This window comes from Pinus tabuliformis, chromosome 3_1 (assembly GCF_031772625.1).
Source record: "Pinus tabuliformis cultivar Carrire ecotype Pingquan chromosome 3_1, CPIR1, whole genome shotgun sequence".
NCBI lineage: Eukaryota > Viridiplantae > Streptophyta > Pinopsida > Pinales > Pinaceae > Pinus > Pinus tabuliformis.
Window position 1 is genome coordinate 706,441,909 of NC_142301.1, and position 72,089 is coordinate 706,513,997.

General features: G+C 38.0%; 1 protein-coding gene and 1 pseudogene across 1 annotated transcript; both read left to right on the top strand.

The window, feature by feature from the left end:
• Positions 1–13,710: 13,710 nt before the first annotated feature.
• LOC149189125 (large ribosomal subunit protein uL2 pseudogene) lies at positions 13,711–20,590 on the top strand (annotated as a pseudogene).
• LOC149189126 (heat shock protein 90-5, chloroplastic-like) lies at positions 20,477–60,056 on the top strand. The gene is made up of 6 exons (XM_089413158.1): positions 20,477–21,050; positions 21,487–21,564; positions 21,966–22,220; positions 22,318–22,420; positions 59,416–59,508; positions 59,681–60,056. Exons 2-5 carry the CDS (start codon positions 21,496–21,498, stop codon positions 59,481–59,483), a joined length of 495 nt encoding a protein of 164 aa, XP_089269284.1. The 5' UTR covers positions 20,477–21,050; positions 21,487–21,495; the 3' UTR covers positions 59,484–59,508; positions 59,681–60,056.
• Positions 60,057–72,089: the final 12,033 nt, after the last annotated feature.

Here is a 72,089-nt window from a genome sequence, read left to right on the forward strand (position 1 = left end):
CCAAGCCAAAAATCCCTGTCCATATTTATTTCCATTGCTATCCTATCTTCAAAGGTCAATTCTTCCATTGGTGGCTTTTGTTCTCTTTCCCTCTGAAGTGCCTTCCTAAGACCCATTGTCCTTGGTCTATTCCTTGCCACATGTCCTTCATGCTGCTAAGTGTCCTCATGTTCCACCACTTCCTTGCCTTTCATCTCTTTTTTCTTGGCTTTGAATTGCTCTTTCTCCATGACTAGTTGTTTTACCTTAAGTTTACTGTTTTCTTGCTCAAGGAATGAAATGATGAATTTGGCCCTTTCCAAATTGTCCTTGAGCTCCATGATCTGAGAATCCTTCTCTTTGATGACTTGTTGCAGGTTTTAATGCTAATCATGTGCCTCCAAGTCAACTAGGTCAAATTCATGCTCAATGGGCTCCTCATCATGCAAAGAAACCTCATGATGTGATGGTGATCCTTGTTTAGTTGATGTAGTAGGCTTGGCCCCTTCCTCAATTTGAGGAGAAAACACAAGCCTTCTGCCTCTATGATATGTCTTCATCACCTCAATCCTAGGTTCCTTGGAAACCTCATCATGTTTACTTGATGACCCCACCTCCATGGGATGTACTGACATGGTTTGGTGCTGGCTTGGTGAAGTGGTTATATGCGTTTTCAAGGCTGCCTCAATGAAGGTGTCCCATGTCATGTTCTTCTCTGTCAACTGATGGAGTACTATAACCTTTATCAGGCTATGGTGAAAGAGGCTGGGATAATGCACTTTTCCTTTCAATTGCACCCTTTCAGACATTTTGGTTAGGCTCCTATACAAGTAGCTTGACAAATTTAGAGACTTGGCAGCTGTAAAGTGCATGAGCAGTCTTATGTGGCATTGATATAGCTTGGAAAATTCACCCTCACATGTGAAGAACTTCATGACAACCTTCATCAATGGTGCATATCTCTCCAACAAGTATCTAAATGGGAAAACATGTGAGTGAGCTCCTTTGCATTGTGATTTCAAGTAGGGTTTGTACTCTTCTAGGTCTGTTTTCATGCCTTTGAACCAATTTTCACCATGGTTTGGTATGCCTGTAGCTTGAGAGATGGAATCCAATGAAAACATGAAATCAGTCCATGCAATGGTGATCTTGTCTTCCTTCAAAGTGAGGGAAAATATACCTGTGATATGCTAATGGTAACCTACTTCCTCCACTCTTTGACAAAACCCTAAACAATTGACATCTTAAAAGCATTTCATGACAAACGCGGAGGAGGTGATTTCATTGCAATTAGAGGGATCAAACCTTAGTATCTTTCCCCCTTGTTTTAATTCCTCTTCTCTGATGGTGATGAGTGAGGCTCCATACTTCAAACCCTAGGTGAAAGGTAAGCAAGAACAGTGGAATTTGTTGCTGTGAGGGAATGAGGTGGTACGATGGACTTAGGAGTTGCCTAAATTTGTAAGGAAATTTAGGAGGGTAGGGGATGATGTCAGTGAGTAGGGGAAAAAGGAATTTTTGGAAATGAGTGAGGGGAGGGGGTGGAAAAGGCCAAAACATAGGCCTATCCTAGAAAGAGATAGGATAGATTAGTGTTTAGAGGAAAACGATAGAAAATGAGGGGATAAGGCTTTGTGATGGATGGAAATGGTGTACTAGCTACAAACAGAGGCGTAGGGACAAGGAATCTAGGGTTTATGGAAACAACTAATCATTTGAGGATCAAAACCATGAAAACCATATAAACCCTAGAAGAAGTATTTGATCATTTTCTTGAGATATGAGGCAAAGGAGGACATGGAAATGATAAAACTTACTTGTTATAGAGCATGGAGGATGAAATGGCTGAAGAGGAGCTTTGAAAAATGAATTTTGGTTGTTAAACAACAATTTTGGACAACTCTGCCCCGTGTGCATTGTGTTGTCCAAGTGCGCAACGAAGGCTCTCTATGCGCCACGAGAGTCAATTTTTGTGAGTGAGGGCTATTGAATCACAATTTTTGGCAAAGGAGAGGGGGGAGCTCGATGCTAGGATGGTAGACAAGTACAAATGAGTGTGAATGAGCTGCTCCATGTCCTTTTATAATTTTCTTTTGTTGTTTAAGTGATTAATGAGGTAGGATGACCAACCTCACCAATTCACCTTCTTTTTTAGTTTTGTAGCCTTAGGACCTCTTCTTGTAACTTTATAACCTTATGAACATTATTACTTTTAAAATCATAAATTACATTTGAAATCAAGTGTTATTGAACAAATTTATATATTGTTACTCCTCATTTTCCAATTTATACATGAAATGACTGATTTTGTGACCTTAACCCTAATGACCTAATGGTGACACTGAGCTGAATGGAGACCATGATGATGTGACTGAAGTGATATTAATGATTTTTTCATGATGGTAGACTCAACTGAGTGATGAAAGTGACCGACATATGAAATTCTTGAGAGAGTGGAAATAGCCCTAGACACACTAGCTAGTGACCAATTTTTTGTTTGAAGACTCACTGAAATGAAAAAAATTGACTTGACACCCTAATAACACCTTGTAATAGCATATTTGATCATTGGTGATAGGCTGAATTGATGACACTAACACCCTCACAGATAACCTTACCTTTTTTGCAACTTGGGAACCCAACCAATTCATTAGCAAAACAATATTGTGCCCAACGCAAAGTCTCCCTTTCTCTGAAATTGCTTTGTCCACACCTTATCACAACCATAGGCTTGCCTCCTGCAATTCCTATTCTGAACTTCTCCTAAAACACTTCATCCTTGGGACACCTGGAATTCACTGACACACCTTGGCACACACTCTTATTTGTTCATTTCCAAGCATTTTGACCTAGTTCTCCCTTGTGTTCCCTTGACTCTCCTTAACACTCCTCACCATCCATTGACACTGTATGCCATGTGTTGGCACACCTTTTCATTCCTTGGCATGTCCTGGCACAACTTAGCTATCATGCCCTGTTAAGGTCCCACCCTAACCCCCTTATTTATGTCATGGGATCACGTCATAGTCAAGAGTCAATAAAGCCCATATTAATATTTGTAAGTGGTTAACCCGCAATTAATGACGGGACCACAGTTAGTTGCAAATGGGCGGTAGTGTTAGATAGATGGTAAATGGGCGGTAGTATTAGGTAGATGGTATTAATAAAACCCACGATATTGGCCCATGGTATTGCATGTATGAGTCATATATAAAGGATAGAGACTCCCTGCGAGGAGCATCGTGTCTTGTTTTGTAATCGAGCTCTGCTCTATTGGAGGTTGCCCCCTCGAAGAGGCCTGTGAACATTTCTCTATGAATAATAAAATCATTGCTATTCTGTGTTCTGGGTATATTTTCTTCGCATATTCTGTGTTCTCGGTATCTTTTCTTCGCAAATTCTATGTTTGGGTATTGCTTTGCAGGTTAAGAGCATAACAAGTGGTATCAGAGCACTTTCCACGGCTCGGTGGGATCTCCAAATTTTAGCAAATTTTTTTTTGGCTAGAGACGTGTTCCGGCGTCTTTAAACCACGGGATCTGTCGTTAAGCGCATAAACCTGCGGATTTGGGGAGGCATGCACACAGGAAATACAAGAGGTGGTCACGTCTGTTGGACTCCCTTGTAACCCCTGTGGGTACCCTTCGAGTAGTAGCGCATTAGACAGAACCGCGCACGGACTGTCTTCCACGTACCCTCTGGGTATATAGGAAGCCCCCTAGCTCCCTTGAAACCTCGCCATAGATAAATCTTCGGCCGTCTTGTGGCTATAGTACACCGAGAACAGCACTCGGAGAGATTACTCGCCCGTACGATAGGGTAGTCGGGTTGTACGGCTGAGGGTACGGTCGATCCTCCTTAGTTAGAGCCCTGAAACATTGGGCCGAGTACTACTGTCAGACCCTTATGTATATTGCGATCTATAGCACCTGACACTCCCCAAGACCATAGTTCCCTTTCTATCGGGGGATCACACATCATATATTCCAGATCAGCAGCAGCAGTTGTTCCACCATTCAGATCTCTCAGATCCACCAGATCGGATATTCCAGATCAGCAGCAGCAGTTGTTCCACCATTCAGATCTCTCAAATCCACCAGATCGGAGTAGTGGTGAAGGGTTCCTGTATCTGCATATAATTTTCGCAGGACTTTTGGCGGCATTGACATTTTGAGGATTTGGCGACTGCAGTATTGATCAAGAAGGAGTAAAACTCCGTTAGGAGTTTTCCAAAAAAAAAAAGAGTATGAGATCTTCCAGGGCGCTTATTGGTGACCTAGCCCATCAGTATCAGGACGACGAGCTGAGAAAGGTGGTACCATTCAATTTCTTAGTAAAAATTTTTAGGCGGTCCCAATTTTTCATCAGGTTGGTATATGGTAGAAACTCGCGCTCAAGCAATGGCCAATGAAAGGATCGACAAAATTGAAAACCATGTGCACTCCCTCCAAACTGCGGTGAACAAGATCGAACTTGAGCTTCAAGGAATGAGTAACCACATACAACTTGAGCTTAAAGGAATAAGTAACCAGCTACAGGAGGCACTCCCAAAGGGCAAGGAGCCAGCCCATGAGGAGGCGTATAATGGCCATGAATACCATGAGGGTGAGTCTAGCCACTCTCCTCACGTTTGGCACTCCCATCCACCACCCAGTCAGCGACCTCCCAAGTTGGATATGCAGAAATTTGACGGTTCTCACACGTCCGCATGGCTAGCACAAATGGAGCAGTATTTCCAATTGAATCATATCACAGATGAGGGGACTAAGCTTAGGGTGGGCACCATGTACTTGGACAATGAACGATGGCAATGGAAGGAATGGCATCAGCGTTGCAATGGACATTTTCAGAATTGGGCCCAATTTGCCAAAACTCTTCACAGTCGCTTTGAACAGGAAGACTCTTTTTTGGGGCGTCTCACTAAGCTCCGACAAACGGGTACAGTGGAGGAATATATTACTGCTTTTGAAGCCTTAGCCTTCCGCACTAAGGGTCTCACAGATGAGTTCTACATGGAATGCTTTATCAGCGGTCTTAAAGAAGCCATCAAAGCTTAGGTTCTACTCCACCACCCTCCCACATGGACAGAGGCTTTCCAGGTAGCCTGTAAGGTGGAACGTGCATTAACAGCCCAATCCAGCCGCCCCAACTTCCCCGCTAAAGGTCGTCCCTCACAAGCTCCCAATATGACTCAGACACTTAAGATTCAAAAGGTGTCACCGGCGGAAATGGCCGAAAGAAGGAAGCAAGGACTATGTTACTACTGTGATGAAAAATATTCCCCGGGTCATAAATGCAAAGAGGATAAGTTTTTTCAAATAGATGCCACTGACTACAGCTCCACCGAGGAAGATCCACCACTTGAGGAACCGGAGGCGATCGAAGAAGATAACCAACAGGAGATTGTATCTGATGAACCAATTATTTCGCTAAATGCATTGGCAGGAATTTGTTCCCCTCAAACTCTCAAAATCAGGGGTTTTCTTAAACATCGCCCAGTAGTAGTCTTGATTGATAGTGGAAGTACCCATAATTTCATCCACCAAAAGATCGCTGAAGCAACACATTGTTTCGTCCGGGCAGTTTCTAACTTCCAAGTCCAGATTGCAGATGGGGGCACAATGAAATGTGAAGGTCGCTGTGAAAATGTCAAAATTCAAATGGGGGATTATTAATTGAAAACCCACATGTTTGCAATACACATGGGGGGTTGCGACATTGTCCTCGGCGCGGAATGGCTCCGCACTCTTGGGCCAATCACAATGGATTTCCAGGAGTTATATATGAGTTTTAAGCAGAACAACTCCACACATACCCTCCGTGGACTACAGGCGGGAGCCCCCTCTATCATCAGCTCGCATAGGATGGAAAAATTGTTAAAAAAGGGCCATCATGGAGTGGTAGCTCAATTTAATGCCATCCAGGTAGTAGACACCATGTCTCCGCCAATTCATCATGAGATGCAACAGATTTTAAATAAACATCGGACGGTCTTTGACAAGCCTCATGAGCTTCAACCCTCGCGAGGGGAACATGATCATAGCATCACATTGGTTCCAGGGGCCCAACCCCCAAATGTGCGGCCATACAGATATCCGTTCACCCAAAAGAATGAAATAGAAAAAATCATCAAGGAATTGTTGGAAGCAAGTGTCATTCGTCCCAGCATTAGTCCTTATTCATCTCCAGTGGTCATGGTCCTCAAGAAAGATGGGGAGTGGCGGATGTGTCTAGACTTCAGGGCCCTCAATAAGTTAACAGTCAAAGATAAATTTCCCATCCCAGTGGTTGACGATTTGCTGGACGAACTCAATGGGGCTCAATTCTTCACTAAGTTGGATCTTCGCTCAGGCTACCACCAAATTCGCATGAAGGAATTCGACATTCCCAAGACAGCTTTCAGAACTCATGAAGGCCATTATGAGTTCCTGGTCATGCCATTTGGTCTCTGTAATGCCCCCTCTACTTTTTAGAGCCTTATGAATCACCTCCTCAAACCATATCTCAGAAAATTTGTCCTTGTCTTCTTCGATGACATCCTCATCTATAGTGGCACTTGGGCGGCACATCTTCAGCATGTAGATCTACTCTTGCAACTGCTCCGCACGCATAAATTATTTGTCAAGATGTCTAAGTGTTCGTTTGGCATGGAAGAAGTTGAGTATTTGGGCCACATTGTGGGGCGTGAAGGTGTCAAGGTGGACCCAAAAAAGATCCAGGCAATGCAAGAATGGCCTCAACCTAAGACCTTGAAAAGCATGAGAGGATTTTTGGGTCTCACAGGCTATTATCGTAAATTTGTCCGCAACTATGGCCGCATAGCAAAGCCCCTAACGCAACTCCTAAAGAAAAATTCCTTCTTCTGGAACGAAGAAGCACAACAGGCATTTACCGCTCTCAAAACCGCCATGTGTTCCACTCCTGTCTTAGCACTACCGGACTTCACCAAATCATTTGTCATTGAATCTGATGCTTCGGGAATAGGTATTGGAGCGGTCTTAATGCAGGAAGGGCGACCATTGGCCTTCACCAGCCAACAACTAAGTGGGAGGAATCTGGGCCAATCTACCTACGAGAAGGAAATGATGGCCATCTTACATGCAGTCGAGACCTGGCGACCTTACTTGTTGGGGCGACGTTTCCAAATCCACATAGATCATCACAGTCTTAAATATTTTTTGGAGCAACGCCTATCTTCCCCACAACAAAATAAATGGTTAGCCAAAATGCTGGGATATGATTATGAGATCATTTACAAGAAAGGGAAAGACAACAGGGTAGCAGATGCATTGTCGCGCCAATTTGAGGAGGAAAGTACTCTGCTCACAATTTCCCTCCCCATTCCAGACTGGATTGAAGAGGCTCGCAGGGAATGGTTTTCACATCCCGAGCTCTCCCAACTCATTTCTCAATTGAAGGTAGATCCTAATTCCAGCAAGGGCTACTCGTGGCAGAATGATATTCTTCGCTACAAGGACAAAGTCATAATATCACCAACATCCACCCTCAAAAGTCGCATTTTGGCAGAATTGCACTCATCTCCCATTGCAGGACATTCGGGCTTTCAGAAGACATATGCTTGCACCAGAAGATCATTTTTTTGGGCCAGCATGAAACGGGACATCCTTACTTTTGTAGCAGAATGTGATGTCTTTCAACGCCACAAAGGGGAAACCGTCAAAACACCAGGCACATTACAACCATTGCCCATTCCGGCGTCAATTTGGACGGAGGTCTCCATGGATTTCATTACAGGTCTTCCAAAGTCTGGGAACAAGTCAGTCATCATGGTGGTTGTGGACCGACTGTCGAAGTATGCTCATTTCTGCGCCCTACCCCAACCATTCACACCCACTTTGGTTGCTCAAACTTTCATGGATCAGATATTCAAATTGCATGGCATGCCCACTTCTATTGTGTCCGACCGCGACCCAATCTTCACCAGTAATTTTTGGCAGGAGCTCTTCAGAATACAAGGCACTCAACTCAAACTCAGTACTTCATATCATCCGCAAATAGATGGTCAAACCGAAGCCGTCAACAAATGTCTAGAAACCTACCTTAGGTGTTTCACTTCAGAAAAACAACACCTTTGGGTACAATGGTTACCTCTGGCGGAATGGTGGTATAACACCAACTATCATGCCACCACCAAAATGACTCCCTATGAAGCAGTCTATGGACAACTTCCACCTTCCCCTACTTCTTATCTCACGGGGTGCTCCAAAGTACAAGCCGTGGATCAACTCCTACAACACTGCGCAACCATGCTTGCCCATCTGCGCGAGAATCTTCATCAAGCTCAGAACCATATGAAGCAACAGGCTGACCAACATCGCTCAGAGCGCCAATTTCAAGAAGGGGATCAGGTCTTTTTGAGGCTGCAACCATATAAGCAAACATCACTCAAAGACAAGGGTTGTCAAAAGCTCTCTCCAAAATTCTACGGACCATACCAAGTACTTCAGCGCATTGGAGAAGTGGCTTACAAGTTGGCTTTGCCACCTACAGCAAAAATACACCCAGTTTTCCATGTATCGTGCCTCAAGAAAGTGATTGGGAACAATTGCCGAGTTCAAACCAGTCTGCCTGAATTGGACGAAGAAGGGTCAATCTGGCTTCAACCTGAACAGGTTCTAGACACACGAGACAAGCACCTGCGCGGCCGCATGCTTAAGGAGGTCCTCGTCAAATGGAAAGACACCTCTCCAGAAGATGCAACTTGGGAACCAGCCACTATTCTTCAGCAGTTTCCGCAGCTTCAGCCTTGAGGACAAGGCTAGTCTTAAGGGGGAGGGCATGTTAGGGTCCCACCCTAACCCCCTTATTTATGTCATGGGATCACGTCATAGTCAAGAGTCAATAAAGCCCATATTAATATTTGTAAGTGGTTAACCCGCAATTAATGATGGGACCACAATTAGTTGCAAATGGGCGGTAGTGTTAGATAGATGGTAAATGGGCGGTAGTATTAGGTAGATGGTATTAATAAAACCCACGATATTGGCCCATGGTATTGCATGTATGAGTCATATATAAAGGATAGAGACTCCCTGCGAGGAGCATCGTGTCTTGTTTTGTAATCGAGCTCTGCTCTATTGGAGGTTGCCCCATCGAAGAGGCCTGTGAACATTTCTCTCTGAATAATAAAATCATTGCTATTCTGTGTTCTGGGTATATTTTCTTCGCATATTCTGTGTTCTCGGTATCTTTTCTTCGCAAATTCTATGTTTGGGTATTGCTTTGCAGGTTAAGAGCATAACATGCCCTCACAACTACCCTTACTTTTTTTAAGACTTGGTCGGAACCCAACCAATTCCTCCCCCACTACAACAACTTAACCAAGTAATAGTTACTACAATTAGACTATGCCTTGCTCACCTAAGAACTGCCTATAACACATCTTAGGCTACTCATGTCCAATCTCAACTCATCCCACTTAATAAGTTACCAATTCAAGGCTCACGTCCAACCATGGCCATAAAACAACTAAGAAACACAATTTACATCTTGACATGCCATAACACATGGCACGTCTAACAATCCCTTAGCCCTATGTGGTGTGGGTTAGCATCCCCTACTTTTTTTGGCATTCTTTGCACTCCCTAGCACACCCTAGCACTCTCTGACATGCCCTGGCACTCTACCATGCCTTGGCACTGCCTAACATATAACATTGTGACTCCCTCCTTAGAACACTTGGAACTCGTTGGCACTCCCTATCACACACTCTTATCTCTTCATTTCCATGCATTTTGAACTAGTTCTCCATTATGTTTCTATGGCACTCCCTAACATTCGTTGGCATGCATTGACACACCCTGACACATGGCACATCTTGGTATGTTTCCTTGGCACTCTAGCATTCCTTGGCACTACCTAACATATCTTGTTGATCCCTCCTTACCACACCTGGAACTCACTAACATTCCCTATCACACACTCTTATTCATTCATTTCCATGTATTTGAAACTAGTGATCCCTTTTATTTCCTTGGCACTCCATAATACTCCTTGGCATGAATTGGCACACCCTAGCACCTAGCACATCTTGGCATGTTTCCCTACCCTTTAGCATGCCTTAACACTACCTACCATACATTGCTACTCCCTCATCACACATGTATCTCATTGACACTTCCTGTGACAAACTCTTATTTGTTCATTTGCATGCACTAATTTGACCTAGTGCTTCCTTGTGTTTCCCTGGCACTCCCTAACATGTCCTAGCATATGTTGACACACCCTGGCACCTGGCACATCTTGGTTGCATGTCGTCCTAGCAATCTAGCATGACTTAGCACAACCTATCATACCATGTCACTCTCTCCTTAGCACACTTGGAACTCACTCACACTCCCTGTCACAGACTCTTATTCATTCATTTCCATGCATTTTGACCTAGTGCTCCCTTATGTTTCTCTGGCACTCCCTAACACTCCTTAGCATGCATTGGCACACCTTGGTGCTTGGCACATCCTGATATGCTTCCCTAGCACACTAGCATGCCTTGGCAGTGATGCATAACATACCTTGTCACTCCCTCCTTAGCACACCTGGAACTCACTGAATGTAATGTTCCAAACTAGGAAAAATAGTGCTATGCAAAGCGAACAATAAAAATAACACCATAAAATTAAATCAAACCATTAGACCACAAAAATGTCTGGAATGTGTTAGCATGCCTTTTAATTCTTTACCACACCCTAGAACTCCTTAGCTATCATGCCTTCACAACTACCCTTACATTTTTGCAACATGGGAACCCAACAAAATCCTGCTTCAACTATAACAACAACTTAATTATAACAACAGCTTGACCAAGTTACAATTACTACAACTAGACTATGCCTTGTTCACATAAGAACTTCCTATAACTCATATTAGGCTACTCACGTATAATTTCAACTTATCCAACTTAACAAGTTATGAAGACAAGGTTCACATCCAACCGTGGTCATAAAATTAAATAACTAAGCAACAAATTTTACATCTTGACATGCCATAACATCTGGCACGCCATAATCCCTTGGCACTATGTAGCGTGTGTTAGCATCCCCTGCATTTATTGGCATGATTTGGCACTCCCTAACACTCCCTGACACTTATAACACCTCATACTTGCTAGCGAACGCTCTCTGTCACACTCTTATTCATTCATTTCCATGCATTTGAAACTATGCTCCCTTGTGTTTCCCTGGAACTTGGCCCTAACACTCCCTAGCATGTGTTGGCATCACAGCCTGGCACCTGGAACTTCTTGGAATGCCTTAGCACTTGGCATGACTTGGCATGCCTAAAATTCCTTGGAAATGTCTAGCACTTCTTGGCATTCCCTGGAACACCTTGTCACTCCTTATCTATCATGTGCCCATAAATAGCCTTAATTTTTTTGCGACTTGGGAACCCAACCAAGTCATTGACAAAACAATGTTGTGTCCAACCCAAATTCTCCCTTTTTCTGAAACTACTTTGTACACACCTTATCACAACCATAGGATTTCCTCCTTCAAGTAATATTCTGAACTTATCCTAACACACTTCGTCCTTGGGACACCTAGAATTTGCTGACACTTCTTGGCACACTGCACTCTTATTTGTTCATTTCAAGCATTTTGACCTTGTTCTCCCTTGTGATGCCTTAGCACTGGCTAGTATACCTTTTCACTCCATCCTTAGCACACCTGGAACATGCTAACAATTAATTTCCATGCATTTGAAATGAGTGCTCCCTTATTTTTCCCTATCACTTGGCCCTCACACTCCCTAGCATGCATGGATAAAATATTTGCAAAATTTTCCCATATCCTACTATGTAGGGTTTGTTTTTTGACTAACTAAAAATGTGATAATTGAAGATCTAATCATGGGATATGATAGAAAAATCCTCAAACTTCATTATCCAAATAGATTTGAGGTCAACAATGCCAAGTTGGAGGTCCACCAAGTCGAATTTCAAAAAGTTCTAGAACCCTGTTAGCAATTCTGGCCTGGTGAAATTGTAAAAACTAGGTCTCAAAGTGCCACTAGTAACACCAAGACAGTAACCATTGTGTAAACAATGAGAGAGGATTTTGTTTTTGGGTATGTTATGAACAAAAACCTCCTCCTGTTTTCAAAAATACTTTCCCATTTGTTCAAAATCCAAGCTTGAAGTTGGTCACACATAAAACACAACAAATCCCGACAGAAGCACAACTAATAGTTGACTTGAAATTTTGATGACTTGAATGAGGTTTTGAGTGTTGTTGAAGACCTGTGAAGAAACTTGGAGATGTCCACTACACCCTGGAGCCCTTAAACATGCAAAAACATCATTTTAGCCTCTTCAAACTTGATTCCAAAACTGACCGTCCAGAAGCGCAGTGAAAAGAGCAGCAAGGAAGACAAACTCATATCTCTTTAACCATAACATTTGTGCAAAAACTGAAGGAATTTATTGTGTTTGGTTCCATGCTTAACTAAAACCTCCTTTTGTTTTCCAAAATTCATCTCCATTTGTTCATAATAAACACTCATAAGCTTCACATGAGTACATGAATGCATGAAACGCCTTGATATTTAAGCTCTTTAATAATTGTGAAAAGGGTTTACAAATTTCCATCATGGTGAAATTTTGTTCTTGATACATTTATTTCTTACACTTTTTTAACACAACTGACATTTTAACCACACCCTTATGCAAATCAAGTCATGGGAATGTGAAATGACTTGGTTCATAAGGCTAACAGTTCACTATTTTTAAGATTGTCTTTATGGTTTACCTGCCTGCATTTTTGTAGATGTATGATCACCTTTTAATTTGAAGTGCCACATCCTAACACACATAATGAGATAGTGATAGAAGGCCAATAGTGCCACAATTGGTGCACTCTACACATAATTTAGGTAATGTACATAATTATTAAATATTTGGTGTTGACATATGGAATTTCTTATTGTTTAGGAGTGATTTAAAACTTACATTGATCTCTAGTCTTAATGGAATTTTGTTCTAAATACATAGTGGTTATTGTGCTCACACGCTAATGGTATTGCTCATGGTTCATTAGTTGTAATTACACACTTTGGAATATTACAAATATATCCTTTAGGTCACAATTCTATAGTTACAAACTACCCAACTATAAATAGTGACAAAATGATGATAAATGGACGACATTTGAATGTTACGAATGTGTAAGTAGTCCACATTCAACTTTTTTGTCTTCATTTTCCTTAGTAACAACAAGTTTGAATTGCATTGCTTTAAACCATAGTTACCATTTGGATTCAAATTCCATATGATACGATAAAAATTTGAATAAGAAATTTTCAATTCGAACAAAATTCAACATCATACATCTTAAAGGTTAACAAATATGTAGTTTTCTTTCTATAACAACCATTTCTTTTGCTCATTTCTTTCCATTAATTTTGAAATTTAAATAATTTATATTAATTTTGACAAATATAAACAATTTTAAAATTACAATTCACCAAAAAAAACCATATTTCACTCTCCCTCTAGAAAATTATTTTATTTTCAAAATTTAAAACTTTAATGTAAATCTAAATATGAAATATTGAAAAGATATAAAATTTCTTCTTATATAAACCTATTAAAATTTAAATTATTAAATTTAATAATTAATATATAATTAAATATTAAAATATATAAAATTTCTTTAATATAAATATATTTAAAATTTCAATTAATTTCCATTACACATAGAATTTTTTGACTTCACAACTCAGATTTTGCTATCGGGCGGCCATTTATTTTGGCTTTAGTGGCCAAGGGTTTAAGCATGTGGATATAGCATAATCTCTCAACCGAATTTCCTTACAGGCACACTATAAATTATTCCTGTAAACCTATAGGTTGTATGTATAGCCATATCTGTTACTTCCAGTTTCGGAGGCACAATAGATCCAAACTCCGTGTGTAGTGATCTGCTCTGGTCTGCAAACATGGGTCGCGCTATTCGTGCACAGAGAAAAGGAGCAGGCTCCATGCTCAGATCCCACACCCATCACAGGAAGGGACCTGCACGTTTGGGAAGCCTTGACTATGGCGAGCATAATGGCTATATTAGGGTAATTTTTCATGAACGTAATGCACGACCCTGGCCACAGCGCTCCCCAGCGCTCCCCTCTGCAAGGTGACCTTCGGGCACCCATTCCGTTACAAGCATCAGAAAGAGTTCTTATTAGCTGCCGAAGGTATTTACACGGGACAGTTTGTTTATTGCGGAAAGAAGGTTAATTTGATTGTGGGTAACTTGTTGCCTTTGAGATCTATTCTAGAGGGAGCCACTGTCTGCAACATGGAATAGAATGTAGGCAATCGGGGTTCGTTTTCTAGGGCTTCTGGAGACTAAGCCATCGTCGTCAGCCACAATATTGATAACGACACTACCAAGGTGAAGCTTCCCTCTAGAGCCCTGTTCTAATTTAAAAGAAGAAAATCCTAGAAGTTGTATTCTATTTTAAAGAATCTGTTCATCATTTTTACTTTTATATGAAAATCTTAAAAACCCTATTCTATTTCAAAGAATGAAAAATCCTAGAAACACTATTCTCAGATAGAATAGACCACGCCTATTTCCCTAGAAACCCTATTTTCAGATAAAATAGACCATGTTAGGGCCATTCATTTCGCCTTTTCAATCCTATTATACATAAATCTATAACCACCAATTACTCGGCAAGTGTTAGACAGTAAGGAGTGGTATGACCATTAATGTAACAAAGTGCACAAGAAGGTGGAATTTGGGATTAAGGAGGTATGTACGAGAATATGTATGAGCAAATCGAAAGTTAGAAACATCGATCTATATTTCAAGGGGCCTAATAATGTTGACACTAGCTTTATCTTGATACTAAATTCATAAGTTGCCGACAGAGGCAGCGCAGTGGTAGAAGAAAAGAGCGGCGGTGTGATGGATTTGCCCGTATCTTTCAGGAGGATATTTACTGAGGCTGAATCGGGGGAGGGGCTGATGGCTTTTATTTTAAGCAAAGCTATCAGGAATCCTAGGCCAGGACCCATCCAGGTCTAGTTTTTTCAAGAAATCAACACAGGTGCCAGAAATCTGTATTAATCTTATGCAGATAGATGAGTCCTTATCTAGACCGAAGCAAGTATGGGTATTTCCCCTCCGAAAATAACTCAGCAGCTTTGCAAAAACATAATTTGGAAGCTATCGGGAGGGGTTCAAATTTCTCTACTGGGCAAATTTATGTATTAAAAATTTCTACATCCTTCTCAAAATGAGACAAATTTATGGATTAAAAATTTCTACATCCTTCTCAAAATGGATTTTCAAAGGTCTGTAGTTTTAGAGAATCGATACAGGCGCCAAAAATCTATATTAATATTAAGCATATAGATGAACCCTTGTCTAGACCGAGGGAAGTACTTGTATTTACCATCGAAAAATACCTCGGTGGTTTTGCAAAAACATAACTTGGAAGCTATCGGGAGGGGTTCCAATTTCCCTTATTGGCCAAATTTATGGGTTAAAAACTTCCACATGCTTCTCAAAATGGATTTCAAAGGTTTGTGGTTCCTCTGTAAGGAGGGGCTCTCGTTTTAGTATTGGATCACTGGGTTTGATCCGAGAATGATCTGTCCATACGCTCTCTAGTTGGGATCAGATTTGAATATCTTGGTTTCAAATTTCAGAACATATATTATTTTAAGCTGTCAGAGGCTAGGAGGGTTTATTTTAAGCTGTCAGAGGCTAGGAGGGTTCAAATTACCAAAGACATTGTTTAAGCTCAAAAGCCAGGGAGATCGAGCTTTCCCTTTCGGGAAATATTTGTTGTCTTAGCGATTTTTGCATCCTTCTCAAATATAAGATGGCAAAAGGACCTCGGTAGGGCAGGACTCTTCATGCAGTATTGGATATTTGATCCAAAATTGGATGTACCCATAAACACTCTAGTCTGAATCAGATTGTAGTACCACCCTTTCCTTAGAACTTTCGAATTGTAAGGATGATGTTCTTCTAACCAGTTGGCTTTATTAAGCCAACTAGGATAACGATGGAACACAAGTTGAATTCCTTTTCTAGATATGTGCAAACATTGATCTAAACAAAGAAAGCCTATCGTCAAGAATTACTCTTTTCCTCAGAGAAAAGAGGCATCCTCATAAACTGCAGTAGAGAATTTTGTGAGCATGACCATATGGAGTTCAAATGCCCAAAAGGATGAGGAAGGATTATCGAAGCTTTAGGTAAAGGGAAGCTGTCAAACTTTCAGCCACACAAACCCAAAAAACACTCAGTGGATTTGGAAGGACATAGATAACGTCGAAGCCCAGAAAGATTCCAAGACCTGGAAACATTAACAGAATATGGGTTGTCGAAACCTCTGGGCTTCTAAAAGCACTAACAGGGTGAAGCTTCCCTCTTTAAATTAGAACAGGGCTTCTAATTGAAAACCCTATCAGAAAGTTGACCAGAAAGCACCAATTTATCCGGCATCTCCTTGATTGAAGGGTCATATAATCTGAAAGTTTGCCCCTTTTATTTCTTATTTAACTTAAATTCAATTTAAATTTAATCGAACATTATAATTCCTTTCTTTTAAGGAATAAATTTTTAACCAACATTATTGCAGTTCTAAGTGGTAAAAAACTATCAATGATGCATAGACGTGTTCCACCACAGGGATTCAGAAATTGTGTACGGGTGCTACGTTTTGCCAATGGATCACAATGTTTGTGCCCTGCACCTACGATTGACTGAAGAAGGTTCGGCTGGGGAATTTTAGGTACATTCGATTTCAGGAAAATAATAATAATTACATTCGTGATTTCTAATAGTATTGGGCGTACTTCTCGGTTTTGATGAATTCTTTAAATTTCATAATCCATTGCTTTCTAATTTTCAGAGTATTTCTGAATAGTCTATTAAATTAGTTTAACTTTTGACACATGAACTAAATTTTCTTTTGAGTCTTCAACCTTTTAACAGTTTTTTGTGAAGATATTTTTATATTATCTTAAATTTTGATATATTTGACAAAAAAATTGTCATGGTATTCATCTATTTTTCAAGGCTCTTTTATAAAAAATTTATGCTGATATATTTGATGAAAACATGGTTTAAGATATTTATGTCCAAGAATTCAAAAACAGATAAGGAATTGATGCCTCTGCCTTCAACGATGCCTTTTATCCAGTGGTTCCTCTACAGTTGATGCCTCCACTTCTGCCCATGGCTCCCTGTAAACTATGTCGACTGAAGCTCGACTATCTATATCTACTGCCCATGATTCTGCTGCCTGTGCAGCCATATCTGCCCATCATTCCATCAGTCGTTTTGCTGGAAATCAGTGACAACGAAAAAGCTAGCAACAGGTCCAACAACTATTTTCGTATTATATTATGTTTTATGTTGATTCTATGAAAATAATATATTATCATTTTTCTCTTTTTTACGTTTCTTGGTGATCATTTTTCTTTTCTCAATTATTTTCGCCCTCTGTTCATCTGTGAAAATTTACCAGTCAGTTTGCCCTTTTTTGAGAATGAACTTAATAATTACAAATAAACACATGTTCTAAACAAGTCTAAAATATCTCTTTAGATAAATAAATATTCTAGAGTGCAGAGATTTAATGAATAACAATATAGATAATAGAACATGAAAAATAAACAGTACAAAATATCTGAAGAGATGCATTACAACATATTACCCATATTTGTTACTACTAAGAAGAAGAAACGATTATAATGGGTTGATAATTTAAAAAGAAAAGAAACTAGTAATATGGCATTCGATCATGCATAAGGGCATGTATTGTAAGAAACATCGCACAAATTTGATTTCGTCTGGCATGAAACATATACAATGTCTTCAACCTAATATACAATGATAAAATGGCAAGAATCCCACTAAGGGAAGGATCAGCTTACATAACCTTATTGGAAGTGCCATGCCCATACTCTTGATGAATAACAGATATGCAAGGTGGCATGTAAGAAAAATGGAGTTCAAAATAAGAGAACATGATTTGATGTGGTGCTTTGTCTTAGTTTATAACACCATGCATAGCAAAAATAACATAGTCAACATCAACAAATTTATTTAAATGACTTTAAGCTAGAATATTTGGTAGTGGAAACATGAGAATGAGGAGTGGGATTGCGTAACTTTTGTCATGATTCCATAGATCTATGTTATCTAAATGGGAATATTAGAAAGAAAAAATTATTATTTTAATGATTCTTAATATTTATAGGAAACATGTTAATCACACTTAGTGGGATTAGTGTTGATAAAAAGTCCTGTAATAATTTAAACGAGAAAAGATTTTAACAGTAGGGTCAATATCACTTTATAAAAGAGTTCTTATGTACTGATAATTTCCAAAAGAAGTAAGGGATTAAAATTCTTTCTTACAAGGTTATTTTATAAAGATAATAAGTGACAAAAATTTCCATTGTAGGAACAAATCCTAAGTTAAAAGTCAGCTAAAATTAAGAATACTCTTAGAGACATAATTATTTAGCTAACTAGTTGTAATCTTTATTAATACAAATACTTAGGCATTGTAATAAGGAGAAGGTTTGGAAAGCTAGTTTGGAAGCTTATCCATATGGAGGCTCGATTAAACCAATTAAAATAACCCCAAGCACTCAAACCATAATGATGCATGAAAACCCTAGAGAAGGGTATTGGCCTCATGGTTGAGAATCCTAGAAATAAACAAACAACTCGTAAGGAGTCGAAGAACGTCTTCATAAGTATCTTATCCAATGTAGCAAAAGCAGAAATGGTTTCTCTATAGGGAGAGAGTCGAACGTGTAAGGTAAAAAATAAGTTAAATGAGAAGAATTCATATAAAAAAGTCATTATCTAAAATAAGATCAAATAGAACCATCATAAACAAGTCGAGTGTGTTTAGTGGAAGGAACCAAATATACCTTGGGAAAAATACAAGTCCAATACATGGTGTCCTACCCTATAATCAGAATGAATAACAACAAATTAAGAAGAAGAAATTATAGCATTATTTAAAAATTGAACAAATTGTTGATTTTATTTTACCAAGTTTACATGAAACATGTGTTTTGGAGTTAAGTTTTACATTGTGTATCTGTTTGTCTTTGGTTTTGCTGCTTTTTGATGGATAATGTAACATGTTTTCTATGTGTGAAAGCATAATCACAAGCTTCAAACAAGTTAACAAGCTTTAGCTAGGATGTTTAGAAGTTATCCTCTCCACCTAGATTTGAATCTTACTTTTGACATGTGCTCCTTGTGGGCTATTTGACTCTGCAAGGAACCATTTCATGTGGATGGGGCCAAGAACAATCCTTGGGTGACTTTGATGGATTAGATTATGACTAGTCAGCCACATAGCCAAGAATTGACTCCACAAATATGTTGATACATATTATTTTTTCAAATAGATCATGGAGTAAACACTGCAAGAAAAATGAGCAATAGGAAAAGGTCAAATAAAGCCCTATCTTAGCTTTACACATATACATTTAACCAGTTAGAAGAACATTTACATGAGTAATAGAAGAATCAGCTTACATAACCTTATTGGAAGTGCCATGCCCATAATCTTGATGAATAACAGATATGCAAGGTGGCATGTAAGAAAAATGGAGTTCAAAATAAGAGAACATGATCTGATGTGGTGCTTTGTCTTAGCTTATAACACCATGCATAGCAAAAACAACATAGTCAACATCAACAAATTTATTTAAATGACTTTAAGCTAGAATATTTGGTAGTGGAAACATGAGAATGAGGAGTGGGACTGCTTAACTTTTATCATGATTCCATAGATCTATGTTATCTGAATGGGAATATTAGAAAGAAAAAATAATTATTTTAATGATTCTTAAAATTTATAGGAAACATGTTAATCACACTTTATAGGTCACTTGGGGTCTTATTTTCATATTGTATGTTGAATCTCGATTCTATGTTGAATTTCAATTTTGTTATATGACGGGAAAGATAACTCTAATTGTCTCATTTTTCAGGGTGAAGATTCCCTCTAGAGCTAAGAAGATTGTGTAAAGTGGTTGTAGAGCTATGATTAGTCAGTTTGATGGAGGTGGAATAACAGAAAAACCAATGCTTAAGGCTCACAATGCATACCACAAATACAGGGTTAAAAGAAACTATTGGCCCAAGGTTCGTGGTGTGGCAATGAATCGAGTTGAGCATCGTCATGGTGGAGGTAATCATCAATGTATTGGTCATGCTAGTACTGTACGTTGGGATGCACCACCAAGGAAAAATGTTGGGCTTATTGCTACGAGAAGACCCTCTGGATGCATTGGGTGTTATCTTATTTTGAACATCCATTTCATATATTTTATGGCTAATTATGAACTCAAACTTTTGTTTTATTTCATTTTAATATTGCATGCCTGAATCCTTTATATATAGTAAAAGCACGGCCCATGTCAATCTCTAGTTGTTCCTCTGGGTCTTAGCCTTATGTCTTTCTAACTTTCATGTTCTAGATGCGTAATCCCAAAGAGGTTGCATCAGAAGAGTATAATGAGTTTTACAAGAAGGCATTCAATGAATTTCTGGATCCTTTGACATACACTCACTTCACAACTGAGGTATGGCCTTTTGGATAGATGTATAGGGATCTTCAATTAGGAAAATTTCTTCTTTTGGTTCACGTAATCGGTGTATGAAAGATTATTACAACAAATTGCCCCATACTATCTGAATTCAAGGTGAAGTAGAGTTCAGAAGTGTCCTTTACATCCCTGGTATGGCTCCCCTCAGCACTGAGGATATAATGCATCCAAAGACTAAGAGCATTCGTCTATATGTCAAGCGTGTTTTTATTTCTGATGACTTTAATGGTGAATTGGTAAGTTGTATTGATTGTCTTTTTTGCAACTACTTCACTCCTGGAATGTTTCCTCCAAAAATTATAGTCTCATTTGAGGGTATCTGGTGCTTATGTTGAACAAAATATGTTCTACCTGTATGTAGTTTCCATGCTATCTGAGCTTTGTTAAAGGTGTTTTCGATTCAAATGATCTTCCTCTTAATGTCTCCAGGGAGATCCTTCAAGAAAGCCGCATTGTAAGTTCCTCATTCACACCTTCCTTTTCAAATATGCCATTGTATGAGGTTAAATTATAAGATTTAATATGCAGATCAGTTGGTACTTTTTTGAATAATATTGATATGCAAGCATTAATATGAGCTTCTATGTTGGAAATATTTTGGTTTCCAAGTATTTCGTGGGTTTAAAGAAGAAAAATATGGATTGTGTCTTTATGTTTGATTTAGTTGTAGATGGTAAATGTTTTGTTCTGGAGCTAGGTAGGGATTTTATATTGCTGTTACATCAAGTCATATGCCATTTGAAGTTTCAACGAGTCTAACTACAAGATATTGTGATTATTTGCTTTCGTGTCTTTAGCAGTAGTAAATGTTTGATGCAATGGCGTTTTGGTTGAACATTTGTCTACTTATTGAGTTTAGTTGTGACTAAATCCTTGAATGTGCATGTCAGGTTCGTATAATGAAGAAGCGTCTTGTACGGAAGACATTTGATATGATTCAGGGCATTGTGCAAAGTGAGAATAAAGATGTAAGTCCACAACCTGTAAATTTAGAGGAAAGTTATTAACCATGTCATGGTCCAAGAAATATTGTTATGCTATCCTACTTTCCACCTTAAATTCAATGTGAGGTGCTCATTAAACACTATCTATTTGAATGGAGTTATGTTTCATAGATTAGTAGAATCCAATTAATATCTGTGCCATAATTTGAGTTGTTTATAGACTCCTTACATCTTTGTGTTCCTGAACTTTCTTCTCAGAAATGGAAATCATGTTTTGTGATAGTAGTGTTGATTGATTCTTGTCAGCTTAATGAAATTGAAGTATTATTGCATTGTTTTCTGTCATATTCTTTTATGTTGATTGAGTGAATGTGTTTTGAAGCTTTTGTAAAATGAATTTACATTATTTTGTATCATTAATGCAGGATTACAAGAAATTCTGGGAGAACTTTGGAAAGTATATCAAATTGGGTTGTATCAAAGACTCAAATAATCATATACGTCTTGCTCCTCTTTTACAGTTCTTCTCATCCATGCATGATGAGGAGATGATTATCTTGGATGATTATATTGAAACCATGACTGAAAAACAAAATGGTGTTTTTTATATTGCTTCAGATAGCATTAAGAGTGCCACGAGTGCACCATTTTTGGAAAAAAAATTGCAGAAGGATATTGAGGTATGATTTTACTTTTCCACATAAATGACTTATATATTTCATGTACCTTGATAGTACATACAAAGTGACAACTACATTGTACTGTGTTGCTTTACAGGTCCTCTATCTCGTAGACCCAATTGATGAGGTCGCTATTCAAAATCTTCAGACATACAAAGACAAAAAATTTGTTGATATTAGTAAAGAAGACCTGGACCTAGGTAAGTAATTTGTATGTTGTATTGATATACTTGATGATGGAACACAATAACTATAGTCTGGGAAGTTCTATACAGTCTGTCTCATTCTGAAGAAGCATGCCAATGAATGTGGTAGAAAATTATCCATAAATAAGAGCAAATCTCTGACCATCAGTTGCAGAAGAAACATGACCCTAAATGAAGCAAAATTTGTCAATTTCATTTCTGACATCAGAGAAAACTATGTTTTGTACATCTTGAGCGGACCTAATAGTTGATAACATGTGCTTCCTTTTAAGAGGTCACAGGTTCAAAGTCAAACCACAGGGGGTTAGATTATGTACACCTCAATAGACTTTAGCAGTCAAATCACTGCACGGAGGTGGGTCACTTGTCCCACAAACAAGGGGGTCTCATACACCTTAAAATTAGATTATTATTATAATTTTCATCATCTGCTTTCAAGGGATCATTATTTTTGCTTGCAAATAGATCTATTATTTTCAGAGGAGAACAGACATGCATGTCCAGATTGCATGTTTTGAGTACAGAATTGCTGTCTTTTTTATATTTTCAAAGAGAACATACATGTCTGGATTGGATATTTTTAGAACAAAATTGTTGTCTTTTTTATTTTAAATCTTTTTTTGTTGTTGTCCACATTTATTCATATGGTCTAAGTCCTATGTTTTGTCTAATTGAGTACGTGTTATGAAAAATATTGAACTTCAAAAGAAGTGAGCTTGGTTTTATCTTTTCTTCTGTGTGCTTGCATGCCCACATCACATGCTCACAGGTATCTTCATGTCCTCTTTGGGCACCAATGGCTCACTATTTCTTGCAGCAGAATTTATTCTTACCTGCAGACAAAGGTTGTGTAAGAGTCCTTGGTGTCCAGTGCAACATTCTTCATTGCTGGGACCTTGTACCATGTCCTCAGCAACAGACCTGCAATGGTTGGTCAGTACATAACCAAGGCATACACATACATGCAGAACCTCTATCATATGAACATACATCATTTACACAACCTATCCCTAGCTGTTCTGACCAATGAAGAGGCTTGCTTTGTTCTGACCAATGAAGAGGCTTGCTTTCACACAAATACAAACACAGTTTCACTCAGAAATATTTCTTTCTTTTCTCTAATACACATATCATATCCTCATGCACACATATTGATCACTGATATTCCCCCTCTTGGCCTCTCAATGCACATTCAAGCATCTGGCTCTCAGTAGGAACATTCATAGGTATTACAGGGAGAAATATGCTGATGTTATTGATATGCATATAATTACTAATATTATCGATTTGTTGTGTGTCTGAGCACTCTCTTCCTCCATGGAGTATACTGTTTAACACCTCTATTATACTTCATGCACTCAATCCCTCTTCAGAGGCATCACAACCTTTATTATTATCCTTGTACAACTATTTCTAAAAAATTTGGAGACTGTGCCAGTGTTATAGACATTTTTGTGCCTTACAGCTCTAAGCATGAAATGTCCATAATCCAAGGGATCCAAAGTCCCTAAACATGTTGTTCCTACCCCTAGAGGAACAAGGCCAGCAAACCACAGCAATTCACAGAAGTTCTCCACCAGAAATTGCTCAAAAATAGGTCAAATCAGGATCATTTCAGTGGCTACACTGGCCACCTGCGTTGCAAAGCACCCCAGTACACTAGCTAGGTGCGTTGCAACGCACCCAAATGCACTACCAGGGTGCGTTGAGCGGGAAATGACAAATGGTAGGGTCCTTTGTGCGAGGTGTAAAGATTGTGGAAGCTTCCAGAATCTTCCTCCATGACACTTGCCTTGCTGAGTTCGACTAAGTGATGAGTAAGAGGCTCTTAGTCTCCAAGTGGAAGCAAGAACTGATAGAGAGAGAGGACACTAGTCAGATCTCAAGCTGACTCATCCTCTCTCCAAACATCTATATATGGATCTCTCCTCCATGAGATCTAGGGGCGAGAATTTGGATATTGAAAAGAATTGTTGTTGGTTTGAGATTTGAATCATTGGGTGCTTTATGCTTTGAAGTGAGGTGAAGAAAGGATTTCATTCGCTGGGAGGTAGATGCTGGATTGGAACTCTCTTGAACCTTGTTATTTCATCAATAAGGCTATTTGAGTTTCTCCTACATGCTGATGTGCCTTTGATGTATGATTGCATTAGTATGTTTAGTTTATTTCTAATCCTGAACTAGTTATGAATATGAATCTATGTCTTTGTGTAGTGTTCCCTTCTTGTGATCTTGCAGGAACTTGGTGAAGCTGGGCGAGAGAGAAGGCAAGTAGCTGGGAGCTCTCAAAGAGAAGAGAAACCGGATCGAGGGACAAACGGAAGACACCGGTTAGTCCATCCATCTCTCTTCATTCTTAATTCATAAAGGAAGAATACTAGAATAGCTGTTTCTGTTTGTTGCTAAGGCACTGTCACACCTTAGGTGGATAGGATCATCCTGCATAGGCATTTTTCCCCACAACAAATTGGCGACTCCACTGGGGAGATCTGTCTAATCATTTTATTTGTGTTTCTATCATTGTTTGTTTCATAGACTCAAGAGCAGCAATCGAACTGCATCTGCTATTTTCATATGCAAAGTAGTCAGCTGCTGCTTTGATCCAATCACTGGATTTGTCTATGCTCTGAACAATGGACTCACAAATGATTTGATGATCCTTTGTGATAGATCTTAGCCCTCCTTCAAATCATCCCTTTGATTGTACCTTGCTTGTTGCTTTTATTTGGCCTGAAACTGTAGATTAAATTGCAAACCGTGACCCAGAACCCGGAGAGAACTCTCGTTTCTGCTCTAGCGTAGGCTCTGTGAAGAGACTCTACATTTCAACGCAGGTCCTGAGAGGGCTACCTGCGCTGCAATTCAGTTTCTCTGTTATACAGGTGCGCTGATCTAGCTTATGCCTTGTGCAGCTGGGGTTCTTTGCTCTGTTTTGCCTTGTTTTGATCTCTGATTTTTGCAGCCTGTAACCAGCATAGGTACCTGTCTGATAACCCCTTTTCTCTGCCTTAATTCCGCCTCCTTTGTACAAAAAGACTGTGAGTGTTTTTATGTGTTTGTAGCGTCATTTACAGTTTTCCATTGCAAGAGTGAAATAGTCATCCTGTAGCCCTTGATTCAGATCTGTTGATTGTGGTCTTAGGAGAGAGTTCATTGGCTGTTTACAGTTGGTTATACATTTACTTTTGCTTTTGGTTTGAGTTTGTCTCTTTTAAGTGTCGAAACAAGTGTTTATTTCAAAAATCGTAAAGTGTTGTAATCTCTTCTACCCTTTTTGATTTCGAAAAAAGTAAACTTGTTTGTAGTTGTCATTTAAAAGAAAATTCAAAGTTGTGCAAAAACTTTCTTTTTAGGCATCAATATTAAGAAAGCGAAAAACAAACACTTGCATTTGTGCATTTGCATGTTGATAGTTTGTATGGTTTGATTTAGGAAAAGTGCATTTAGAGTGTTCTGATTGCTCTTTGAGAAAAGATGGTGTCTTTCTTTTCCCTTTGTAGCTAGGATTTTCATTGTTGAAAAATAGATAAAGATTTGCTTATCATCTTTTAGATTGCATTTAGGAGTTGTATCTACATCTCATGGTGAACCTGAAAAGGCAAACTTCTAAGAAAGATCAACATAAAATAAACTGAATGAACTTAACAACACTTTGTAACTTAACGCACAACATAGTGGTCTAGGATAGAGACGTGTTCCGGCGTCGTAAAACCTGGTATCTATTGGCCTCGCTGATGGTTGGGTGATTCTTCCTGAGGGACCAAAAGTGCCAGTACGGATTGTGCTCCCACGTACCTTCGCGTATATATTGGGAGACCCCTATAGGCTTAAAACCTTTATCCTTAGGAAGCCGTGTCGACCTCCCTACTGATCGCAATGCACCGAACACAGCATTCGGGAAGATTGACTGCCATACCGTAAAACGTATTCTGCAGTTTTGTGATTGGTTTGGCACACCCTCTACCTAGATCTCAAGAGCAGTTCCTTATGGCCTTTTTCAGACTCTATAACGGAAAAAGTCCATCCGAGCATTTGTCACTTCGGGCTCGTTAAAACATCGAAGGCGACTAGAGTCATCTTTTGTTTTTTCTCGACTCTTTAAAACTGAAAAAACAAGTTGTGTCTAAAGCATCGTTAAAATTTATTTTAAACGGAATAATAAATCACCCGTATTCCCACGTTGATCTTTCAGTTGAGAAAATGGAGCCCTCCAACCAAGGAATTCCCCTTGGTGGAAGTCCTAGTCCCTTCTACTCTTGGGGAGATGTTGGAGAGCCCCATATGGCCACATTGTCGCTTCCAAGACTGAAAATTGGCTTGCCTGTCGGGCTCTTCTCAACCAATGTTGTTCAAAACACCACTATTCCTGAACAATCGAATCAGCAGTTAGACCAGTCCAGAATTGCCCACCAACCTTCCACTTCCTCTAATTCTTCCTCTCCTCCTTCCTCTTCGTTTGATGGAACTGGAAAAGCCAAAAGCCAAGCTCCTAAGGAGAAGAAGGAAAAGAAGAAGAAAGAGAAGAAGAAGAAGGAGCCAAAGGCGACTGGGGGCAAACGAATGGCGTCTAACGAAAATCCACACACTGCATTGACCAGGCCTAAATCGCCATGTGTCATATGCAAGGGAGACCACTTTCACAGAGATTGTCCTTGCATCCCTCGGATACTAAGGGACTGGTCTCCCCACTTGCACAATTCGGTGGCGTCAACCTCTGATAGCCATGTTGACAGCACACCGTCAACTAGTGAAAGTGAAGCCACAGGACAGAGAGGGAAAGCTAGATTTCCCTGCAAATTGTGTGAAGGCGACCATGCCATCCACCGTTGTCCCTTCTTAGACGAGGCAAAAAGAGTTTTGGAAGATTGCTCGGTTTTACCAGCGCAACTTCCTCCTGGATATCAAAAACTCCTGCCAAGTCCTTCACCAGTTGAAAACCCGGCTGGCCCGCTCAGGTTGTCAGCCGAAGCACCTATCATTGAGGATAAACTGTCTGAATCCATACCTGACGAAAGTCAAAAGGTCGAGGCGGCAGTTGACCTGGTCTTGCCTTCAGAGGTTCTATCTTCGAATGATACCATCAGAGAAGAGAATAAAGACGACACCGTCCAAAATCTCTTCATCAACACAGACTCTGACGAACAAGGGGGCAGTTTGCCCATTCCTTTATCGCAGGAAGGAACTTCGTCAGAGCCATACCCGGCCGTCTACTCAGTCCCACCTCCAAGCAACCTAGGTGTATCCTTCGACTGGAATCAACTAGGCAGACCCCTCTTACCAGCAAGCATACCGTTCAGAATTATCGTTCAAATATATAGAATGGTTATGGCTGGTACCATCATTGATGAGGGGGCTTCTGTGAGTATCCTTTCCTCTACTTCTTGGAAAGCGCTTGGTTCGCCATCGCTTTTGCCTGAAATGAGAAATCTGACAGGCTTTGATAAAAGAACCAGTCGACCTTTAGGGATTCTTCCCAATGTGCCCATAACATTGAAAAGGAAGACCGTTCAAATGAACGTGATGGTCGTTCAAGGACCCTTGGATTATAACCTACTCCTTGGACGAGACTATATTTATTGCATGGGAGCTATAGTCTCCTCACTCTTTAGAGTAATGTGTTTTCCGCATGAAGGAAGAATGGTCAAGCTCGTGGACCAACTTTCATTCCCCGGATCACGCATCGCAAATGGTCATATACCATCCCTAAATGGTCTCTTCACTCAAGAAATGTCTCAACCCACGGTCCGTCCTCCCGATGAGCGCGAGTAATCCAGAAGGATATGACTGGAACCCAGGGGGCATGCGCCCTGGTCTGCTTCGGCAGGAAAACTTTGGGTATAAGGTAGGTTTCCGCGGGAGAATATGACTAGTCTGTACCCCATCCGGGGTGAAGAGGGGTTATTCTAGAAAAAGATTCTTTTGTCAAAGTTATGTGAGTTGGCGGGCATCGTCACTCACCTTTGTTTGTTTCGAGAAACATCACCAAAGAAGTGTTTTGTTTACGTCGTAAATAGAACAATCTTTGGGTAACCTGAAAGAGGTAGGCCTTTCCCGATAAAACAAATGTTTTGTCTGCAAATTGAGGGGTAACCTTGAAATCATATTTTATACCTGGGGGCATGCAAACCTTTTGGAGTGCAAGCAAGGGGCGACTATTTATTTTTTAAATTTTTAGGACCTCTAACCCTTTAAACTCGTAGGATTAGTCGTTTCCTAACTTGCATAAAGGAAGGATGTGGGGCGACGCTCGAAAGATTGCCTAGTTTTTCAATGAGACATTCTTATCATATGACTGGATTATCGAGCAGTTTTAGCACACAGTTCATGCTCGTTAAAAAATAAACGCAAGATCCGAGCAGTTTTAGCACATAGTTCATGCTCATTAAAAAATAACATAAGATCGAGCAAATGTTTCAACCCGCGTTTAAGCTCGTTAAAAAATGAACTATCCTCCGGTAAATAACCACCGTGAATGTAGTACTTCAGCCATTAAAGCCTTGGTCGTGTTTGCCCATCACCTCCACTTTTCATTTGGCCGATCATTCACCTCCATATGATTGTTTACCCATTTTGAGGAACAGCTGCGAAGAGTGATTTCACTAGCCATCCTTGTGACACTGCCGTGATTTGGAAATTCCAATCCTTCCCTGGAATCAGCTGCTACCCATTTTATCACTCGTTCCTCAAAAGACGAGTCTTCTTTAAGCTCTTTTCATCTAACTCGTAAAATATGAAAAGATTGCCGAGTTTTGGCCTTCCATCTCGTTAAAGTGACCGGAAGAGCTATCCCTCCTCTAGATTTTAATCTTTTTGGACCTGAGGGATTATTGCACAAAAACATCGAGCGCTTATTTTATTCGGCTCGTTAAAGAGATCGAAAATTCATCCCTTCTGTATTGTTTTATACTTTTTCGGACTTAAGGGATTAGATGACGAAAAAGGACTTTTGAAGTTAACTTTATGTACCTTTTCAGACTCTCTAAAAATGAAAAGGACTGAGTTATCCTTGTCGTTAGACTCGTTAAATGCATTAAATAGCGACAAACTTGTCTTTAGACGAGAACGAGTTTCACTATCGCTAGGCTCGTTAAAACATAGCGATGGGTTTGCCCGAAGGGCAAATTATAGAACAAGCATATTTTATCCTCCTCAAGCTTGACAAAAATAAAGAGGTACTGGTCAGCAATGACTGGGGAAAAATTGGGAGAAACTCAAAGAAACTTTGATGGTAGCAAGTCGCTCTTGAACATGACACTTTTCCTCCGTACCACAATCGGGTTGGGTTGTTCCATTCACCGGTCACATCACCATGGTCCCGCCATACCATCCATATTTTGGGTAAATGCTACCAATCCATCGCATAAGTGTCGCCATATGTTCAAGAGAAGTCGTTCAGAGAAGTCACCTGTGTCCCGTCGACTACCATACATTATACTCTTTCATGACCGCCACCCGGAATCATATGTCATCAGATCGTTTTCACCTCCATCAAAATCATTAGCTCCGTTCCGTGTCATTGATGTGGGATTCATCATGGCCCTCCTTTGACGGATCGCTTCTTGTCGACATCAGCTCATTATCCAAGAAGTTGATCTACGAAAAACCCCTTCAGTACTTTGAAGCTTGCATGCCTCAATGGCAAGTTTCTCACTTCCGGCGACAGGTATACATCAATGACCTTCGACCGAAAGATTTTGCGTGGTGTTCGACGCCAAGTCCTCTATTCACACCACGTGAATTGTACTGCAGTACCTTGAGGGTAATCATCATTATCGGTGATTCCTCTCGCGCTTGTTAACAGTTTACATCATTGACTGGTAATCAAGCGATGTCTTTCCATGTTCGACTTCAGAGCAATTCTCACATGGATCGACTTGTACTTAGAGTGAAGATCGGACGAGATTGAAGACCCCGGATCTAGTTTCATCCATCCGGGGATATATATTCAGAAAATAAAGACATGGAAATGTACAACTTTGCAGCACAGATAATCATCCTACCAAAAGGATGATGGCTCTATCAGAATCATCAGTCTATTATCAGACGATTGTCTGTCCTATGTACATGAAAATGAATTTATAAAGCTGAGCATGGGAATGCCCGCCTCAGCTAGATCATGAAAAAAGTATGAAAATAATCTATTGTATTGTATTGTATTACAGGTCTCCTCCCAGCATTGAAAGAACTTCGGATCCTCCTAATAAAGCATTTCACCCGATAAACGGCCTCATACTGTTATAGACATTTTTGTGCCTTACAACTCTAAGCATGAAATGTCCATAATCCAAGGGATCCAAAGTCCCTAAACATGTTGTTCATACCCCTAGAGGAACAAGGCCAGCAAACACAGCAATTCACATAAGTTTTCCACCAGAAAATGCTCAAAAACAGGTCAAATCAGGATCATTTTAGTGGCTACACTGGCCACCTGCGTTGCAAAGCACCCCAGTACACTAGCTAGGTGCGTTGCAACGCACCCAAATGCACTACCAGGGTGCGTTGAGCGGGAAATAACAAATGGCAGGGTCCTTTGTGCGAGGTGTAAAGACTGTGGAAGCTTCCAGAATCTTCCTCCATGGCACTTGCCTTGCTGAGTTCGACTAAGTGATGATTAAGAGGCTCTTAGTCTCCAAGTGGAAGCAAGAACTGATAGAGAGAGAGGACACTAGTCAGATCTCAAGCTGACTCATCCTCTCTCCAAACATCTATATATGGATCTCTCCTCCATGAGATCTAGAGACGGGAATTTGGATATTGCAAAGAATTGTTGTTGGTTTGAGATTGGAATCATTGGGTGCTTTATGCTTTGAAGGGAGGTGAAGAAAGGATTTCATTCGTTGGGAGGTAGATGCTGGATTGGAACTCTCTTGGTTGTATCTCCTCTTGAACCTTGTTATTTCATCAATAAAGCTATTTGAGTTTCTCCTACATGCTGATGTGCCTTTGATGTATGATTGCATTAGTATGTTTAGTTTATTTCTAATCCTGAACTAGTTATGAATATGAATCTATGTCTTTGTGTAGTGTTCCCTTCTTGTGATCTTGCAGGAACTTGGTGAAGCTGGGCGAGCGAGAAGGCAAGTAGCTGGGAGCTCTCAAAGAGGAGAAACCGGATCGAGGGACAAACAGAAGACACCGGTTAGTCCATCCATCTCTCTTCATTCTTAATTCATAAAGGAAGAATACTAGAATAGCTGTTTCTGTTTGTTGCTAAGGCACTATCACACCTTAGGTGGATAGGATCGTCCTGCATAGGCATTTTTCCCCACAACAGCCAGGCAATGAAAATGGCAGGCAGTGGACTTTGCCTTTGCATCCCCTTTCGTCTTTTAACCTCTTTTGTTTGTGTTCCGCAAAATCTATCAGGCCTTGGAGAAGGGTACCGGATGAGCCCCAGAAATGGGTAACTATATGGGCTCATTCTGCCTATTATTTCGATTTAATCCACCATTCTCAATAGTTTTATGCATGTTTTTGAATATATTTATGTCAATAGAGTGAACGAGGATAGTCACTTTGCCATGTAGTCTAATGAATGTTTATTGCAGATTTTTTGGACAATTTTGGACAAAGACAAGGAAATTATGAGCAAATGGCAGCCAAACTCGAGGGAAATAGGGAAGAGGACTTGTAGGAGGGGTGTCTCCTTCATTAATGACCCCTTCCTCGAATTCTCCATCAGCAGCTTGAAGTACAATGGCCCACATTGATGATTCCAAGGGGCAGCCGAGCAACTCAAGTAGGGCTGCTGTTATCTTCAGTTCTAGGAAGCCGAGTTCCTTAATTTTAGGAGGACTGTTGGGAGTCCCCACTTGTATAAATAAGAAGGCTTCGAGCCTCAGTAGGTTAGCCAGTTCTTAGTATATTTTCGCACTTTTGTGCAGCATTGTACTCAGCTCATTTCCGAGCTCTTTTTGAGAACAGTTTTTATGTGATGTAACTGTTATTTTTTATAATAAAGATGAACAAAGTTTTGAGCCAGCACTAATTTTTTCCAAAGGGCTAAAGCTCTTGGGTTAGGGCCCAACCCAAGCTGCCCAGCACCTCCTTTATGTACTTATATGTTTTTGTTTCCATTCATGAGTTAATTTCTGCTGCATATACTCATTTTACTACATTGGATTATGTTGATTTTGATGGTTAGAATAGTTGTTTTTGCTTCAAGTTGCTTAAGTAGGTTGTCACAGTGACAGAAAAAGATCCAAAAAGGCTAACAGCAGGTCTTTATCTCCTTTCCCCCTCCTTGGGACTATGATCTGAGGTCAAGGCACTACTGCTGTCACCAAAAACACAGTTTTTACTCCTTCATTCAACTGCTAGTGTGATACTTTGATTTGGAAAAGTTTCTATTGGTTCAGACTTAATTTCTTAGATCATTTTATGCCCTTTTACCATAGTTATCTTGCATGATTTTTTTTCATAAGGTATTGTTCAACATTTTTCTAGTTTTAGGTCAGAAATTAGGTTAAGATAGACAAAACTATGTTTTCGGTTCTTGCTTTGGTCAGTTTTGAGAAGTAAGTGTGTAGATTTCTTGTAGGACATTCTATCTTATCATTCCTCCATAAAACAACTAGCACTAGCTAACCTCTCATAGATCCCCCAGCTCATTCACCACATTTCGCCAATCTGCCCTAATTTCTGCGTTGTTTTTCCATAAACTATTTTCTTGACATTTGAACAAATCCAACCATCTCCTTCGCCCGTGATCTTCCTTGACAAGTTAGAGACCCCTCAACACCTTCATCCAGCTTTCATTTCCCCTTTCCCATCATTTTTTTCACCTTCAAACCTCCAAAAATCACTTTCGGCCTCCTCCTGTAGATCCTCTTGTAGATCCCCTGCAGCCTCATGTAGAACTTCATGTGAGTGATTTTTCGAAGTCTGATTGTAATGGAAGTCTTCAGAAGGGTACTAGGGGCTTCTTAGGACCTCTTCACACCTTCCTCACCATCTGCAAAAGCCAACTCCATCTATTATGAAACCAGCTCAAGAAAAGATAGAAAAGATAAATCCATGCCTTAGAATTCAGCCTCTTCAAGGGGGCAACCTCCTTTACATTACATAAATGAAAAATTCTTGCATGATACAAATGAAAAGACCTCCCTTCTATATATAGGAGTCTAAGGAGTCACAATATAACCTAGCCGACCTAACAATAATAATACAAAGGCACAATAATAACAATAGTGGGCTTCTATGGGGCACAATAGTAACAATATGGGCACTACATGGGTACATCAATATAATAAGTGGGTTGTACTAATAACAATAAGGGGTTACACTAGTAGTATAGGGGCCTAACATGCCTCTCTCCTTCAAAAAGCGTTGTCCTCAACGCTTGAGTAGTTCTTGATGCTTCTGTATAAAATTCTTGTCCTCCCATGTGGAATCTTCAGCGGGTAAGTTCTTCCAGTTGATGAGATACTCTGAAATTGATCGATTTCGTATCTGGCGGGTTCTTGTTTCTGTGACTGCTCCAGGTTCCAATATGATTTTTCCTTCCTTTTCAATATCTGGCAATATTGTTTGAATTGGGATCTTTTGCAAGTTTTGAATAAGTGGCCATACTTCTTTGTCCTTCTTCCATTCATCCCTTGCTTCGTTTATCCAATCTGGTTGGATAATAGAAATAGCACAAAACAATGCTTCCACATCCTCATCCTTGAAGAGTCTTCCCATTCGGTAAGGTCGCCATTTTTTAAGTGCATGTAGTATTGCCAACGTTTCCTTCTCATAAATAGCTTGCTTTAGATGTAGCAGTAAAAATACCCAATCGCCTACATCAAAAAAAATTTCACTATGATGTTGATCTACTTGTTGTTTCATTTGATTTTGCAACGAAGTGGCGCTATCCTTCAAAAGTTGGAGAACTTGTTGTTGATGCTCGATGTGATCTTTCACTGCTTGAACCTTTCTCTTCTTGATATGTCCTTCTATCTTTAGATTTTGAGGAGTGGTAATTTCTTCCAATCCTTTACAAGATATGGTCGGATTTATTTCTTGACACTCGATGTGATCTTTCACTTCTTGAACATTTTTCTTCTTGATATGTCCTTTTATCTTGATAGTTTGAGGAGTGGTAATTTCGAACAATGAATTACAAGATATGGTTGGATTCATTTCTTCTTTCTCGATGTGATCTTTCACTTCTTGCACCTTTTTCTTCTTGATATGTCCTTCTATCTTGAGAGTTTGAGGAGTGGTAATTCTTGCCAATGCTTTACAAGATATGGTCTGATTCGTTTCTTCTTTCTCTGGGGTGGGGTCCTGGCGTATATCTTCTTCTTTTGATGTTTCTTGATCCTTTTCTTCCTCCTCTTCATATTCTATGTAAAATAATTTCTTCTCAGCACACTTATGACCTTTAGTGCATTTTCTATCACAATTGTAACAAAGCCCTTTTTCTCTTTTTTCTTCCAATTGTTGTGGTGTAACCCTTGTAGGTTGTGGAAGGCTAGGAGAAACAACACTTCCATCTTTATAGTTGTGAGGGGTACGCTTCCTGGTTTCCATAATTTTGCTTTCCACTATGTCACAAAGCCCTTTTACTCTTTCCAATTGTTGTGGTGTTGCTCTAAAGAAGGTGTTGCTCTTTGTATCCTCATAATGTGCTATCATTTCCTCCGTGAAAATTGACCACGTAACAAGTTGTTTACGAGAACAAAGCCCTTTGTACCATAAAAGTTGATCTGGTTCTAAATATGAAGATGCAATACATACCTTTTGTAACAATTGTACACCATGTAGATCAAAATATTGCTCCATCTGAAGTATCCAATTTACCGGATCCTTGCCATCAAACTTCCTCATCTTGCTTTTTCTTGATTTTAGGAGCTCGACCTTGAAATGACTGTAACTCTGTACTTTTTGATCTTTAAGTTCTGAAATTGAAGCCTGTAGTAGTCTTCTGTGTCCTCTTTCCAATGCCACTAGTCTGATCCAAATTGGATTCTCCAAGGAAGAGTTATGCACAATCTCCCACAGTGACCTGATTATAGACTAGTTCAGTAGAGCGAACTTGTATGAAGTGCCACGTGTCACTGTTTCAACCTTTGACTCTGAAAAATATATAAACGAAAACTACAGTCCGTCCTCTTTCTGTACCTTCTTATGAAATTTCAATCCGATGCTCAGAAAGAAAATTATGATGATTTTCCCCAGGTCACCTGTTTTGAGTGTAATTCAGGAGTCTGCAAAAAGACCAACTTCCTCAGATCATATCTCTGAAAATATCGCGCGAAAATATCTGAAATTCGGACCCAAGGTTCAGTGCGATTTCTTCTCAAATGGGTTTTTTTTTGCGACTTCTGAAACATCACAGAAAAAAAGTTATAGCGAAAATGCCACGATGACCTGTTTGGAGCAGCGAAACCCTAGAATCCAAAGCTCTGATACCAAATGTTATGAAACCAGCTCAAGAAAAGATAGAAAAGATAAATCCATGCCTTAGAATTCAGCCTCTTCAAGGGGGCAACCTCCTTTACATTACATAAATGAACAATTCTTGCATGATACAAATGAAAAGACCTCCCTTTTATATATAGGAGTCTAAGGAGTCACAATATAACCTAGCCGACCTAACAATAATAATACAAAGCCACAATAATAACAATAGTGGGCTTCTATGGGGCACAATAGTAACAATATGGGCACTACATGGGTACATCAATATAATAAGTGGGTTGTACTAATAACAATAAGGGGTTACACTAGTAGTATAGGGGCCTAACACCATCTCCCTTTGCCACCAAACCTCTGCACAGTCACAACCAGTCAAATCATAAGCATAATAATTCCACATAAAAATACTCAAAAGTACAAAAAGATGATTTCTTCTCATTTATTTTTAGAAGTAGCTTGAATAAATGCAATTTACCTTTTCAGTAGTCAATGGCACCCATTTCAGTAGTTTCCATCTCTTTTCTTGCAAAAGTAGGGTTAGTGGGTAAACTAGGGTTTTCTAGGGTTTGTTAGGGTTTGCATTTCATTCCAATTTTCCTTCTCTTTCTACAAGTAGAATAGCCCCTGTAGAGCTAGCTTCCTTTCATCACAGTTAAAGCTTCTTCTGAAAACTCATAGAAGTTGGCTTAAGCTCCTAGAGAACTTGCGCTAGCTGATCAAGTGACAACCTACAGTAAGAGCTAGTACTTGTGCATACAACACTGTCACTTCCAAGTTTGTTACGAACTACCGGGTTGATAAAAGTAAAGAAGGAAGCCCCAGGAGTTGCAGCATTATTGCTGCAATACTGGAGCTCACCACTCTTTTTGGCGCCGTTGCCGGAGAAGCGTCAGAAGATTTTTGTGATTACTGCTTTTCTTCTATTTTCTACTACAACATTCTGCTAAGTAGTTTATTTCAACAAAAGTAGAGTAGTTGTTTCATTTCAATTCTGCAAAAATAGATTAGACATTTCCTACTTTCATTTCGATTCTGCAATTTCATTTCAGCAAGCGTAGATTAGACATTTCCTGCTTTCATTTCAACTCTGCAATTTCATTTCAGCAAGCGTAGATTAGACATTTCCTGCTTTCATTTCAATTCTGCAGTTTCCATTTGAGCAAAGTAGATTAGTCATCTCCTGCTTTCATTTCAGTTTTTCAATTTCCATTTCAGCAAGATTCATTTCAGTTACTTGCAAGTTGTTGTTCAATCCATTTCAGTTTTGCAGGTACAAGCAGAAAAAAACACAAAAATCACCCAAAAAAGAGATTTCCTTTCATGCCTCGTAGGAACAAAGACAATTCAGGAAAATTCCTACCCAACACCCCCACCACATCACTAAGTCACCCTTCTCTCTTCTTTGGTGGCAGTGATCCAGAAGAACCTATAGGTGAACCTCCAGAGATATACGAAGATCCTATAACAGAAGAAGAGCAAGAAACCATTCCTCCAAAGACCATGGCTGAAAACAGAAATGTTAGAGGAAATGGGGAAAGAATAGAAGGTGCCTTTCCTATCCTAGAGAGCAATGGGGATACAAAAATGAAAAACATAAGTCCTTCAGCCCTACCTCACTTCCATGGACTGACTACCAAAGATCCTGATACCTTCTTGTTTGAATTTGTTGTTCTCTGTCGAACCTATGACTATGTAGAGGACGGGCAGAAGTTGAAATTGTTTCCTTCTACCCTCAAGGATGCAGCATTGTGCTGGTTCATGGGTTTACCTGGAAACAATATCACAACTTGGGCTCAGATGCAGCAAGACTTTAACAACAAATACCGGGACTACTGTAGGTCAAAGGATACTAAGGAAGAAATCTTTCGAATGACCATGGGAAGTGAGGAATCTTTAGAAGACTATGAAGAAATGTTTCAACTCAGTTAGAAAAGGGCTAGGTGCACGCTTGACCTTGAATCTCTAAAGTTGGTTCTGCTCAGAGGAGTCCCTGAAGACCTTCTGTATACCCTCCATTTTTTCGCTGGGGGAGACATCTACCAACTGCCTTATGATGACATAAAGACTGTGTTTAGAAACCATTCTAGGTCAGCTAGAAAGAGAGGTAGGGGGAGTCAACCTTTAGCTAGTACATCCTCATCCAGTTCATCCCTTAAAAACGAACTTGAGAATCGGCTAGAATATTTCAAGAGCAAGATGTGGCAAACTCTTGCCATGCAAATGGATACCTTGCATATCAAAAGGAAGCAAGTGCAAGCCGAGAGGGCTTTGGCCATCTTTTTTCCCAGGTGCACTAGAAAGCATCCTAGGAACGAATTTCCATTGCACTCTATAGAAGTGTGTTTTAGTCTTTGAAGAAGACCATCCTACGAATCAGTGCCCTTCCTTGCCCGGAATTAAAGCTGCATACCAAGGGGCTGAAGGAGCCACTGAACCACTCTATTTCATGAACCAAAGGAGGCCACATGGACCCAGACCTTACCAACAGGGAATGCAAGGGACATCCCAGACTTATTACAACCCCAATCAAGCCACTTCCATGCCTTCTTTGGGTCCCCCTGCTCATCCTTCCTAGTACGCATCCCCTCCTTGGTCATATCCTCCTCAATACCAGGCTCTACCAGTTACTCATTCGATTCACTCTTATTCTCAGCCACAGCCTCAGTGGAATGCACCTCATCAAGGGTGGAGGCCCTAATACAACTCTTCTCCTGCTCTTTTGCCTCCACCACCTGCTCAACCACAACCATTGCCTCCTGCTCCACCAAGACAACCCCAAATACCTGCTCAACCGAACTCAAACCCCAACAACAGACAGGCCCAGTGGGTATATAGCGAAGAAACATCATGTCCGACCTATGCTGTGGAGATTCAGGAGATTAACCTACGATCTGGGAAGGTTCTCCCAGATAGCCAACCTCCTCCTAAGGAGGATGAGGAAGAAAAATAGGAAAGTGAACCAAAAGCCATTCCACCATTTCCTAAGAGACTAACTAGAACCACACAACCAACCCCAGAAGAAACTGAACTTCTGGGAGAATTAAAATAGTTATGTGTAAAGATACCACTTCTCCAAGCCATAAAGGATGTGCCCATATACAACAAGATGATCAAGGAGAAGTGCTTCAGGCACCCAGGCAGGCGCAAGAGAGATGCCCCAACTATCAATGTCATAGGACAATTGTTTGACCTAATGTTGGGGCAGGTAATCTGTTCAAAATACCTAGTCCCTGGGAGTCCTGTAGTTGATGTCCACATCAATGGCACCATAATCCCCCATACCTTGATTGATCTAGGGGCTGCCATTAATGTGATGACCAGGGACATTATGCTCAAGCTCAATCTTCAGGGGTCCCTGAGGAAGACCACCACAGTCCTGCAGTTAGCATACCACTCCACATTGACCCCTGAGGGGATTGTGGAATATGTAATGGTCTCTATTGATTCTTGGGAGTACCCTGCCGATTTCCTGGTTCTCCAGCAAAAGGCCAAGCTCACTGGGTATCTTCTCATCCTGGGAAGACCTTGGTTGGCTACTGCAGATGCCTATATCAGTTGTCGAACTGGGAACATGACAATCAAGAATGGGCATATGTCCAAACAGCGAGTCCTATATCCTCCTGCCCAACCTCTGTTAGAACATGATTTACCTCTCTGGTTGGAGGAGGAAGATGAGAATGAAGTCTATTCCACACCACTGTGTACAGTAGAGGCTACCATGGGGGGCCCACAAACCGAGGATGACCTTATTGAAAAATTGATTCAGAATCCACCCCCCAGTGTGTTGCCATTAGAAGAGTTGGTGGAAGAAACCCAGGCCAATCCTATAGTTGATCTCTGTGGGGCTGATCTGACCTCTTTCCAAGTGAAGAATATGGAATTCGGGCCAGAAATAACCTTGAGGATCAACTCATCCCTATCCACCTCTCAGGAGAAAGAATTGTGTAACTTATTGGAAAACCACTTGGATGCTTTTGCTTGGAGCTATAAGAAGATTAAGGGAGTGCACCCTTCAGTCTGTATTCATCACATTTACATTAAAGAAGGTTGTAAACTAGTCAGGCAGCCTCAAAGGAGGATGAATCCAGCCCTTAAGGACATTGTCAAAGAAGAACTACAAAAGTTGTTGGATGCAGGATTCATCTACCCCATCTCTAACAGTGAATGGGTCTCTCCTTTGGTCCTAGTGTCAAAGAAAAATGGGAAGTGGAGAATTTGTGTAGACTATCGAGCACTGAACAAGGCCACCAAGAAGGACCATTTCCCTTTGCCTTTCATCGATAAAGTGTTACATGGCCTCGCAGGGAAGAAGTTCTTCTCCTTCCTAGATGGGTTTAGCAGGTACAACAAGATCCAAATCAGCCCAGAAGACCAAGATAAGACCACTTTCACTTGTCCTTGGGGTATTTTTGTATACTGGATCCTTCCTTTTGGGTTATGCAATGCCCCCGCCACTTTCCAGAGAGCAGTACTGAGCATATTTGCTGAACTGGTTCATGATTCAGTGGAAATCTATATGGATGACTTTACCCCTTATGGTTCTAACTTCCAGGAAGCTTTGACTAACCTGGGAAAAGTTTTAGCCAAATGCATCGAAATGAACCTGTCCCTCAGTCCTGAAAAATGCAAATTCCTAATGACTGAAGGGACCGTGCTAGGTCATACAATTTCTTAGCAAGGATTACAGGTGGATCCCAACAAGATTGCTATCATCCAAAGGGTCCCACCTCCTCAAAAGGTAAGAGATGTTTGGAGTTTCCTAGGCTTAGCAGGGTATTATAGAAGATTCATTAAGGATTTTAGTAAGCTAGCCTCTCCATTTTTTGGTCTTTTGGGAAAAGATGTTGAGTTCATATGGACTGACAACTGTCAAGAGGCTCTGGATACCTTGAAAGGTAAACTGGTAACTACCCCAATTTTGAGAGGTCCAAACTAGGCCCTACCTTTCCATATTCATACAGATGCCTCGAATAAAGCAATAGGAGCAGCGTTAGGGCAAGTTGATGAGAAGTTGCCTTATGCCATATATTTTTTCAGTAAGAACCTATCCAAGGTAGAATTAAACTACACTGTAACCGAAAATGAGCTCCTAGCTGTAGTCCATTCCCTAAATAAGTTCAGACACTACATCACTGGTTATCAAACATTGGTACACATTGATCATGCTGCAAATAGGTATTTGATGAATAAACCAGATGTAAATGCTCGTATTATTAGATGGTTACTTTTATTGCAACAATTTGATTTGACCATTGTTGATAAGCCAGGTAAGGAAAATGTTGTTGCTAATTTTCTGTCTAGATTAGATCTTCCTGCAGGTGAAGAAGGAATGGTGGATGATCAAATGCTAGATGAACACCTATTTTCTATTTTAGTACTCTCTCATGGTTTGCTGATATAGCAAATTACTTGGTTTCAGCACAGTTTCTACCACATCTGTCCTTAAAAGAGAAGAGCCAGATCATGAGGAAAAGTGTCCCATTCACCTGGATTGGGGGCAATCCTTTTAAACTTGGCCCAAATCAGATTTTGAGGCGATGTGTCAGGGAGGAGGAAGTTTTTGACATTCTCCTAACCTATCACGATGGGCCCTGAGGGGGCCATTTTGCAGCAAAAAGGACCGCCTTCAAAATTCTGCAAGCAGGTTACTATTGGCCCACTCTTTATCAAGATGTCAGAAAATATATCAGCCAATGTGACCGATGTCGAAGGATGGGGAAACCTACTCCAAGGATGAGATGCCCCTGCAACCTCAAGTGACTTTCGAGCCATTTGAGAAGTGGGGCATGGAATTTGTGGGTCGCATCAACCCTCCTTCAAAACAGAAATCTTACATCATTGTGTGTACTAATTATCTGACAAAATGGGAAGAAACAAAGGCGATCAAGGTAGCAACAGAAGAAAACGTAGCTGAGTTTTTGAGGGAAAATATCTTTTACAATTTTGGTTATCCAAGAGAATTAGTTACAGATCAAGGGAGTCAGTTTACCTCCAATCTGATTGAAGACCTGCTCACACATCACAAGATTAAGCACAAAAATTCCACCCCTTATCATCCACAAGCAAATGGCCATGTGGAAGTCACTAACAGAGCTTTGGAAGGGATTTTGACTAAGGCAGTGAGCAGCAACATAAAAGATTAGGCAGATCGATTGGTTGAGGCCACCTGGGCCTATAACACCACATGGAAAACCACCACAGGGCTCACACCCTATGAGCTAGCCTACGGGAAGAAGGCCTTGTTGTCAATAGAATCTGAATATAACACATTAAGGATGGCAGCTCAGCTGGACCTAGATCTCAACCATACACAAAAGGAAAGGTTACTTCAGCTAAATGGGTTGGATGAGCAGAGATTGCAGGCCCTTCTCCACTCAGAGGTAGTCTAACTTCAAAGAAAAATATGGCATGCCAAACACCTCAAAGAAAAACAATTCCAAGAAGGAGATTGGGCGCTGCTGTATGATTCAAGATATAAAGATTTCAAGGGCAAACTGAGGACAAGATGGTTGGGACCATACACAGTAGAAAAATGCAATGACAATGGTTCAGTCCTGATCCGGACCATCGATGAAGAAGCCATCCCCATGCTCGTCAATGGGCATAGGTTAAAGATCTACAGGGAGCCCCTTTCCAAGCAGGAATTCATTGAGAATCTGTTATGAAACCAGCTCACAAAAAGATAGAAAAGAGAGATCCACGCCTTAGAATTCAGCCTCTTCGAGGGGGCAACCTCCTTTACATTACATAAATGAACAATTCTTGGATGATACAAATGAAAATACCTCCTTTCTATATATAGGAGTCTAAGTGGTCCCAATACAATCAAAGCCTACATAACAATAATATTGTAGGGCACAACAATAAGAATAGTGGGCTTCTATGTGGCACAATAGTAACAATATGGGCACTACATGGGTACATCAATATAAATAAGGGGTATAACTACAATAGTAATGGGGTAATCACTAGTATTATAGGGACCCAACATGCCCCTCTCCTTCAAAAAAGTGTTGTCCTCAACGCTTGAGTAGTTCAGGATACTTCTGCATAAAATTCTCGTCCTCCCATGTGGAATCTTCAGCGGATAAGTTCTTCCACTTGATAAGGTACTCTGAAATTGATTGATTTCGTAGCTGTCGAGTTCTTGTTTCTATAACTGCTTCCGGTTCCAATATAATTTTTCCTTCTTCGTCAAGTTCTGGCAATATTGTTTGAACCGGGAGCTTGTCGCCTATAACCTTCTTTAAGCATGAAACATGGAAAACTGGGTGCAATCGAGAAGCTGCGGGAAGCTCCAATTTGTATGCCATAGTACCAATCTTTTGCAACACCTTGTACGGACCATAATACTTTGGTGATAATTTATTATCCTTCTTAGCTTGCTTGAGGGACATTTTCTTATATGGTTGTAGCCGTAGGAATACCCAATCACCTACATCAAAACTTCTTTCACTGCGATGCTGATCTGCCTGTTGTTTCATTCTATTCTGTGCCAACACAAGGTTATCCTTTAAGAGTTGGAGGACTTGTTGTTGATGTTCGATGTGATGTTCCACTGCCTGAACCTTAGAATTTTCTCTTAAATATGATGTGATGGATGGTGGTTGATACCCATAAAGTGCCATAAATGGGGTCATTTTTGTTGCTGTATGAAAGGAAGTGTTATACCACCATTCAGCCAGAGGCAACCATTTGACCCATTGTGTCTGTTTATCAGATACAAAGCAACGAAGGTATCCTTCCAAACATTTGTTTACTATCTCAGTTTGCCCATCAGATTGAGGATGATAAGATGAGCTATGAGCTAACTGAGTACCAAGACAAGAAAATAATTCTGTCCAAAAATTTCCAGTGAAAATGGGATCTCTGTCACTTACAATAATCTTTGGGTTTCCATGTAGCTTTTGAATTGTTTCCATAAATGCAGTAGAAACTGTACTGGCTTTAAATGGATGTGATAATGCACAAAAGTGTGCATACTTGGTAAGTCTGTCAACTACCACCATGATGACACTCTTTCCCTCAGACTTGGGTAAACCTGTGATAAAATCCATTGATACCTCCTCCCAACGTTGGCTTGGAATGGGTAAAGGTTGTAATAGACCCGTGTCTTAATTGTTTCAACTTTATTTTGTTGGCAAACCAAACATTCTGCCACAAACTTATGAATATCTGATTTAAGGCCATCCCAAAAAAATTCCTTCTTAACGCTGTGGTAAGTTTTTAAAAATCCTGAGTGCCCTCCTAAGGGAGAAGTGTGCAATTCCATAAGAATCTTTTGTTTTAGCTGGGAATTCTTACAGAGGTATAAGCGATCTTTGTACCATAACGAATCATTTTTCCAGCTAAATGTATCAGACGTACTGGAATCTTGTTGTAGCTTTCGAATAAGTGCCCATACTTCTTCGTCATTCTTCCATTCCTCCCTTGCTTCATTTATCCAATCTGGTTGGATGATAGAAATAGCGCACAACAATGCTTCCACATCCTCATCCTTCCTTGAGAGTGCATCTGCCACCACATTTTTCTTCCCTTTTTGTAGATGATTTCAAAGTCATAACCCAACATCTTTGTGACCCACTTTTGTTGCTCTTCAGAGGATAATCTTTGTTCTAAAAAGTATTTAAGGCTATCATGATCTGTTTTTACCTTGAAGTGTCTTCCCATTAGGTAGGGTCGCCATTTCTTAAGTGCATGGAGTATTGCCAACATTTCCTTCTCATAAATAGATTTTCTTAGAAACTTTCCCTTGATTGGACGACTTTCAAAGGCAATGGGTCTTTCATCTTGCATTAGAACAGCACCAATTCCATTTCCTGAAGCATCACATTCCACAGTAAAGGTTTTTGTGAAGTCCGGTGTAGCTAAGACCGGTGCTTGGCACATTGCCTCTTTAAGATATTCAAAGGCCTTTGTTGCTTCCGGAGTCCATGAAAATGCATCTTTCTTCAATAATGTCGTTAGAGGTGCTGCTATTCTCCCATAATTCTTAACAAACTTGCGATAATACCCTGTCAACCCAAGAAATCCGCGCAAATGCTTTATGGATGTGGGGATTTTCCATTCCTTAATGGCTTTAATTTTGGTAGGGTCTACCTTAACTCCTTCATGAGATACAATATGACCCAAATATTCCACCTCCTGGACTCCAAAGAAACATTTGGATCTTTTAGCATATAATTGTTTCTCTTCCAATAGTTGTAGCACCCTGTCGACATGTTCAACATGATCCTTCCAAGACTTGCTATAGATAAGTATATCATCAAAAAATACTAACACAAATTTTCTAAGGAATGGTTTGAAAATTGAATTCATTAAACTTTGAAATGTTGAAGGTGCATTGGTAAGGCCAAAAGGCATGACCAAAAATTCATAATGACCCTCATGAGTTCTAAATGCCGTTTTCAGAATGTCTTCAATCTTCATTCTGATTTGATGATATCCTGAACGAAGATCCAACTTGGTGAAGTAAATTGATCCATGCAATTCATCCAGTAATTCATCAATGATAGGAATGGGGAACTTATCTTTAATAGTGAGCTTGTTGAGCTCCCTATAATCCGGACACATGCGCCATGATCCATCCTTCTTGTGCACCAATACTACTGGAGCAGAGAAAGAACTTTGACTCGGTTGAATTATACCAGCCTCTAGCATTTCTGCAACCATACGTTCAATTTCACTTTTTTGGACATAGGGATATCTGTACGGCCTTATGTTTGGAGGAACACTTCCTGGAATCAGATGAATAGCATGATCATGATCACGCATAGGTGGGAGACCTTTGGGAGTCTCAAATACCTTGGAATGATTGTCCAGGACTTTTTGGAGATTTGGAGAAATAGATGATTCTAATGTGGAAACATCTAGCGAACATAATTGTGCAATTACATCCCTTTGCTCCTTTTTTAGAAGCTTTGTCATACCATTAGAGCTGATTATCTTTCCTGGTTTCCCTGCAATACCCCTTAATTCAACTTCCTTTCCTTCCACAGAAAATTTCATGAAAAGTTCTTGAAAATTAAAAGCTATTGTACCCAAGGATTGTAGCCATTGGACTCCTAGTACAACATCAGCACCTCCCATTGGAATGGAAAGCATTGGGCTAGTCAATACATATTCTCCCATGGATAGCTTGATATTATGGCACTTTCCAGAGCAATTTATTGTTCCTCCATTTGCAATCATCACTTGACACTCTGGTGCTGGATATAGGAAGCAATTCAATTCTTTTGCTACCCTACAATGAATAAAATTGTGGGTGCTTCCTGAATCAATCAACACTATCACCTTTTTCTTCTTGATTTGTCCTTCTATCTTGATGGTTTGAGGAGTGGTAATTCCTGCCAATGCATTACAAGATATGGTTGGATTTATTTGTTCTTCATATAGGCTTTGTTCCTGGAATATATCCTCTTCTTTTGACCTTTCTTGCTCCTTTTCTTCTTCCTCTTCACAATCTATGTAGAATAATTTCTTCTCAGCACACTTATGACCTTTTGTGTATTTGCTATCACAATTGTAACAAAGCCCTTTTGCTCTTTTTTCTTCCAATTGTTGCGGTGTCAACCTTGTAGGTTGTGGAAGACTATGGGCAACAACACTTCCATCTTTATAGTTGTGAATGATATGCTTCCTAGTTGCCATAATTTTGCTTTCCATTTTTCTTGCTAACCTGAATGCCTTCTCTAATGAATCAGGTTCCCAAAGGCGCACATCATGTTGGATATTATCCTTTAAAGACCCTATGAACACATCAATCCTATGCTCCTCTGGAATATCTTTTATCCTTATGTTCAATTTTTGGAACTCCTCAATGTGCTCCATTATTGAACCCTTTTGTTTGAGATTCATCAATTGGCTAAAAAAAGTGTTGCTTTTTGTATCCTCATAATGTGCTATCAATTCTTCCGTAAAAATTTCCCAAGTGATAAATTGTTTACGAGAACAAAGCCATTGATACCATACAAACTGATTTGGTTCCAAATATAAAGTTGCCATACGTACCTTTTGTGTGTTTTGCACATTATTGAGATCGAAGAATTGCTCCATCTGTAATATCCATGTGGCGGGATCCTTGCCATCAAACTTCCTCACATCGATTTTTGGAACATGGTGAGTCTTCGATCCAACATTAGAGTCTATGGAATCATGATTAACATTTCTTTTATTCTCATCATGAGTTTCCTTTACTACCTTTTCACCATTAGTGACCCTTTCTTGTAGCAACTTCTTCAATTCATCCATCTTATCATCCATGCCATCAAATTTAGCGTCAATCTTAGCTTCCATGCCATCCATCTTAGCTTCCATGCCCTTTATCTTAGATTCCACGCCATTTACCTTAGATTCCACGCCACTTATCTTAGCTTCTGTTAGCTTTTGTGAGCGTGACATTTGTTGCACTTGTTCTTGTAATTTTGATATATCATGTAGCATTTCTTCCTCTTCTTCATGAGTCATGCTAGAGCTTTCAGGTTCATTACTAGGTGTTTGCATTTTCTTTCCTCGGGGCATCAGTTACCGATAATAATGCTTTACTATGCCCTTTGAATTCCGTTAAACCAAGCTTACACAAAAATTTAAAAAAAAACTACACACCTTTTTTCACTTTATAGAGGCCTGATATTGAATCTGATGTATCTCTGTGATTTCGGATCATCCAGTTCTGAAATTGTTATCTGTAGTAGCCTTCTGCGTCCTCTTTCCAGTGCCACAAGTCTGAGCCAAATTGGATTCTCCAAGGAAGAGTTATGTGAAATCTCCCACAGTGACTTGCTTTTAGACTGGTTCAGTAGAGCAAACTTGTACGACGTGCCACGAGTCACTGTTTCAACCTTTGAATCTGAAACTCACCCACAATAAACTACTGTCCGTTCGATTTATGTACCTTTTTACAAAATTTCAATCCGATCCTCAGAGAGAGAGTTATGACGAATTTCCCCAGGTCACCTGTTTTGAATGTAATTCAGGAGTTTGCAAAAAGACCAACTTCCTCAGATCATATCTCCGAAAATATCGCGAGAAAAGTTCTGAAATTCGGACCCAAGGTTCAGCGCCAATTCTTCTCAAATGGGTTTTTTTTGCGACTTTTGAAACGTCACAGAAACAAAGTTATAGCGAAAATTCCACGATGACCTGTTTGGAGCAGCGAAACCCTAGAATCCAAAGCTCTGATACCAAATGTTATGAAACCAGCTCACAAAAAGATAGAAAAGAGAGATCCACGCCTTAGAATTCAACCTCTTCGAGGGGGCAACCTCCTTTACATTACATAAATGAACAATTCTTGGATGATACAAATGAAAATACCTCCTTTCTATATATAGGAGTCTAAGTGGTCCCAATACAATCAAAGCCTACATAACAATAATATTGTAGGGCACAACAATAACAATAGTGGGCTTCTATGTGGCACAATAGTAACAATATGGGCACTACATGGGTACATCAATATAAATAAGGGGTATAACTACAATAGTAATGGGGTAATCACTAGTATTATAGGGACCCAACAGAATCTGAGTAAAACCGTGTTGGTAGTGGAGCAGGTCTCTGCCTCCACTCCACCCACACCTTGAAAAAAAAACAGAAAATACAGAAAAAAAAGAATAAAAGATTCCTAGGTGAAAACCTCTTGGAGGCACCCAGTGCAAGAAGTGAGGTTGAAAACCTCCTGGAGGTGCCCCAGCTGTCTCATAAAAAAAAAAAGGAGAAAAAGAAAAGGATGAAAAAAAAAAAAAACCTAACTTCTTTTGAATGCATTGCAGGTTGCAGGAGGGTCACACAAGAGAAAAAAGACATGGCCAAGTTGCATACACCCTTGATAGCTCATTCCTCCATCGCCATTGTCTTTTCCCAGGCCTTGGTCTCGCTTGTTCTGAAAATTTTGCATCCTACAGGAAACTCTGTGCATTCTACAGGAGGCTCTTGTAGAAACTACAGAAAGCTCAAAATCAAGTTCAGAGAAGAATCTGAGGGCTAAAAATTTGTCCAGAAGGCTTGTGGACCTCCCTGCCACCATTCATCCACCTAATTCTCCATTCCATCCCTGCACACCCACACTTCCACTCGCTTTTCCTTCCCTGCACAGAAAACACAGAAATTCTGTTTCTTTCGTTTTTAAACAAAAAAAATGATGATGAATAAAACAACAACATTCTTCACTTGTTTCTTACCTGATGTATTCCAGTTGTTACTCCTTTCCTTCAGAACCTTTTGCAGCTGTCTCTTCAGTCCCTGCTCAAGCATCAACCAGAAATTTTAGAGGGAGAAGCAGCTACAGGAAATCCTGCAGGATTCCTGTAACAACTGATCCCTTTAAAAAAACAAGCTCCAGAGGCAGGGTCAGTGCAGCGAAGATGTATACAATGTACAAGGAGCGGTGCCTGATCGAAAATCACCAGCAGAAGCCACCAGTTTAGAGGCCATGAGCACTAGCAGTAGCAACAATAAAAAACAAAGTGTCAAAGTCCAAGCATGCAGAGCATGGTAGCGACTAACAGGTAAGTGGCTAAACTTGTTCCTCTGTTGCATGAATATTATTTAGGAACTGCATGAACCATTGAGATGGTCGTGATCAAATGAATTTGGTGGCCAACTCACTAGCCACCCTCATTGAGTTCAAACACACATCATCCAATTCAAACAGTAGTTCAGAAGACACAATCAGCACGTGTGGTCTGTCAACTCAGGAAGAAAAACTCAGAACCGGTAGCGGTGGCGGCGTATAACAAGAATAATGGAAGTGATGGCGAGCAGGCGACATGAAATACAATAATGGCACTGGAGTAGGACCAACGGTCTGGATGGGGATAACGTACCCATCCTGCCACCTCACCTCGTCACAGTAGATCACGCCATCAGCTTAAGTACACTACGGTTGAAGCCTCCACCACCTTTTGTTTTCATTTGCATCGACGAGTTCTCGACTGCAGTAAATCACCTACCACCTTCAGAGCATCAAACCAGTCATTCTTTGCCAGTTTTCAAAACCCTCCTACTTATCAGGCTCTACAGGAGCACTATCGCATTCTACAGGAACAGGAACACCGTCTACAAGAGGCTTTCTACAGGAAGGCCAGAGAGTAGCTCTGCAAAGGAAAAATTCGGAATTTTTGCCAAATTCAAGATCGAAAATAGGTAGGCTCAGAAACCCACACTGCATGTGATATATCTATACAAGGTGGTGGGATTAGAAGCAAAGTATTGGGTTGAAAAGGAAAGGAACGTGAGCACAAAACTCTGCCTGTGTTTTTCTGAATTCTATACCGTCTCTCCATCTTCTTCTCTGCACTAAAAGTCTGTCTTTTTCTTCCCTGTATTCTTCTGTAAAAAATAGGTGCAACCATAGAAAATCAAGCCTATGAAAAAGTGTGAATTTGCATTTGGAAGCCTGTTCATTTTGTGAGAAAGAAGAAAAGCATTGTTTCATATACTCTCTGTTTTGTCAAAATAGTGATTTCCTCCAAAAAAGAAAAAACCCGAGAAGTAAATTCAGGTTGAGAACAGGGTTTGAAGGGAGGAAAAATTGCACATTGCTATTGTGAAAGAGAGAAACACGAAAAATTCCCTCTATGATTCCAGAAAGATAAACCTCAGCTATTCCTTTGTTTCCGATTTTGAAAGTTGTTGCCTTCTTCCTCACCTGAGCATTTCCAGAAGTCACTAAACACCATGCCAGGAGGTTTTATGAGAAAGGAGCCTTTGAACTCCAACAAATTGCATGAACACCCAGAAGTGGTAGCCCTCTTCACCAAGGCAAACTAGATGCCTTTCTTTGAGAGAATTCATGGATATGATGAGGAGGTGACCTTGGAATTCTTAATGTCCTTAAGACCCCATTCAAAAAAACATGATACAGTCAGTTTCAGGGGTCTGACCATAGAGCTTACACCAGAATTTATCAGCAAAATCATAGGTCTTCCACTTGGGCTCCCTTGGAGCAAAGAAGAAAAACCACTAGGACAGGTTGCTAAAAAGACATTTTTTCAGCCTGATGAACATCCTGTAGAGGATAAGAATGGGATCAGAAGGACAAGTTTACCTCATCCATGGGGTGAGGTCAGCTACCAGATCATGAAATATATCTCTTGTGAAGGAAGATACAGTATAGTCTATGGTTATCACTTCAGATTATTGCATGAATTAAGATATGGAATGGACCTACCTACAGCTAGAAAACTCAGTCTGCCATATTTTCTCCTCTAGTCTTTGATAGAGTGTGGCACCAAATTGAATGCAGGGGTTCCAGACCAACTGGCCCACCATGGGCTCATTAAATTTTTTGTAGAGGATGCCTTCCACACATACACCATCCCTATACCCTGGGAAATTTTCAGGAATATGACTAGGGAGGACAACATAAAAACTCTCATAGATGAACTTAGTCCATATGGCAGTGAAGAGGAGGAGCAGACAGAGGAACTTGAAAAGGAAATCCATGAGGAAGCACAAAATATTCAAGTAGAAGAAGAAAAAGAGGAAAAACAGAGAGAAGAAGAGAAAAATGACACAACCACAGTTGAACCTAAGGCAGAGAAGGAAACAACATCAAAAGCAGAAAAGAGGAAGAGGACAAAAGCTGAGAAGAAGAAGACCAAGACAGCTCAGAAGAAGACTGCCACTGGAAAGGTAGAAACTCAGCAAGAAAAGGAGAAAACACCACTTGAGACAGCAGAAATTAAAACAGAAACAGTAGACACAGGCAAAACTACAGAGGGTGAAGAAGAAAAACAGCAGGAAGAAGTATCCCCTGAAACACTGGCAAGGGAAGCAGCAGCTGTTCTTGCTGCATTGAGCACTCCAGCTAAGCAAAAGGGAAAAATAAAAATACAGACATCGATGTATTTCAAAGCCCGGAGGAGCACCAGAATCAAGGTGGGCAAGCCCCAGCCACCATCGAAAGAACCCATTATCATTGAGGATGCACCTACTGTGACAAAGGAGGAATCTCCCTCCAAAATCTCCATCACCTACGAGAGAGGGAGTCCTAAGACCTCCACCTGGAAGGAAAGGATCAAATTGATGGACTCTAAAGCAGTCCTACAGGAGGCACAAACCTCTCTACAGGAGACACTGGCCAAGCTCAAAGAAACTGAAAAACTGGAAAGGAAGGCAGAGGAACAGTCCCAAGAGGAAGGTGAGGCAAAAAAAAATACCAGAACCTGGACCTCAGCCTAACTTAGGCTCCTATTACAATCTTCTGGAGGGTGGGAATATTATCCCACAAAAATTTGTTGTGCCTCTTTTCTTTGAACTAGAAAAAGAAAGAGTCAAGACCCACACCTGGATCCAGATTTCTAAATCTAAAGGAGTTGAACATATAGGGCACATGGAAAACAAGTTGAGAGAGATGAGTAGGGAGTTGAGCATGGTAAGGCACACAAAGAGCATTAGAAGAGCTCAACTACAGGAAGAAAATGAATTGTTGAAAAAGCAGCTACAAGAAAGGGAACCTCAAGGAGGAAATAAGCTGCCAATCTTGGAAGGACAACAACAAAAAGAGGGACCCAAGGTAGATAGTGAAGTAGCAAAGAAATAACAACAAGAAGAAGAACCACAGACAGATAGTGAAACAGTGATGAAACAGCAGCAAGAAAGAGAATCTCAGGCAGCAACTGAAGTGCTGATTTTGAAAAAGCAGCTGCAGGAAAAGGAAGCCCAGTTAGCCTGCATGGCCAGTTGGGCAATGGAGGCATTGCAGTGCAGACAACCAGCTAAATCCTATGCATTGTATCTCAAAGACCAATGGCTCCAATTCTAGATTAAGACATTGGCCCAAAGGGGCACAATCCCATTTCAAGATTATGGTCAGTTTATGCATTTATGTGATCATAGTTCAGTCGAGGATAAAGCAAGGCTAGCAGAATTTTACCTACACAACATGGCACTTCCTGACATGAATTTATGGGATCCAAATGCTGCATTGGGGGACTTACAGCTGATGGCTATGGCTTCTTGGATGAGCCATGAAGAAAAGAGGGCAGTGGAAATTCATAAGATAATGGCAAAAGAGCTAAGTGAGCCCCTAATGATAAGGGCAGAAATAGCAGAACCATTAGCTCTCATCTATCCTGACCAACACCTTGCAGCCAATCCCCAAATTCTCCCTAATTATGTTGACAGGAAAGCACAAGCTATTGGTCATTTTGAAGATATGGAGAGATTGTTTGGCGATGACTGCCTTCATGCATGCATGAGAAGGTGAAATACATTGCCACATAGCTTAAGGATCATGGAGTATCACTCCCCAAATAGAATGAGGGAGGCCATGAGGAGAGTGCCCCTATATAAATACTCAATGCAAAACTTGAAAGCCAACTGGATTGGTCTTAAGTTCAGTCCTCCACTACTGTTAGGACTGTTGGAAGGAGTTAAGGAGGACGAAGAACAGAAACAATGGGAGGAAGTGGACAGGAAAGCAGGTTTCCATGATAGGGAAGAAGACATCACATCAGAGGCTTGGGATGTCAGGGAATCTGTCAGAGCTATTAAATATCAAGAGCTAGATTAGTTGCTCAAAGGATGAGCAACCCATTCAGCAGGGGGGTGATGATGCGCCCCAGAAATGGGTAACTAAATGGGCTCATTCTGCCTATTATTTTGATTTAATCCACCATTCTCAATAGTTTTGTGCATGTTTTTGAATATATTTATGTCAATAGAGTGAATGGAGATGGTCACTTTGCCATGTAGTCTAATGAATGTTTATTGCAGATTTTTTGGACAATTTTTGACAAAAACAAGGAAATTATGAGCAAATGGTAGCCAAACTCGAGAGAAACAGGGAAAAGGACTTGTAGGAGGGGTGTCTCCTTCATTAATGACCCCTTCATTGAATTCTTCATCAGCAGCTCGGAGTACAAAGGCCCACATTGATGATTCCAAGGGGCAGCCGAGCAAGCCAAGTAGGGCTGATGTTATCTTCAATTCTAGGAAGCCGAGTTCCCTAATTTTAGGAGGATTGTTGGGAGTCCCCACTTGTATAAATAAGAAGGCTTTGAGCCTCAGTAGATTCGCCAGTTCTTAGTATATTTTCGCACTTTTGTGCAGCATTGCACTCAGCTCATTTCCGAGCGCTTTTTGAGAACAATTTTTATGTGATGTAACTGCTATTTTTGATAATGAAGATGAACAAAGTTTTGAGCCAGCACTAATTTTTTCCAGAGGGCTGAAGCTCTTGGGTTAGGGCCCAACCCAAGCTACCCAACACCTCCTTTTTGTACTTATATGTTTTTGTTTCCATTCATGAGTTAATTTCTGCTGCATATACTCATTTTACTGCATTGGATTAGGTTGCTTTTGATGGTTAGAATAGTTGTTTTTGCTTCAAGTTGCTTAAGTAGGTTGTTGCAGTGACAGAAAAATATCCAAAAAGGCTAATAGTAGGTCTTTATCTCCTTTCCCCCTCCTTGGGACTATGATCTGAGGTCAAGGCACTATTGCTGCCACCAAAAACACAGTTTTTTGCTCCTTCATGCAACTACTAGTGTGATACTTTGATTTTGAAAAGTTGATATTGTTTCAAATTTAATTGCTTAGATCATTTTATGCCCTTTTGCCATAGTTATCTCGCATGATTTTCTGTTCATAAGGTATTGTTCAACATTTTTCTGGTTTTAGGTAAAAAATTAGGTTAAGATAGACAAAACTATGTTTTCGATTCTTGCTTTGGTTAGTTTTGAGAAGTAAGTGTGCAGATCTCTTGTAGGACATTCTAGCTCATCATTCCTCCATAAAACAACCAACACTAGCTCACCTCTCATAGATCCCCCAGCTCATTCGCCACATTTCGCCAATCTACCCTAATTTCTGCGTTGTTTTTCCATAAAACTGTTTTCTTGCCATTTGAACAAATCCAACCATCTCCTTCGCCCCTGATCTTCGTTGACAAGTTATAGACCCCTAAAAACCTTCATCCAACCTTAATTTCCCCTTTCCCATCATTTTTTTCACCTTCAAACCTCCAAAAACCACTTTCGACCTCTTCTTATAGATCCTCTTTTAGAACCTCTTGTAGATCCCCTGAAGCCTCCTGTAGAACTTCCTGTGAGTGATTTTTCGAAGTCTGATCACAATGGAAGTCTTCAGAAGGGTACTAGGGACTTATTAGTACCTCTCCACACCTTCCTCGCCATCTGCAAAAGCCAACTCCATCTCCCTTTGCCACCAAACCTCTGCACAATCACAACTAGTCAAATAATAAGCATAATAATTCCACATAAAAATACTCAAAAGTAAAAAAAGATGATTTCTTCTCATTTCTCTTCAGAAGTAGCTTGAATAAATGCAATTTACCTTTTCAGTAGTCAATGGCACCCATTTCAGTAGTTTCCATCTCTTTTCTTGCAAAAGTAGGGTTAGTGGGTAAACTAGGGTTTGCTGGTGTTTGCTAGGGTTTGCATTTCATTCCAGTTTTCCCTCTCTTTATACAAGTAGAATAGCCCCTGTAGAGCTAGCTTCCTTTCATCACAGTTAAAGCTTCTTCTGAGAACTCATAGAAGTTGGCTTAAGCTCCTAGCGAACTTGCACCATCTAATCAAGTGACAGCCTGCAGTAAGAGCTAGTACTTGTGCATACAGCACTGCTGCTTCCAAGTTTGTTACGAACTACCAGGTTGATAAAAGTAAAGAAGGAAGCCCCAGGATTTGCAGCATTATTGCTGCAATACTGGAGCTCACCGGTACCCTACAAGGAAGGCACTGGACTAAGTGACAATAATGGTGTGGCGGCCCATTGTCACCACAACCAAAACTCCCTGCTCATTATGAATTTTCACCAATGGGAGGAGTCCCTATATATAATAAGTCACCTAATAGGTGTTATAAGCCTAGAGGTGTAAGGTGACAAAGAGGCCTACAAGGGAAAGGCACAATTTAGGCATAAGGCATCAAGAGGAAGAAGTTTGCTTTCCTTGAAAAGGCCAAATTAGGGCAACATAAGACCTAGGGTTTGATTTTTTTAGGTTGAGAGTTGGGATGACTAAAGGTCAAGATGCCAAGAAAGGGCTTCCTACAACATATTCCAACAAGGTTAAGACACACGAAACCCTCAAGAGGCCCCCAAGTTGAAGCTATAACTAAACTAGGGTTTACGCTAGGGAAAATATCTAGGGCAAGGGAGATTATTCATAAAAATAGAATGAATGCCCACCAAGGGGAATGATTTTGTGGCAACCACTCAACCCTCGATGTTTAGACTTTCCATGACCCAAATTCCCTCTCCTTGTCACTGAGAGCCCTAGTTGGTCGCTTGGCCATTCAGAGGACCAAGATAGGTAAGAGAGAGAAAGTAAACTTTATGGATGAAAATTGACTTTATCACCAAATAAGGATGGGCGATGCCTAGTCCTAGTGTTGATGGAGTGTATGGATTCATTAGGTTGGCTAAAACTTGCAAAGGAGTAAGGATATTTTGATGCCCTAACATCATAACCCTAAGTATTTTCTTTGTGCGGGACCAAAATTCACTTGGGAGAGCTAATGTAAGATCACCAAGGGGCTTTCCATTCACATATCATACAATGAGTAATGCATGCAATAATATGACTTAGCATCCACAAAGTTGATACTCAACAAAATTAAGGCACAATATTTAATCTAGATCACCGATTTATTCTATATATTAGACATGAAATCAATTTTTTTCAATAAAAGAGCACTTGCAAGACAATATGCATGTACAATCCAATCATTGATCCAAGGCAACTTCTCCAAAGACAAGAATATACCTCCAATACAAAGTATACTCCATAGATCACATCTCTCCAATAGGAAAAGAGGCTCGAATTCTCAAGAAGAGACGCTGAATTCACAAGTGATGATGATGACAAATGAGAAAATCCTTTCCTTTATTTATATGAGGAGGACAAGTATAATTTTTAGTCTAAAAGCCCCTAAAAGACAAGTAAAATCATAATGATGCATTGGGTTACAAGTCAACCCATCTAGCTTAGACAATAAATCAAATGAGAGCCCACATGTGTGAGCAGTGAGGCCTCAAAAGGCTGATGTCATCAAATAAATGATCTCCATGTGGCATGCGTTGAGGCTTTTGGGTAGAAAGTGTGGTGTAAAAGCCTTTAAAAATCATTATTTGAGGGTTTTCCCTCAAATATCCATCAATATCACTCTGCGGTTCCCAGAATTATCATTTGAGGGTTGGCATTTTGATATTCTTTTTATTTTATTTTGTGGCCATGATATGCTCTTTATTTTTATTTTAGCTGCATCAACCTCTTAGGGCAAAGTTTCGGGCCCAACCTAGGTATGTAGATGTATGGGTGTCAAATCCCAGAAAACTAAGGGTCAATGGAACCTGAAGAATGGAGGTGGAACATGGGCTTGTAATGTAAGATGAAAAGTGGAAAGTATGGAATAGGGATAAATGGAACAATGCTATCTCAATCAACCCCTCCTATACCCATTGGGCCATTAGGGGAGGCCCCATTGGACTAAGATCGAATATTAACACCCCCCCATTTAAGGTGAGGGAACAAGATCACAGTCAAATCCCCTCTTTCTTCCAGGTCATCCCATAATACATATAAAATGCCCAAATACAAACAAGAATAAGCACCAAATTGCAAAATGAATAAATTAGCCTTTGATTGGAAGCCAACCTTCGTTCATGTGCTTTTGTTGGATGGGTGAGAATGTATATGACTAATGCAGGTGGTGGGGATACAATGGCAGATTGTCAGCTAGTGGTGGCTGTTAGTGGCTACATGGTTGGTCGGATGGATGTGAAGATTGGGAGAAATTTTTTCTCCTATAGGGGCACCCACTTTGGTGGGTAATGTTAGTTTTTGTAGCATCGGATGGTGTTCTAGTATTTATAGTTGTCAGAGAGGCTAATAAACACTAGGACTCCATAACCCAGAAAAGTTTTAGGAAAATCCACTTAGAAGTGCCTCAATTAAGTTAGTTAATCAGTAATTAAATTTTTCCTAAGTCTTAAGGAAAATGATTAATTAACAGTAATTAATTGAGGAAGGTGATGTTTCTCTAGAAAATCACATTGATCGACTAGGAAATAATCTTAGTCGTTGATTAAGTTTTAATCTTGGTCGTTGGAGTCCCAACTAGAGATTATAGGAAGAAGTCGATGGGTAAATGGTGGAATACACTTGAGATTGATTTCCTTGGGCAGTTTGACTTTCTAGAGAGCAACAATTGTTCGCTGGAAGAGTTCGAGCCAAAGAAGGGAAGCAAGGACAGAGAGAGGTAAAGACAGTGAGTTCGGAGGAAACTTTCTAGATCCTAAGAGTAGCTTGTAGAGAGGCAGAGATAGCCATAGAGAGGATGACGCAGGTGTTGCGCAGACGTCTATAGAGGGAAATTCAATTTAGCTAGAGGAAGGGTCGTTGCAAGTGCTAGTGGCCAAAAGAAATTCCAAAGGGCCAAGCCAGAGGCTTCCAGACCAATGATAGTGAGTCAGAAACTAATCAGAGGCAGTTCCAGGCCAATGAGTTTCAAGCATGCGCAGAGTTGGTGCAGGGCCTATGCAGAGGCGTTGGAGAGCCAGTTCGATTGGCTTGATTGAGCCAAGATTGCTTGTGGGGATGAGGAAAAATTCCTCACAAGATTTTTACCAACATTTTTCTTTGTAGGATTAGAAAATTTAAACATCAAGTTGTACTCGGAATTTCTCACTGTTGCTTAATAATAAAAACCTTCCGTTGTTGCATGGGTTTTCCCAAGTTGGGTTTTTCTGGGGACTTTTGTCCAAAAATAACAATGTTATAATTGTGTATGCTAGTATTTTCTCAATTTCCAGTTTATCTTCCACAATGTTTAATTTTTTGAATATTGCAATGTGATTAATTCGTTGTTACCATAGCAATAAACTATTAAAGTGATTAACAGTTAGAAGAATTAATTTTGGTTACTGCAATAGAATTCCAGTTGTGAAATTGTCGCAATTAATAGTTTGTAGAGTGGACTTTCTTTTATCTTTGTCTCCCTTGTCGCATCTGGTTTTGTGTAACTATTGAAATGAATCATGGAAGTTTGCCTTATTACCTCTATGACTCCTTCGTGCTCAGTTACCTAAAAAAGATGGCGGTACAGGACATAGAGAATGGATTTGGTATTGGTTGGTCAGTTAAGAAGATAAAATTGCAAATGTCGCTCAACTATAAGAGGTTTCGTTGCAACCAAACAAGAAAAATAAAAAAAATACCTCAAGATCAAAGAATGAAACAAATACCATTTGACATAACTTTTAAAGTATGGAAAGAACTTGTAAAATCATATGAGAAGTTGGATGCACAAAGAAAGGCCGACAATGAAAGCATTCAGGTGAATTTTTCATTAAACGTTATTTAGAATGTATTAATACTTATAAGTATCTTAGACATGTATTTGTGTGAAAATAAATTGAATCGGTTTATGTTTAAGGACAAGGCATCCAAGGCGAGGTTAACCAAGATAAAAGTCACTCATCGTAGTGGCCAGAAAGGTTTAAAAGCACTGATAACAACCTTTGTAAGTATATTAAACATGTGATACTTTTTTAATAAAATTTGTACTAGAAGAAAGTCATTGTTATCTAATTTCTCCATATTTACTGATTGACAGGAACTAAAATATGGAAGACCTCCAAATCATTTGGAAAAGGAGGCACTGCAGCAAAAGAGATGGGTTGAATTTGTTGTTTGGATGGACTCTATGGTATGTAATCTTAGTTGGATTTCCAATATACTTTTGAACTGTATTTTCATTTTATTTTTTAGTACTATTAGATATTATATCTTACCTAATTTTATGGCTAGCATTGTATAAAAAAAACTTGCGTTGTGTTATGTAATTAATACTAACATGTAATATTGAATTTTTTTGCCAGAACACTATAGGTAATGATTGCCAAGATGATGATCACGATGATGATCCAAACTATGCTCAACATATATCAGGAGATGATGAGGATGAGGATGATGGTGGTGAAGGAGGAGATGATGATGATAGTTGTGGTGTTGGTGATGATGTGGATGAGACTAATGAGGATGGTCAAGATGATCATGAGGATGATCTTGGTGGTGGTAGCTAGGCATGCACATGCATTGTTTTTGATGAAGAAATTATTGTGTAGAATGACATTGTTATGTTTAGATGGGTGTTGTGAATTTACCCTATATCAATGAAACATTTTGATTTGGTAATCATACGATGAGTTTGATTTGATTAAAGATGATGATGATATTATCATTATTATATTTTTATTTGATTTATATATTGGAAAGTATCATCATTATTTTGATAGAGAATTATAATGTATGGTGATATTACCATCTTTGGATGTATGTTGTTAATTTATCGTAGAATAATGATATTCATGAAATATTTTGATATGTTAATCATATTTGAATTTTAGTTGTTTTGATTAAAAATAATACTGATCTTATTAGTATTATGTTGCTATTTTATACATGTGTTGAAAATTGTCAATGAATCATTGTATATGATGACATTGTTATTTTTTTGGATGGATGTTGTCAATTTCCCTTAAATTTCTTTACAAATGATTTTGAATTGTGATATCTTCTTTAATGATATTTAGAAACTATGATATATTTCACTATGCAATTGAAATTAGTAAAATGAATCTATAAAGGGGGTCATATATGTAAAGAAAAATATACTCTACATAAGAAGTTAATTGCGGATGTAACCATGGATGCAAAATTGAAAGTAAAATTGGATGCTAAACTAAGAATTAATACAAAATGCAAACAATGACATACAAAGTGTTTTAAACTAGAAGTGAAAAATTGTGCAATAGTTGACACAAAGAAGGGAACAAAACATGGCATACAAAAGGATATCAAATTGGGCAAAAACAAGGACACATAAATGGACACCAAATTAGATGCAAAAAAAGAAAGACAACTAGATGTAAAATAAGATGCAAAGTTGAGTGCTAAAAGGAAGCAAAAATGTTACAAATTAAGATGCCAAATGATGATGCAAATAATGGTGTAAATTTGGGATGCAAACTTGGGCGCAAAAAAGGAAAAAAAAAAAAAAAAAGATGTAAGAAAAGACATAAAACAAGATGCAAAATGGGGCTGAAAAAAGGTGAAACCAAGGATGCCATATTGGATGTAAAAAATGATGCATAATCAGATGCAAATTTAGGCTCAAACTTAGATACAATTATATACAAATGTGTACACAAAATGAGGCAGAAAAAGATGCAAATTTGGATGGTGAAAACGATGTAAAACTAGACACCAAAAAAATGCAAAATTGGATGAAAAAGTGGGCGTAAATAATGGTGCAACATTGGACACATAAGTAGACACAAAAAATGGTGCAAAAATGGGCATAAAAATAGCTCAAAATTGAATGCAAAAAATGATGCAAAACTTGGTGCAAAAACAAATACAAAAGTAGATGTAAAAAATGGCTCTAAATTGAGTTTACCATTAGACACAAAATAAGATGCAAAGGTGGACACAACACATGACTCAACATAAGATGAAAATATAAATGCAAATTTGGATGCTCAAAATGATGTAACATTGGATGCAAGAAATGGTGTTAAAAACTATGCAAAATTGGATGCAACAAATGACGCAAAATATGGTGCAAAATGGGATGGGAAAAATGGAGATAAATCAAACGTAAAAGTGGACAAAAAAATTGGTGCAAAAAATATGCAAAAATGGGCACAAAAATGGATGCAAATTTTGGTGCTAAATCAAATTCAACACATGGTGCAAAGATAGGCACCAAAGCTGGTGCAAAAATAGGTACAAAACTAGAAGCAAAAACTAGTGTAAGACTAGATGCAAAACCTGGCGTAAGACTATATGCAAAAACTAACACAAAATGGATGTAGAAAAAGATGTTAAATTGGATGCAAAATACAATGTAAACTTGATGCAAATGATGGCGCAAAAATGGAAGCAAATAATGACACAAAATAGGAAGCAAAAGACGATTAAAAATAGATGCAAAAAATGACACAAAACTAGAACCAAAACCTGTCATAAAATAAGATGCAAATCTTGGTTCAAAATTTGATGCAAAAAATGATGCATAGTTTGGTGTAAAAAATGATGCAAAATATAGCGTGAAAAAGGATGCAAAATCAGGCGCCAAAAAGGACACTTTAAAAATTTTACAAGAGCCAGATTTAGCGCCAGGCTTCTCATCACAATTACAAAGAAAAATGCACTAAAATCTGGTGCAAATCCTAGGTGGATTTGGTATGGTATCTATCAAATAAAATTGCTCAGGATATGAAACTGGCTGGGGGGAGTTCTGGTATAGGATACTAGTTCTCATTGTTTCTGTCGAGAATTCTTTTACTCCCTATGATTCTTGTGGAAAGATCAGACATTGGAAAATAGATAAGTGGAATGTGTTTTGGAATAGTTCTCTTGTATGTATGTATTTCCTATCATAGTGTGCAAATATTTGAATCTAATACTGGTACTATGTTATGGTAAAGAGAGGAATAATATCATGAATGAATTTTGGTTAGCACTGAGTTTTGTTGGAATGAACAGGGTCTATCCATCTTCCTAGAAAAGTCCTAAATTCTTAAATACTTAGGACTAGAATATATATTTATTGTCTTAGAGACAAATCCAACCGGCCTTCCAGACTATAACAATAATAATGTTATAGCTATGTGTATGTGTGTGTGTGTGTGTGTGTGTGTGTGTGTATATATGTTCCATGATTAAAACAAACCCCTGTTGTGTGTGAATAATGCTGATCAAATAAATTTATTATGATTTAGTTGAGACCTATTTTTCTAAATAGTTAAAAGAAAGTAAGAACAGAATAGACAGGTCATAAACCCTTTCTTTTCCAATAAAAATCAAAAGGAAGGAATGTATCAGTCTTGAATTAAACATTTTTAAAGTTAGATACATGCTTTTATGAAGAGTCATATCCACTGTAAATAATATTTTCGCCCAATAAACATCTATTCTAAACATCGTGTAACTAAATATCACGTCATTAAATTAAAAGCAACTTATGCTTGGGAAACAAAAATCTATATCTGTGTGTGTGCGTGTGTTTTTCTCATAAACTCTCAGCATAGATAGGTAATGGCCATGAGGATAACAAAAAAAAAAGAAGGAAATCCCAACAAATAATAAGAGTATATGTTGTGAATGCCTCCGGAAAACATTTAGAAATAAGTTAAATACATTGGAATTTTGAGACTATCGAGAACCAAAGTCTTACACTCATGGAAAAGTCAAGGCTTAGAGGCTATAATAAAATTATTAATATAAATTCTATCAAATTTTAACTAGAGAGACACATTAATACTCAATCATAAAACCTTACTCCACACATTGAATTTGGCCCTGCATGTACCTAGAGCAGCATATAAAGCATAGAGGATTTCATTAGAACCTAGAATGATTGTACAAATGTAAATCGAAATGGTCAATCAAAGTTGAACCCAAACTTGGCAGGACGGAAGCCTCACCTGTGAAATTAAAAAATAAAGTTTTTTTAGAGACTTGAGCACATACCAAAATTAAATTAATGGAAATAAGGGAAACATGGTTATATTTTACTTATAAACACTGTCACAAGGGCATTCGTAACCATTTAGATTTTGTATAACATAAATAATTCAAAACTTTCTAGAGAATATATGCATAACGCCCAAAAAAGGTTAATCGACGCTAGGGTATTTAAAACATATAAAATACCTATAAGTTTGGTTGTTTGCAAACAATATCCAATTTGGGGTCTATGCTGGGCCTGCTTCTCTAAATATTAGGCTCTCCAAGAGGAATATGCTGCAATTATAGTTGGAGGATGTCGACCGTATAACTCTAGCTCAAAACAAAACAATTTAAAAAATATCTTGATTATCACAGTTACTTAGCAAGATGAAGCAAAACCATCTGTGAAGGGAAGGGTCCAGAATGAAGCTAACATCATGAACAATAAGGGTTCTTTGCAGAGCCCATCCTTTCAAGTGGAAGGATCCAACTGAGTGAGGAACGACATCGAAGAAGGGGAGATAGTTACTCCATGACCTCATATCTCCTTAAACATTATAGATCCAAACCCTAGCCACCAAAATTGTTGATCAGGTTTCGTATTACTATTCCCAATTCCCAAGATAGAATCAATCTTGAGACAACAAACTGAAAAATGAGAAAGTCCAGAGTGCTCGTAAGTAGCGACACAATTAATGTATATGGGACATTTGAATCCATATGTGTAAGTTGGGATCAAAAATATTATTGTTACATATAACAAAAATCATTAACCATTCTAATATATGCATTGAGAAAGAGACACATCATATATCCACGCATGAGTGAAGATATAGCATTACAAATTATGTAAGTATGAAAGAATCTCAACAATAATTACAATGAATATGTCAGTATATATATATATATATATATATATAACATGAAGTTATCTTTGGATCTAGTAAAAAAAAAAAACATGTTTATGTGAATAATATGCAACACGTGATAAAAAGTAATTAACCTTTATCATAGAAATTTACAAGTTAGTAATGTTAAAAAATAATTGAAGAGCTATGTTAGACTTGCTTGAAATTGTATAATGGAATTTCAATGAAAAGTGTCATTTCATGTATAAATTAGACTGTAGTTTAGCTAATAGATGAAATAACTTTTTGGTCAGAATCTTGTAATACAATTCTAGCAAGATTGTGATTTTTTGTTGTTTACACGTTTGAATGCATAAATGCATTTTTCACCTTGAAAGGCTCGAGCCACTTGATATTTGCAAATTAAACAATTTAAACATATGATTTTTTATTTTTTTCTAAAAATCATATGTTTAAGTTGTTTAATTTGCAAGGATCAAGCAACTCAGATTTTTCAGGGTACAAAATCCATTTATGCATTCGAAAGTGTATTTTAAACAACAAGAAATCATAATCTCGCTAGAAATTGTATTGATGGATTTCAACCAAAAATCAATTTCATTTATTAGTTAGATTACAGTCTAACTTATAGACGAAATGACCCTTTCCGTCGGGATTGTATGATACAATTTCAAGCAAGATTATGAAACTTATTATTTAAAATACATTTTTGAATGCATAAACGGATTTAGTACTCTGAAAAACCATTGGGGCACTCGAATTCTATAGATTAAACAACTTAAACTCAAGCTTTTAAAATTTTCTATTAGTTAGACTATGTGGAATTATGCTTAAGATAATAACTAGTTTTTAATAATTAACAAGTTTGAATTTCAACAATTAAAATTTAATAATTCAAAAAAATAATTAATAAACTTTATTATATTTTTTTCAAAATATCAACATAAATTACTATTTAAATTATAATTTATATTAATTTATAAAATTAATATTTAGAAAACAAAACACTAATACTTAAGATGGATCTAGGTGGGTATATTTAATCATGTTATTAGTGCTATGGTCTGTAAATTTCACACATGGCATTGATATGAAACTAACCTTGTCAAGTGGGAGTATGGCATAAATTTTACAAGCACTCCTACCCATCAAGTAAAAATTTTATAACGTTGTTGGTTATGAAATTGTCCTAGTATCTGACAACAACCCAAGAAGACATTCGCTAAGGATTCCAAGAATCCTCCCATATTGGGTGACAAGGGTTAGCCTCCCTTTCATCATAAAGGATATTCTCTGGGGATAATACTAATTACAAAAATATTCTTTAAAATCAAAATGATAAAGCCAGATTAATGATAAAAGACTATTTCAGATCAAATGAGATATTAGTAAAAGAAAGGTGGCAGGGATGTAACACATGAAACTTATTAAATTAAATATCATGTTTGACAAATATGAGGTTTTAAATTAATATATCATAGCTCATACACAACATTAGGGTTAGTACAAATTAAAATTTAAAATAAAATGAAAAGAAATAAATTAAAATAAATTGGCTTAAACATATCTAATTGAAATGTATACTTAAATTAATATCATATCAAGTATCACTAATAATTTGTCTTGCACAAGCAATTAGAAAAATTGATTTAATTATTTCTAATAATCAATATTGGATAAACATTACATCAAATTAATGTGTGAAAAATTTGAGAATCATATGAAGTCAAATTATTCCCAATCATTCACATTTGCTAGTGAGGTAAATAATGAATAAAAATAATAAAAGAAAAAAGAAAAATGAATAAATTAAAAGAATTTGTTTTAAATGAGATCCAAGTTTAATGTGCAAGTAAACAATAAATAACATGTATTATTAGAGTTTCATTCTGCAACAAATAAACGCAAATATAATTTCAAAAATCCTTAAATATCATCTATTAAAGAATTTAAATATTTTTTTCTCTTAAGATTATTGTATAATCAAGTGAGATCAATAACTCTACACAATGAAAGAGTAAATGAAACCTCACATAAAAAGAACGCATGAAAAGAGAAGGAAAAACTAAATGAACCGTGATATTATTAAATAAAAAATTTCACATTCAGAATGAGAAGCACCATTTTAGAAAGTACATTATCGTGGTAAAAAATAATAAGTCCTCATCTCTAGCCCACCATCCTTCAATTTGTGAAAAGACAACTGAAAGAGGTCCTTACATTCTCTTTTATATTTCTGGGAATTAGTTTTCCATTTAGTTCTCGTAACTTCCTAAATAAAATCACATTGATAACACTATTTTTATCTAAATGAAATATATATTTCATCTTCTTAACCAATTTCTACTCAAATCCTCCACATTAAAAAGTCTTTAAAAAATATTTCCTACATAAAGAAAATGATCATTAGTCCTTTAACATAAAACATAATGATAAATGAATCAAAATATAAACTCACCTTTCATAATGTTACTTTTAGGTAAACCTAGTAAAATCTTTCCATCTATATAAAACATTAGGTTATAAAATATCTATTTAACGTGAATGTACTTTCCAAAGTCTTCAATGCAACATAGAATCCAAAATATTAAATATATATTAAATTTAATATTGTTTTCACTTTAAATGTTTAAGGCTTGCATTTCTATAAAACCTGCAATGAAATATCAACACTTGTTATAAATGAATTCAATCTATATAATTCCAACTTAATAGCTTAAATATATTATATATAGTATAGTTTATATATGTATGTATATATATATATATATATAAGTTGATTAAAGGAGAGAGAAAATTCCAGGTTAAATTAGGGCTGACACCATCTTACCATCAAAGAGAATGTGATAGAGGGCAGTCGAGTGTGAACTGACTAGAGGTTAACACTATTAATTGACCTCACAAGATTTCGTGCATCGAATATGAAGTGATCATATTGGGGCGGATATTTGATTGACATGTTCATAAATACGATTTGGGTTTATACAGCCCCTACTCTTTTTACCTTTTTGGATGTTAAAACGAATTGTGTGTACGTGAGGTAAGAGGGAGGGATATAGGTTGGTTAGTTTGATTTAATGGTTATTTTTTTTATATGTCAGTTAATTTAGATTAATTTAATTTATTTTGTTGGGTTGAATTAAATAATTTTGTTAGTTATATTTTAGGGTTTTGTTTTAATATTTAATTTTTTATTTTATTTTTTGTATTTAAGTTTTTGTGATGCATAATGAATTAAGTTTTTCGATAGAAATCATATAAGAGAATTTTTTCGCCAACGCATTTCGAATCAACAAGTGTGGTTCATCATCAGAACCAGAAGAAGAGGCAAACAATGGCAAAGGTTTAAATAGAGAGCAATGTAGAGACGTAATTTCAAGTAACAGCTATATTTGAATAATAATATTAATTTATTAATATATATTAAAAACAAATATTATTAAGTAACGGCTATATTAAACAACTAGTTTTTGAAAAAATATTTAAATAATGATATTATTTCATTAATATATTCAAAATATTTCAATTTTTATTTAAATTATTACAATTATAACTTATAATTAATATTTAATTTTTATTTTATTAAGTGTAGTTTATATTATTATATTTAATTTTTTTATTATTATTTTACTTATTTCCATTTAATTGTTAATTAATTACATTTTATTTTTAATTTATCTATTATTTTAATTAAAATCTTAATTTCAATTTTTATTTAAATTATTACAGTGATAACTTATAATTAATTTTATTGTTAATTTTGTTAGTTATATTTTATGCTTTTGTTTTAATATTTAATTTTTATTTTATCATGTGTAGTTTGTATTATTATATTTAATTTTATTATTGTTATTTTACTTATTTCAATTTAGTTGTTAATTAATTACATTTTATTTTTAATTTATTTTAATTAAAAGCTTATTTTCAATTTTTATTTAAATTATTATAGTAATAATTATAACTTATAATTTAATGGTGTTTTGTAATTATTAATTCAAAATTAGGATTTTAGTTTTTTAAATGTAATACAATAATGTTTTTTCACAAGTTATAACAATTATTATAACAATATACTTGATGCAGGTACAACGTATAGCTTCAAGGAGGCCATTTTTTTATCATAGAAGGTAACAGGAAGTCATATGGAAAGAGGTACAAGATGGAACTGATGGAGATGGCTAGTTTCTAAACAAAAGCCAAATTAACTGCCAACATCTGGCTCCAACTGGAGAGGATGCCTCCCTTCGAGGCATCAAGAACCACAGACCAGGTTCCTTCGCATTGGGCATGGAGTCGATTCATGAGGAAAAAGAAACTCAAAGACAAAAACATAAATCAATAGAAAGAAAAACTTCACATCTTAAAGTTCTAGTTGATCGATAGCAAGAATGAAACAAAGATAAGTCACATGAGGCCCTAGTACATAAAGATTAACAAGTTCAATAATTATTCACATATATAAGACATTTATTTGTATACTCAGTGTATTGGGGTAACTATGATAATGATTTAGGACAGGTGATCATAAATTGGCATATGTTTTGCCCTTCATAAGAGCATTCAACACCATATATAAGTCATACATGCTTACAATTAATGATCAAAAAATTGCGTAAGTCATAGCACTAATTAAGATTCATAAGGATGACTTTCATTTTGGAATAAGATTTTATTGAAACTATGGAGACTAGTTATCAGGGATTTGGTTCCCTTTTTGTTGCATAACATGAATTTCCAGAATCAGATGTCAGTACACTGCTAGTGATCGTCTATAGCCCCGATGAAGTCATCGACTATCCTAATGTAAGGAACTTTCTAAATTTTTGTTTACTCTTCATGTTAGAGGCCTTCTTTTGTTTTAGGAAATGTGCGTTTTTATAAGATGGGAGGATTATGCACTAGACTTAGTACATTACCACTGAACATTCTTTATTGCGAGTGAGCATTCATAGCCTCGATCAAGATATCAATATACGCCATCAGAAGTTACCTCAATAGAACGAGTGGGAGGATTACACATTGGACATAGTCCAATACCAATGGTCTTGTTCCCCTACCAGCGAGTGTCTATATCCCGGATGGAGATACCAACATGCCCCACCTAAGAAAACATAGGCTCTTATCCCTAGCATAGTATGGTGATTAGGAAGGTCTCATGGATGGTAATAATGTAACTAGTCCTACCAAAGTTTCCATTAGATTTATGAAAACCAATCCTTATGTTTAAAGTTGTAGCACTTATGAGTTGATGCAATCCATCTTGGTATTAATGTATAAGTAGTGTGAAAGTAAATATGTGGTCAGAAATACTCTATATGAATTTGACATTATTAAAGAAACTGAGATTTGAGCCCTTTGAAATATAGTTACCCCTCGACCTTGATTTACAACAAAGTGCTTAAATATGTATCACAAACTCATTAATATAGTGCATACTAAGGTCTCATAGATCCATATTTCATTATACTTATAATCACATAAGTATCCTTTAAGAAGTAAATAATTTCATATTTATTCATTCTAAACTATAAAGCAGAAATAATCAAAACTTTATTTATGTACATGGTTTATATACATTGTATTTTGAAGAGAAAAACTATTCAAATAAATCGAACAACTAATGTAACTAGGACAATAATTTATCAACTTCGTGACTCTTACCTATGTGCTTTGAAAGCAGTAATATGTTAAGTAATTGTAAGGAATGGAAAAATATTCCACTCTTTTGACTCTCTAGAAAGGAATTTACATATAAATGATAATAAGATGATGTTCTCTTAAATACCTCTTCCATTCAATCATCTACAAAGTCATGCTACGTCATATAATTGTTTAAATGACAAAACATTTTTAACCTTAATGTATTTGCAATATATTCATAGTTTACTCCCTTATAGGATCAATCTGAAAACATAACAGGATTAGTTATTTGGTAACTTAAATAATTTCAAAATTCATTCTCTTCACAATAAGAATAAGAATGGTTGGTAGAATCATGTGTAGTTTGGAAGGTGTTATCGAAGAGTTGAACTATATACGATAAATTAAATGAATAAATATTAGTTAAGATAAATTTTAGAGTTGTTTCATTTTCATTTCCATGTACCATACCATTATCATGTACATAATCATCATAAAAAGATTCATTGTTGGTTACATAGTCATGTTTATCATGGTAATTAATATGGAAAGCTTTATAGTTGTATGATAGATGTGAATTTAAACTTACAAGTGAATAATTATCATCATACTCATCATACATACGTGGTTTTAAGTAATCGGCGTGGATCTAAAATGAACCAATTTAAGAATTAATGAAAACACCATCACATACCTTCTCTTCTTTGTGGTTGAATAACCTTTGATTATTTTTCGAAGTTTCCTTCTTTAGAATCATCAATATTATCATAATCAACAACATGAAACAAACAAGGTATGTTGGAAGATAATTTAGATATCAAAGAAGTCCAAGAGAAATCCATTAGAAAATAAAAATAATATATATAATAGAGGAGTCACTAGGTGAAAAAAACAAATAAATATATGTAGTTATGATCCTAATTACCAGTAGGTCATAAACTTAACTAAATAATTTAGTCACCAGGAAAACAAAACCTTGAGAATTTGCTCCTCGACAACGGCTCATGAAGCATGTTGGTTCTCATATTTTCTTGGTAACTGGAAACAACCTCAAAAGGCATTCACTGAGGATTCAAAAAATCTTTTTGCTTTAGGTGACAAGGGTTGGGCTCCCTTTCACCACAGAGGGTATTCCTTGGTGATAATTTTAATAAAATAAATATTCTTTAAAAGTTAAATGACTAAGTCAAATTAATGATAAAAGAGGATTTCAAATCAAATGAGGTTTTAGGGAAAGAAAGGTGGTAGGCACATAACACAAGAAACTTATTAAATTAAATTATAATTTATGACAAATATGAGGTTTTAAATTAATATATCATATCTCACACACAACATTAGGGTTAATACAAATTAACATTTAAAATAAAAGGAAAAGAAAGAAATTAAAATAAAATGGTTTAAATATATCTAATTGAAATGTGTAGTTAAAATAATATGATATCAAGTATCACAATTAATTTATCCTGCACAAACAATTACAAAATTTTATTTAATTATTTCTAATAATAAATATTGAAGAAAAATTACATCAAATTAATACGTGAAAATTTTGAGAATTTAATCAAGCCAAACTATTCCCAATCATTCACATCTTCGAGTGAGGTAACTAATGAAGAAAAAAAAATAAAAGAATTGTTTTAAATGAGTTCCAAGTTTAATGTGCAAGTAAACTCTAAATAACATGTATCATTAGAGTTTCATTCAACAACATAAAAACTCAAATATGATTTAAAAAATCCTTAAATATCAAGTATTCAAAGTATTTAAATCATCATTGCATTCAATATTACTGTATAATCAAGTCATATCAATAACCCTGCATAATGAATCAGTAAATAAAACCTTAGATAAAAATAACATATGAAAAGAGAAGGAAGAAATAAATGAATCATGATATTATTAAATAAAAAACCTCATGGTCACAATGAGAAGCATCATTATAGCAAGTACATTATGGCCATAAAAAATAATAAGTCTTCATCTCTAGCCCACCATCCTTCAATCTGCCAAAACACTCATGAAAGAAGCCCTTACGTTCTCTTAAAATTATGGGAATTAGTTTCTCATTTAGTTCTTGTATCTTCCTATATGAAATTGTATTAATAACAATATTAGTTCTCCTATCTTCCTATATGAAATTATATTAATAACAATAGTTTTGTCCAAATGAAATATATATATTTCATCTTCTTAATTAGTTTATGCTCAAATTTTCCATGTTAAAAGGTCTTTAAATAATCTTTCCTGCATAAATAGAAAT

What these genes read in the sequence shown, in the direction of transcription:
- LOC149189126 (XM_089413158.1), top strand. Translation starts at nt 21,496, where the DNA reads ATGAAGAAGCGTCTTGTACGGAAGACATTTGATATGATTCAGGGCATT. An exon ending in TGCAAAGTGAGAATAAAGAT is followed by an intron (nt 21,565 to 21,965) that starts GTAAGTCCACAA and finishes TCATTAATGCAG; the next exon opens with GATTACAAGAAATTCTGGGA. An exon ending in TAAAGAAGACCTGGACCTAG is followed by an intron (nt 22,421 to 59,415) that starts GTAAGTAATTTG and finishes ACTGATTGACAG; the next exon opens with GAACTAAAATATGGAAGACC.